Source organism: Cinclus cinclus, chromosome 6 (assembly GCF_963662255.1).
Source record: "Cinclus cinclus chromosome 6, bCinCin1.1, whole genome shotgun sequence".
Classification (NCBI taxonomy): domain Eukaryota; kingdom Metazoa; phylum Chordata; class Aves; order Passeriformes; family Cinclidae; genus Cinclus; species Cinclus cinclus.
The window spans coordinates 3,472,237-3,544,325 of NC_085051.1; the positions used below are offsets into that span (position 1 = coordinate 3,472,237).

General features: G+C 43.4%; 2 protein-coding genes across 2 annotated transcripts; both read right to left on the reverse strand.

Moving 5' to 3' along the window:
• Positions 1-14,108: 14,108 nt before the first annotated feature.
• LOC134044962 (ovochymase-2-like) lies at positions 14,109-28,417 on the reverse strand. The gene is given in 21 exon segments (XM_062494500.1): positions 14,109-14,654; positions 14,869-14,920; positions 15,302-15,345; positions 15,348-15,433; positions 16,180-16,273; positions 16,655-16,735; positions 16,737-16,786; positions 17,108-17,183; positions 17,186-17,250; positions 17,719-17,852; positions 17,950-18,028; positions 18,828-18,851; positions 19,967-19,995; positions 19,997-20,157; positions 20,746-20,890; positions 21,250-21,349; positions 21,566-21,737; positions 22,441-22,590; positions 23,373-23,482; positions 25,280-25,459; positions 28,249-28,417. Coding segments are annotated over 21 exon segments (2,547 nt in total).
• A 21,179-nt stretch (positions 28,418-49,596) lies between these two features.
• FAR1 (fatty acyl-CoA reductase 1) lies at positions 49,597-70,444 on the reverse strand. Its single transcript, XM_062494499.1, has 11 exons — positions 70,173-70,444; positions 66,503-66,678; positions 65,019-65,198; positions 63,121-63,298; positions 62,526-62,570; positions 62,303-62,421; positions 61,772-61,839; positions 60,048-60,219; positions 53,193-53,322; positions 51,808-51,935; positions 49,597-49,876 (listed from the first exon to the last, which is right to left on the reverse strand). Exons 1-11 carry the CDS (start codon positions 70,359-70,361, stop codon positions 49,714-49,716), a joined length of 1,548 nt encoding a protein of 515 aa, XP_062350483.1. The 5' UTR covers positions 70,362-70,444; the 3' UTR covers positions 49,597-49,713.
• Positions 70,445-72,089: the final 1,645 nt, after the last annotated feature.

Sequence of the window (72,089 nt, forward strand, 5' to 3'; positions counted from 1 at the left end):
TTTGTAGCATTAGATAAATGCTTTTCCATGAGGTGTGGAAGGTCAGCTGCTTTACAATTTCAAGGGGAGGAAACCAGACCAAGCTGATGGCGACGCTCCTTTCAGGAAGGCTTAGCCTGTATTTGAGCAGTTCATTCAGAAGGGTTTTTTTTTTTTTGTGTTAATGCTGCTATTTCAGTTGTGTTGGGTTTTCTGTGCATTTGTCTAATTGTCAGTGTTTCTCATACAGCAGGAGTGTTCCACCTAGTGTTTTTCAATAAAAGCAAGCAATTGTGGTATAAAGCAGGAGTATTCTCAACAAGTGGTTTGGGTTTGGTGGGGGTTTTTAGGTGTTTTTGGGGGGGGTTGTTTGTTTTTTGTTTTGTTTGTTTTTGTTTTGTTTTTCCCAACACTATTTATTGTATTTAACTTTAAAACTGTGAGCGTTACAGTTTTCTGCAAAACTTTGGACTGAATTTCCCCATTCTGCCACACTGGTAGGCACTGTTTCTCTTAGAAAAGCTTCGAAGCTTCTACCCTCCCCCTTCACTGCCCCGTTTTGAAGTACTGCTCCAGTTCAGCCTGTAGTGATAGGTCTCACAGCCTTTTCTGTTCAGGTAACTAAAACATTTTGTCTTGGATGTACCTGCCACAGGAGCTCACATTACTCCAGTGTAATTTGTGAGGCAGTTTCTGCTGTAAAGAGTTTTTGAATGCTGCTCAACAGCAATAGACCTCATTCTGGATAGCAGGAGAGAGCCATGGTCTGCCCTTTAGTGGAAGATGGGCTCATGCTTTGGGGGGAGTTTGAATAACCCAATGTTTGTCAAGCTGGAGGTGGTGTCTTAAGTGGGTTCTTGTCTTTGTTGAGCTATGAAATAGATGGTTGAACTCTACATTTGATAGGAAGGACTAGATTTGCTGGCAATAATCATCACCTCTAGATGTAAACATGCACATGGAGGGCACCAGACTGGTTCAGAGCTGGCTCCCTGAAGAGACTCGGCAGCTGAGTTTCTTCTGGCACTTATGTGGGTGCATTTCTAAGATCTCTGTTCTGTGTCCCCAACACAGCTCCTGCATCCAGGGAAAACCAAGTGTACGTGTGTGAGAAATGGTTGCTTTTCTCCAGGCAAGTATGTGAATTTTAGACCTTGAAGAAAAGAAGTCCTGGCCCACCTGGAATGATTCGGGTATCAGGAGGCACCTGGGAGACCCCTTTTGTGTCCTGGGTGGGACTGTGGCTATAAAAGGGGTAAAGGATGGAGCAGGGGGGGCTGCCTCAGCCCACAGGGAAATTAACCCTTGGGGAAGTTCTTACAGCTCTATTTAAAGCTTTATGAATGATGATGATTTTCTGGAAGTAGGCTGTCATGTGTTTAGTCAAGAGGATTTACTATTTCTTAAAAGGACCCGATGGATTTCATGATACCAAAACCAGTATGAATAGAAGACTGATCTCGGGCATCATGATGGCCTCGTTGGGTTTAAAAAACTTTAATGGCTTTTAAAGACATTTATATCAGACCTGGTTTATTTCTATTACCCTTTCATTAAATTAAAAACAAGAAAAAGGCCCGCTCCATCACTGCTGCTGTGATGTGTTACTAAAGCCCATCTGCCCTCCACTTTGAACAGGTGAGAGATGGAACTAAACCCCAAAGGATTTTCTGCTCACCGATGGCACGTGAGTTTTCTTGGGAATTCTCTGCCAAATGTGGTCAGTTGTTCTTGAGTGTAGCCGTGAGGGGAGTTGAAGTTCAGCCCTCCTGGGGGCTGTCCCCCCCCCTTTCCTTGTGCCAGCAGGGTCCCTTTTTGGGGGCATGGACCCGTGGGAAGGGTTCCCATCAAGGGCCGTGCTGCCGTCCAGGGCAGCTGGAGCGGTTCTGTGCCTTCATTTTGGGGGTGAGGAAAGAAGGCTGAGGGGGGGACGGGGTGGAGACTCGGGGGGCTCCGATGTGTTTTGGGGCAGCCCGAGGTCCCCAGCTGGGGGTGCCCACCCCGTGCTGGGTGCCCTCCCCCAGAGGGACCCACGGGTGCCAGGACATTCCCAGGGAGGGGTGGCCGTAGAACACGTGGGAAAGGGGAGCAGGGGAAGGACCCGAGTGTGGTTCAGAGGGAGTGTTGGGTTGGTTTGTATGTGGTTAGAGTTGGGGTTTTACATAGCTAATAGAAATACGAAACATAAAGGATAGAAAAATAAATAGAAAAAAAATAAAATATAAAAATAGTTTAATAATATAATAAAAATGAGAGAATAAAAATATATTTGTATGAATATAAACTACAAACAAAGGAAACAAATTTATATCAAATATATAGTATATAATATAATGGAAATATCATATAATGTATAGATATAAGTTGTAAATATGAGAACAGAAATATAAAAATATTTGAATGTAGTTTGAAATCAATGATTCATTCCTTTTATGTGCTTAGAGATGGGTTTCTTTATAACTAATTGAAACAAAAATATAAGTATGGAAATAGACAATAATATATTTATAAATAAAATTATGCACTTGTTAAATCTACAAATAAATTTATAACAGTAATAAATGGTAATTTTAATATTAATATATGACAAATATATTCTATTGACATATTACATTACAGTATTAATATAGTACAATTAGTATTATATTATCAATAAATTTATTTTAAAATATATTTATATACAAAGAGACATATAAATTTATAAATATGTAAATATAAATATCTGTAATATAGATATAAAAATGAAATAGAAATAAATATAAGCATATATGTATTTAATGTAAATAATATTGTTTTTATTCTAATAGTGTTTTATAATATAGACATAACATGGATATATAGGTTGCACATATAAATATGCAAAATATAAATAGAAAAATTCATTGAAATATAGTATAAAATAAGGGGGGTTTTGTTTCTATATTTTTAGAGGCAGAGATTTTCCATAAATAATATAAAAATATGAAAATATATAATATATAAATGTATACATACATAGAGTAAGTATTAGTAATAGATACTATGATAAAATAAAGTACCTATGTTGTAATTTATTACATAATACATTAAATTGAGCTAAAATATGCATATATTATGAATATGAATTAAATATTAACAAGCAGATGTAATATTTAATATCCATCTAAAGGGATTTGGGTTTTTTTTATTTGTTCCGGACAGGGATTTTTTTTAGTTTTGGTCGGGGTATTCGTTGGGGCATTCGTTTAGTAGGATTTTTTTGAAGGGAGGGGCGTCGATGTTTTTTGGCCCCTTGTCTGTGTGTGTGTCTGTCTGTGTGCGTGTCTGTATGTGTGTCTGTCCGTCTGTATGTGTGTCTGTCTGTCTGTGTGTGTCTGTGTGTTTCTGTCTGTGTGTGTGTGTCTGTGTCTGTGTGTGTATGTGTCTGTCTCTCTCTCTGTGTGGCTGTGTGTCTCTGTCTGTGTGTCTCTGTGTGTGTGTGTCTGTCTCTCTGTGTGTGTCTGTGTGTGTGTGTCTGTGTGTGTCTGTGTCTGTCTCTCTGTGTCTGTCTCTCTGTCTGTGTCTGTCTCTCTGTGTGTGTGTCTGTCTCTCTGTCTGTCTCTCTGTCTCTGTCTGTCTCTCTGTCTGTGTGTGTCTGTCTCTCTGTCTGTGTGTCTGTCTCTCTGTGTGTGTCTGTCTCTCTGTCTGTGTGTCTGTCTCTGTGTGTGTGTGTCTGTCTGTGTCTGTCTCTCTGTCTGTGTGTGTCTCTCTGTCTGTCTGTCTCTGTGTGTGTGTCTGTCTCTCTGTCTGTGTCTGTCTCTGTGTGTGTGTCTGTCTCTCTGTGTGTGTCTGTCTCTCTGTCTGTGTGTGTCTCTCTGTGTGTGTGTCTGTCTCTCTGTCTGTCTCTCTGTCTGTGTGTGTCTCTCTGTGTGTGTGTCTCCCTGTGTGTGTGTCTCCCTGTGTGTGTGTCTCCCTGTCTGTGTGTCTCTCTGTCTGTGTGTCTCTCTGTCTGTGTGTCTGTCTCTGTGTGTGTGTCTGTCTCTGTGTGTGTGTCTGTCTCTGTGTGTGTGTCTGTCTCTCTGTGTGTGTGTCTGTCTCTCTGTGTGTGTCTGTCTCTCTGTGTGTGTCTGTCTCTCTGTGTGTGTGTCTGTCTCTCTGTGTGTGTGTCTGTCTCTCTGTGTGTGTGTCTGTCTCTCTGTGTGTGTCTGTCTCTCTGTCTGTGTGTGTCTCTCTGTCTCTCTGTCTGTGTGTGTCTCTCTGTCTGTGTCCCCCGTGTCCCCAAAGAGCCGCGGCCCCGGGCTGAGCTCGGCCGCAGTGCTGCCGCCTTGTGGGAAGAGATCGGTACCGCAGCCGTGCCCCGAAGCGGCGGCCGGCTCTTCCTCGGCGCTGCTGCGGGAGGGCGGTGGGGGCGGTCAGCGAGTGCCGAGCGGGGGAAGGCAGCGAGGGACGGGAGAGCGCGGGGAGAAAGGCGCTGTCTGTAAATAAAGGGGAGGGGTGAAAGCCAGTTCGGGGTGCAAAGGGACGCGCCGGCTGAGGAGGGTGACAGCGGCCGGGGCCGCGCGGCTGCCGAGGGTGGGAAGGGCGGCAGAGCGCGGTACTGTGCCCGTGACCTCAAGATGGAGGAAGGGACGGCGGGCAGGGACCCTGCCCTGGGGACTGCCGCCACGCTCGGGACGGCGGCCGCAATGGGAGCCCTTCCCGGCCGGAGAGACGTGGCCGCCGGAGAGACGTGGCCGCCGCAGCCCGTAGTCGCTCGCGCGGCGGCCGGGGACGCTTCCGTCGCCGCTGAAACCGCCGCTCGCGCCCTCGCGACGGAAAAGGCAGCGGAAAATCGCGCCGAGAGCGCGAGATCGCCGTGGGGATCCCGGATCCAGGCAGGCGACTTCGAACGACGGCACTGTGCGACTCCTTAACACTCCCAGAACGGAGACAGAGGCACCGGAAATGACTTCTGCCAGTACTAAAGATGGCAGTGAGGGAGGCCGGAAACCGCGACACGCCACTACCGACATGGCCTCTGGGCTTCAGAGTGTCATGTGCAGAGATTCGCTTTTAACACGACTTGAGTTAAAATTCCTGTAAGAACTAATTAGTCCAAGATCCATTCCACTACCACTTTTTCATGTTCTTCTTTCACTTTTTCCTGTTCGTGTTTCGCATCAGTTCTTTTCATCTCTGATTCCTTCACGGCACTGAGACCCTGTCTTAATTTCAGGGAAGATATTTGGATGTAAATGAAGTTTTAATTGGGATGCTTTTCTAACTACTCTCCCTCCAGGAGAGCTGCCTCAGCCTGGATGAGTGTGAGGGTACCCAGCTCTCCTTTAGGGCTGGGAGCACGGCAGGGTGCAGAGCTCACGGTGAATCTTGTTTCAACACTGTCAATACCAAAAGATGTTAGAACACAGTCCTTGAAGGAATAACGTACAAAAGTCTACTGCAAGCCTAGGGACAAGCTGTCCTTCTTAAAGATGTGCACTGATGGATGTTTTGTCAAACCCCTCTGGGGACGGAATGTGTGGCAAAAGCTTGGTTAACCCCTTGTCTTCTGCTGCTAGGGCAGCGTCTTAGCCCAGGTCTCGGGGGCTGTGTGGAGGTTGCTCCCTGGAGCAGGATCCCCCCGTGAGGAGGAGCCAGAGATTGGGTCACTGGAGCAGGTAAGGATCTGTTTCCATTTAGTCCTTGTTTTTGCTGGCTTTAACGTCACGGCTGCAGCGTTCCTTCGGACCTTGTGCCCCGCAGCAGCAGTTCCAGCTGCTGAGCTGGGCGGGGAGCAGTTCTGGGCTGGGGCTTTCAGCCTCCCGGGCGTCCATTGAAATCAGCCCTTTGTTTGTTTGATTTCCGTCAGTCTCTGGGGTTTGCCACCCTCGGTGCATCTTTAGGAAAGACATCCAAAGAAGGGACTCTGCTTTTCCTGCAGTTCTCCTTCCTGTTTTCACCTGGGCTGGAAGGATGGGCATGGCCTGTATTTACCATATGAAAGTGATGTTACTAAATTTGTCCAGAAGTTCTGATGATGATGGTTATTCTTGTTCCTCATTTTCTGACAGAAAACATTCTCATTTTGCCTTTCCCACGTTGTTTCCAGGTGCTGCCCAGGAGGGACATCTGTGGACATCCTTAGACAGTGATTGCCTGGGAGGAAGGGGAGCCTTTGCACAGCTCACCTGCACAGCTCAGGTGGATGGGACAGGATTGGTGTGGCCTGAGAAGGCCTGAACAGCTGTGTCTGTGTTCTGGAGTGCCTTGAAACCTTTCTCTGTCAGGTTTTGGAGGGGCTTCTCTTTGGGATGTCATGTGATGCAGCACCCCGGGTGTCCCTTTGTGCAAAGTCCAGTGGTAAAGGAGGATTGAGTAACTGACAAGTGGGGTCTGGCATGAAAATGGCTCTGTTAAAATGGAGCAAAGGATGCAATAAGAAAAACAAGCCTCCTTTTAATGTCTGAAATGGTTAGGAACAAAATTGCTGGAGAAGGGCACTTTAATATTTGAATTGGTGTCACCTGCCTTGGATCAAGCCCCACAGTGAGCAATCAGAGCAGAAGTGTGAAAGCTGGGATCTTTGACTTCTGCAGGGGACTTAATTTTCTTTTCCTCTTCTCTTCCAGGACCAGAGAAATGGTTCCACTCCTCCCATCTTTGCCAAAAGCTGTGCTGTTTGAGGAGCCAGAGCCAAGAGGCTTCAGCACCAGGGGTCTGCACTGGAGGGCTCCCGGTCCTGCCCCCGCAGGGTTCACCTTTTCATCCCTGCTGGGATGAAGTGTCTATGGAATCTGGGATCTGGGTGAAACTGCAGCTCTGCTGGTATCCAGGGACGTGAGGTTCCGGGGGACTGCGTTTCCCTGTGGCTTTCCAGGTCGGCAGGAGCCGGAGGAAATGGGGTGCCAGAGCCGTGCCCCATCAGGCCGTGTTTGCCTCTGAGGAACAGAGAGTCCGGGCTGAGGTGAGATTGCCAGGAGTGCTTGGATGGATGAGCTGTGCGGGGAACGGGGAGCTCGGAATCGCAGCTGCTGCTGGATCCATTGCCTTAGGTCTGCTCCGTCTGTGTCTGTGCCAAGTGGGATTTGTGCTGGGGAGAGAGGTGCTGTGGGGAGCCAAAGGTGGAGTAAATCCTCTGTGGGGATGGGCAGCGAAGGACTGAGTAGCAGGGAAAGGAGAGGATTTCTAAACAATATGACAGTGTTTCCCAAGAGCGGGGTGGAGCAGTGATGGGGGTGGTTGGGTTTGGCCTGGGTCTGTTATTCTTTGTGCAATTTTTAAATTCAGTAGTATGATTTACTGTGCAGGATCTTTCTAACAAGAGCTGACAGAAATTTAGGTGAAGCATTAGAAGTCGGGTCCATTGACTGCGGAAACTTGCTGAGGCTGGAGGACTGGGGTGATGGCTGCTCCCAGGAAAGGTTACTTATTTATTAATACTGTGTCAGATTTCCTTCCGTGACTGCCAGCCCGGAATGGCTTGAGTTTGTGCTCTTCTCACTGGGGAATTGGAAATAGTTTTAGTGTAATTAGAAATTTTAGAAAAATCCTGCTAAAAATCTCACCTCTGTCCCCTCTAAATCATCCCAGTTTCTCCCAGCTTGGAGCTGCTTGGAAGTCAGGCAGGGGAAATGACATTAGGGAAGAGCTGTCAATTCCAAGGCAGAGAGAGAAGATGTAGCAGCCAAGGGCAGGGGAGGGGGAAAGGTTTCAGAAAGCATTTCTGTGGTGTAATGAATGCCAATTTCTGCTTGCCCAGGGAGAAGAGGACGAACTCCCAGCCATTCAGGCCTGACAGTCCCCTGCAGTGAGAGCTCAGCACGCATCCCCAGAGGCAAGTCCAGCAGGAGAAAGAAGGAAAAAAGGTGATTTATTTTGCTTGCAAGTCATTTCCAGTTCTGAAAGCCCAGCCAACATTTGCTCTTGCTTGTGGTGGGGTGAAGCACGAGCAGCGGGCATGGGTCGTGCCATGGACTTAGCCGCAAAGCCCGGGGTCATTGAGAGGGGACATGAGAGGTGTTTGTGTAGGAAAATGCCGAGGGGATGTCCAGGGGAGCGAGGAGGCATTTCTGAGGGGATTGCTGAGGGAGTTGAAGGGAGCCTGGCAGAGAATTTCTCTGGGAAATTTCTGTGAGGGCCCTGGGGAGCGCAGCCAGGGCTCTCCAGGGCTAGCAGGCAGGGCTGAGCCCTCGGGACTCTGCGTGTCCTCCTTCCCTGGCAGCAGCCGGCGAGGAAGGGAGGAGAGGCTCCGTGTGGGATGAGGCCCACGGGAGAGAGCGAGCAGAGGAGCAGCCTGGGGCTGGAGAGGGGCAGGAGAAAGGCAAAGGGACCTCGCTGGGGTCACAGAATGGACACTTGGATGAGCAGGTTGAGTTCATCTATAGGGAATAAGTAGGGATATTTTGGAGGGAAAAGCGGAGGTGATGAGTTTACTGACCTTGACACAAGTTGTGTTTGCACAAAGTGGGACTAGAGGTGAAGGTCAACCCAAAGCCAACCCTGCTTGACCTCTGAATTGTTTTTAAGTTTTAATCTTTCATTTGGCAGCTTGTAAAAATACAAAAAAGTGAAAACTAGTATTAATGAGGTTCCGGGGAGTCCATTACGTTGTCATAGAATTCTTAACAGTTTTGAGCTTTTGATGACAACAATGCAGTTCTTTATTTGGATTAATCACTGTATGGGATTTGGGGTTTATCTGGATTTTGAAGCCCTCATGGTGGCCCTGACACTGCTCAGGAGCTGGTAGGAAAAGCAGAGTTAGACTTCCTGGCAGGCGCAGAGTATGCTCCCGCAGAGTGGATTGTGACGGGGAGGTCGTGCCCGAGCCGGGCTCTACAGCTCTTTTTCTTTGTGTTTCTTTTCTCTATTACTTCTTTTTCTCTGTATCTCTTCTTTCTCCCCTAGCGTTCCCCTCCCTCCCCCCCGGCCCAGCTCCCCCCATCCCGGTATCCCTCATACCCCTACTCACCCTACCCTACCTTACCCTACCCCTAACTTCTCCCGCTCTTCCTTCCACCCTTGCTTCCCCTCAGTCCTGGCTCCCGCTGCCCCCTCTCCCCCAGTCTACCGCCGCCCCATTCTCTCTCACCTTCCTTCAATCCTCCGCCTCCTTCTTCCACTCTCCCTTTCCCCCCCCACTCCATCTTCCCCTCTCCCTGCTGCCCTGCACACCCCGACACCTCCACCTGCCCTCTCCCCTTGGCTCACCCACCCCGACCAGCCCCTCTGCCCCCCTATTCCTACCCTCCATCCCCCCTTTCCCTCTGTCTTTCCCCCCGCAGCCGTGGCGTTCAGGGTGCCAGATAATAAAGCCCAGAGGGCCGTAGCCCTACATGGTATCTATAAAAAAGAAGAGAAGAAAACATATATGGTGCATCAGTAGAAAATTTCACGCTCCAGAGGAGGAAATATTTTTAATTAAATAATAAATTAAGCTGTTTTGGTGCATTTGTTTTTCCTTTTTTTTTTTTTTTTTTTTTTTTACATGGAGGAAGCCTGAAAACGTGTACTGCTTTTTTTAAAGCTAGAAAGGAAAACAAAGTTAGAAATAAAGATAGAAACATGAAATAGAGAACAAATGAAATAGAGAGGGAGGGACAAATAGAAACAGAGTTAAAGTGAGGAGAGAGAGTCAGACAGCGTGAGGGAGAGTTAGAGAGAAAAAGAAATACAGAAAAAAAATAAATAGAGTTAAAGCTAGAGCAAATATGAAATAGGGAGAAAGAGCAAAATAGAGTTCGGGTTAGGGAAAAATACTAAAAGAGAGAAACAGAGAGAAAAGAAACAGACTTTCTGGGAAAGAGTGGTACAGGGAAATAAGGAAATGGTCATAGAGAAGTTAGAGAACCCGAGACAGACAAAAGCAGTGAGAAACAGAAATACAGAAACAGCATTAGAGAGAGACAGAGAGAAATAAAATTAGAACTAGAAAAGCACAGTCAGAAACAGACTGAAAGTTAAAGTGAGAAGCAAAGCAAGAAAAGCAGTGAAAAAAATGACTAAATCACACCAAAGAAAGACAGGAGCCAAGGGGAAGGAGTGGGGTGTCTTGATTCGGGGTGATTTAACTTTATTGAATTCAGTTTTTTATTTACACTTCAGCAAAACAAGGTGTACAAAGGCAAGTACAGATACAAATTCAGTTACCAAGACAATCCATGGACACACTGTTAAAGGTGAATTTACATACAGAGCAATACATGAAAATGCAGCAGCAAATGCAAATACAGAATGATACAGGGGAACGAAAGCCAGCTCTACCTTAATGCAATATAGCCATTTTTCTGTTTCTCAGGTACTGATGACAGTTTATCTATACAGGAAACCCGAAACAGAAGCAGCACACAGAAAATGTAGCACTTGTCCACCACACACAAACTCTTGCAGCTTACACACAAACTCACCCTCGCTCTCATCTCCACCACTCTGTTACACCACTGCCACCAGTGCTCCTCAGGAAAGTGGCTCCCAGGAGCCTCAAAAATCCTCCTGCCCGACAAAATCCCCAGTACTGGGACTGTCCGTGCCCAAACTTTGGTGATGAACATCGCCTCGCCGGCTGGGACCTAGGAAAAAATACCCAGATGGGGGGGGGGGGGAAGAACCAAGCCCCCGGCTGGGGACTTTTTCTCCTAAATTTAAAAATTAGTTGAATAACCTGGAAGGTAAAAATCATATACACACACACACCCCAGGCTAGAACCAGTCAGCACACACACTCACACAGGCAGACGTGAGCAGATGCAGACGGACACAAACTCTCACAGACAGACAGACAGACAGAGACAGTCACGCTCTCTCACTGTCACACACTCTTCAGCTTACACGCTGACTGCAACCCTCACTTGAAACACTGCACTCAAGAGGATGCTTCAACACATCTTCCACCTGCTGCTCTTCCACATCCAACTGTACATTCCAGGAAAATCAGCAGCATTGGTGACAGAGAGATAGGAATGCGCCTCCGGGACCTGGGAGACAACAGGAGGTGGTCAACAAGTGGTTACCTGACAGCTAGGAGTTATCCCCACACATGTTCTACCCAAAAACCCCACAGAAAAGAGACTACCAATGAAGTTTTATAACTGGTCTACCGAAACCGTGACCGTGTGCCAGGGCAGGGCAGCTCCGAGTGTGAGTGGCACAATACAGGTACAGGCACATGCAGGACAGGCACATGCCATATAAGCCAAGACAGGTACCTACAGTATAGGTACAGACAGTATAAGCCAGGCTGGGCACATAGAATATAGGTGAGGACTGGAGACAACTCTCTGGAGCATTAAGCCCCAAGCCCAATACTGTTTGATAAGACAGAACCTAAAGAGGGTCTAACACCCTCTCCAGAGAAGGCCAAGAGACTGGCACGTGAAAAGAAGGCACTACCAAAGCCGAGAAGGAAGATGGATGAGAACATCTTGTGCACTTCTTTCTGTCTCAAAAACTAAAAAGGTAAAGATGCTGAAGTAAGCACAGCGCAGGAAAGTACACGAGTAGAGTACGACCAATATGGCCTGGAACAATGCTGATAAAGCATCGAGATGTGACAAAGGTAACACAGAACACAATGGACACAAACCACAGAACACAGACACACACTACCTAAGAGACACAAGCTATTAAAGCCAGAGCTGGAAGGAACTGGAGCAGCCATCAACTGGAGCATCTCAGAGCCAGAGCTGGAATGGAGAACATGCCACAGCCAGAGCTGGAGGTTCAGCAAGCTGGACTGGGAAACACCTGCAAGTGAAACAAGCAGAAGGAATAGGAATCACCTGGGCCCTGAAATATCCTGAGCAGTAAATGAGCAGGGGGTCCAGCAGCAGGAGCTGTGAGAGCCAGGAACAGCTCTCGTGCAGAGGGTCCATCAGCTGGAGCTGTTACAGGCACAGGTGTCCCTGAGGGAGAGCTGAGCTTACCTGCAGCTGCACCAGGAACATCTGGCGGCTGGATCCAGAATTAGCGCACCCTGCGCTCCCAGCCAGGCGCAGGCGTGGATGTCCCTAACCAGGAGCTCTGAGCAGCAGGGAGCCCGGCCTCTTCCACTGGGGATTGAAGCCGTGCCAAACACAACTCTCTGCATGGAGGCATCTCCCAGTCCTGTCCCCGAGAGCAGAAGTGAGGCAGGGGCTCTCCTGGGGACAGGGTGCAGCAGCATCTCCTCTGTCTCTGCACAAAGGGGGTCAGTCAGCATCTCCAGGGTGCACAGCACAGCCCCACACAACCCACAGGAGATGCCTGTCCCCCTCCCAGGCAGGGGCAACCCTTCCCTCCCTGCTGCCCTCACTCTGGACACAGACTGCCCAGTGCTCTGCACTGAGGATGGAGAGGGGAGGGAGAACTGACAATGGGGAAGTTCAGGACTCAGCCCAAAAAAATGCACATTTCCACCCAGAAGGGCAGAGGAGGAGGAGGCACAGATTGCTGCAACCCCTCTGCCCAGTGAGGGCCATTTTGGGAGCCAGCCACCAAATAATACTGGGGCAGAGGGGGGGGGCTGTGCCCACCCATGGCCTGGCCCAGCCCAGCACCTTTGCCCTGCCACCCTCCCCCTGCCCCAGAGCAGGACTGGGGAGCCACAGACTGTGCTGCACGTCCTGATAAACAGCACTGAGCCAGGCACGGCACAAACCCCATCCCAGCCTGAACGTGCCACAGGGCACGTTCACCAAACACGGCTGAGCCAAGCCCAACGCTAAATATCAAATGAAAGGGGCCACCGAGGGCCCAGAACCACCAGAAGCCCTCTGGTGGGGGCAACGGGATGGTCCCCAGCCTGGCCGTGACCAGAAGCCAAAGCAGCAGCAGCAGCATGTGCTGGGTGGTTGCTGACGGTGTGCGGAGAAGCCGCCCTCAGACAGCTCTGGGGCAGCACCTTCTCTCAGCTCCCTTCACAGCCGCGGCTCCCACAGCTGCAGGGCACAGCCGAATCCCAGCCCCGGGTCCTGACCTGCAGCCAGGGCCCTGTCCAGGAGCGCTGCCACTGCAGCCCCGGTCCACACCACAACAGGACAGGCCACACAACCAGAAACCACAAGCACGGCCATGCCGTTCCCCAGGAACAGCCAGGCACAGTGCAGGGGCTGGGCACGGCCATGACCCCGGCCCTGTTGCAGCCTGGCAGTGATGCCAGCCCCAAACTGGCCCGCAGCGGGGCCGGCAGCAGGAACCCCCAGCATGTTCTTCTCAGCCACAGCCTGGCACAACTTCCTCAGCTCACGTGCATCTGGGGCATCCCTTCCTTCCTGCCTGATCCTGCCACCTTCCCCAAGCGCACGGCAGAGCTGCCCAGGCCAGAGCACTCACCTGGGCTCACCGTCCCGTGCCAGCCTCTCTCGGTGCTGCGCTCCTCACCTGGGCTCATCCTCCCCAGTCAGTGTGCCCAGGGCTGCTCCTGTCGGGGCAGTGTGCCAGCCTGAGCCCCTTGGCCAGTCCCCTGTGTTGTTTCCCGCATGGAGACAGTTACTGGCAAGGAAGATGTTGCAGCTTTGCCTCTTGGAAGATGAAGCTCTTGCCCCAGCAGGAGCTCCCGACCCGCACCACAGGTCCCTGCAGGCAGCAAAAAAACAGTGGTGAAAGCAGACCATACTTTTAAGGACTGCAGCCGACCCCTGTGGGCCATTACGTGCCCCTTTTCCCTGCAGTGCTTCAGAGGCTGGGTCACCCCCTGAGCTCCCCCCCCCGAAACCAAGGGCTGCAGCTTTCCAGGCAAACCAGAGCCCCCGGTGCCTCTCAGAAGCTTCTCCTGGGCAGGCTGGGCCCAGGGCTGGTGTAGAGGCTTTGCCTCCTGCCCTTCCCCACCTGCCCCTTTCCAGCCTGACCCGCACCTGGGGCTCTGCCTCCCTCCGCTGAGCCTGGCAGCAGGAACGGAGCTGGGCCGGGCCGGGCCGGGCCGGGCCGGGCTGCCCAGACAGGGCCTCTGCACAGCAAGGCACAGCTTGCCTGGAGACAGGGACACTCAGGAAAGCCTTCCCCAGACTCACCGAATTCCACGGCAATGCCAGGGGACTGCAATCGCCCCATCCTCTGCGGGAGCTCCATCGGGGGAGGCTCATTTTGGGGGGCTGGGCCGGGCAGCCTCCTCTGCAGCTTCCCCACAGCTGAATCTCTGCGAATAGGTTTGGAAAGCACCTCCTCAGATCCAAGGCCCGGAGCACGGCTCGGCTCCTTTCTCCCGCTCTCCTGCAGAATCAGCCCCAGGGCGGAGGGGGCGAGTCCCGAGCTGCCGGCACGGCCCCGACCCGGCTGCTGTTGCCACCCCGGCTGGGAGCCGCAGGCTCCGGGACAGCGCCGAGCTGCGAGAGCACGTACTCACCCCGGGCCCGAGCCCCGCAACACCTCTTCCATCCCCGCAGACATCCTAAGGCCTCTCCGTGCGCACAGCGCCGCCTGCAAAGGGCGGGGGGGAACCGGCTCCGGCACAGGAGCCCCGGCCCGGCTCCTTTATCAGCAGCGGCTCCGCCGCCCCAAGCACCAACCCCGACCGCACACCCGGGCAGCGTCCGGCACCCCGAGTTAGAGCCCAGACACCGCCGCGGGCAGCGGACACGCCGCTCCCGGAGCCCGGCCCGGCCCGGCCCGGCCCGGCCGCAGCACCCGGTACCGCAGCCGTGCCCCGAAGCGGCGGCCGGCTCCTCCTCGGCGCTGCTGCTGGGGGCGGTGGGGGCGGTCAGCGAGTGCCGAGCGGGGGAAGGCAGCGAGGGACGGGAGAGAGCGGGGAGAAAGGCGCTGTCTGCCTTTCGGAGCCAACTTGCCTAACTTGTCTGCGGACCGTCCCGGGCTTTTGCCTACAAAAATTCCAGATGGTCGAGGATTTCTCCCAGACCAAAGCTGCCCCCTCCTCCAAACCTGGCTGCCATCGTAGGGCCAAACGTGCCCTACAAAATGACATCTGCCAAGTGGGCTCTTGAGTTTGGCTTCCTGTGCAAAAGTGCCACATCTTTTAGTAACAATCATGTTGTCAAAATGTCCTTCTCTAGTTGAATTCAAAATATTTAAATCCAGGAAATGAGGGTGGTGAGTATGTTAGCAGGATGTCTTGATTAATATTTGTCTTCTAGAATAACTTTTCTTTCCTTATTTATTTTTGCAGAAGAAACATTTCTATTGCAGGGATCTGTGTATTATGGTATTAAAGTGCTATTTAAAATGCACCACAAACAACTCTCAGGTTTTGGCCAGATTCATTTTTCATCTTCACCATTCATTAGGCCTTTGTTTAATGCCTGAAGAGATTCACAATCCATTTCTTTTTTTTCACTGAAACAATTTGTTAGATGAGAATATCCCAGAGCAAAATCATTCTGAACAGGTTCACTCAAGAGCCTTTTGTGCTGCCCCAAGGAGGCATTTTCCCAAGTTTCTGTTCAGTTTTCTATTACCTGTTACATGAACAAAGGAGACTGTAATTCTGAATCCTCCAAAGGTGTCTCTGTTTCATCAGAGTGGAAGACAACAAGCATCACAGCAGAGGAGCTTAGAAAAGGTGCTGGCAGGGCAAATCCACAAGACTTGACTAAAAGTGAGAAAGCAAAGGCTCACCACAAATTAACAGGTACTTTTTAATCCTTCTCTCTTTCAAGTGGGTGCACAATATTCTGTATATTCCAGCTTTCGGACAGGAAGATAAAAAGTAACCATGACCAGGAGATAAGCAGTCTGAGGCTGAAGGACTGATCTGTTCCTGGCAGCCTGTCCCTATTCAGCAGTTTCCTCACCACAACAAGGAGTCTCTGGCATCATTTCAGAAACAGTCTGTTGCAGCACCCACAAACTTCATTGCAAATGAAACACCCCAGCTACCTGATTTTCCCTAATCTAAGCACCAGCTTCAAGCAAGTGCTGAAAATAGTTTTTTGGGATGGGCCTTCCTCTCATTAACTATAAGCCAAGTGGCAAAAACTACATGAGCAATGCTCTGGAGTAAAGAACAACTGGGCTGTGGAAAGATTTCTTATGTGCTTTGTGTGTGATCCTGTAGACCCAAATTACTGTGCTATGCATTTTCTTCACTGGGATTAATTCAGAACAGCATTTCACACAGAATTTAAACGCTCAAAAATGGTTCACTTCAATGTGGTTTTGCCTCTGTAACTTGAGAAGAATTAGCAATACCCGCAAGCATTTTTCAAGGTACTGAAACTAGTACCTATAACATTACCTGAGACTCTACAAGTAAGCTTTATTTACACTGGACAATAGGGCTAGTAAAAGTCATAAAAGAAATAGAACATCCCCAAAATAGAAAACCGAAAGTCAGACCAATTTCCTCCTCTTTTCCCACATCTTCATACACAGTCACAGCATCGTAGGAGCAATCTTCACTCTCTTCTACTTCAAAAGACTAGTATGTAAGCTTTGAATAAAAATAAAAGAGTGGACCTTGTTATGAAAATCACATGGAAAAAATGCAAATATCTACAAGGTCTTTAGGATCGTGAGTGATTCTGCAAGGTTTAGTTTCTGCAACATTCAGACCTCTCACAGGTGATACATAAATATTAAATTTTCTAGAAGAATCTATCATGATAAAATTTAACCCAGGAAATCCTATTTTACCATAACTATCAAATCTAAACCTGCCTTTTGGGATGGATAGTGATTCCTCTTGACTGCATCCAGCAGAATGATTCAGGCTCGTGTTGCTTGATCTTGTTTGTCCTTAGCTACATAATTTCTTGTTAACTCAGTGGTACCCATTTCTACCAGGTAGACACAAAAAAGATTCATGTTATACCTTGATTAGGTGGTCTTCTGGAGCACAGACAACCCACTGACATCCTGCCAGGTTGCTGCAGTGCTCTGGGTCGTGCATACTTTTCCAGCACTCCTTCTTCAAAAAGGACAGCCAGGGACTCACAGCCAGCATCTGGAAATCCAGGCACACAAAAGGGAAAGGAAGGAACCAGCTGGAAATGCTGCTGGAACAGGAATATCAGGAGTTCTTTTAAGACTCAGCAGGTGGCCCTTGGGCCCATCCTTAGGGATGATGAACTTCTGTGCACAGCAAAACCCAAAGCAATTCTCCATGACATGTTTTTAGCCTCAGCTGCCTCCCTCAAGGCCCCCCATGAAAGCATCATCCACACAGAAACACCACAGGAGCTTCCTCTTCTTTATTTTCTCCTGACTTTTTCTCCAGGTCCCCACCCAAGAGTGTAGGTAGGCACATTACTTGGCTTGAACTTACCAGAAAGGATATCTGGTGTAAGAGCTTTATAGGTAATGGAAAAACCAGTTCCGTAATCCTCATCATCAGAAAAAAATAATTCAGCCTCATGTTATTGGAGCCAATCAAAATAGGTAATGGAAGCTCTTCTCCACAGAATTTCCCTGAAAAATAACATTAGAAATAATCACAGTGTAAAGCCTTCAGTTACTTGAGAAAATGTGGACTATCTTTAATACTTAGCTATACAATTTTTAGGATGAAAAGGAAATTTCCTATTCATCCCTCTACTTCCCCTGTTAATCCATTAGCCCAAATAGATTTACACTATTAAAAATTGAAAATCATTGACACTGAAATCATTGACATTGAAATCATTCTCATTTCATCACAGAAATATGATACAGTTCCCTACCAGGAGTTTTCCAATCTCATCACCTCCTACACTCTTATTATTCTTTCATTTCAGATCCTCTGTCTCAACCAAGCAAACACAAGTGTAACAACCAACTACCACCACATCCTCACAGGGCACCTGTGCTGTTAGAATAAAGAGTCTGACAGGTTATAGATTTTAAAGGTCTTTTCCAAACTGAATGATTGTTTCAAAGAACAAGGGGACAAAAACTCACCCACGAGTCTGTCATCTTTTGGATAGACTGATAAGGAATCATAGCCACAGAACATTTCTGGCTCTGCATCCAAGTGGGAGAAATGAAGCCATATGTAATTCCCTTCTGGCACAAACAGAGTCCATAAACACAATCTGGAATAAGAAGTCAGTTCCCATTCACGAAAATGCAACCAAAACCTAGACTTGTATGAGGAGTATTCTCTAGGGGAAGACTGTTTTCTCTGCTTACTGGTGGTTTTGATAGAACTGTCCAGGCCTTCCAGGAAAATATAATTCCCCTTCTTTGCTGCAGAGTTTGCCATCCTTGCCTACAAAACGCTGCGAGTTAAAACATAATGGAAGGAATTAGGTTTGGCACATCTGCAAACAGCTGTTCCACCAAAAAATCTCAAACACCTGGAGGATACTGTGAGATAGGATTGCTCAGCTGCACTTTGTTTCTGCTGGCAGACTGATGCTGTGTCTCCTCCCTTGTATTTGGAATTATGGTAAATCAGCTTGAAATCCCATCATCTGGGAGCAAGAATGAAGCCCTGCCAATGGGGCCTCATTTTTTTTTTTTTTGTAAAACTGGCAGTGCTTGTTTTTTTTTTTTTTTACCTGAAAGAAACTCTTGGCTACATGAAGATTTCAGTACAAATAATATTCCATAAGGAAAAATGGATACCCCAGAGCGTAACAAAAGTGTTCATGGCAGCCCATCTGTAATAATGCCCTTGGTTATGTTACAGCAGGAGGTTTCTGCAACAGTTCAATGTTCTGGTAAAAATTACTTTAACAGAAGAAGCAGAAGCTTTCCTCTTCAGCCAAGTGTCAGCAGAAACACAAGACCACAAAAGTCATCTCCTCTTGACCTTCTGCTTGCAATAAGAGCAACATTTGTCAACAACCTTGTAAACACAAACGAATTTAAGGAGTCAAGTACTTACTAGGTTATTTCCCCTGCAGCATCCTTCCTTGGAAGGCCAGTAAAAACTTGTAAAAATGTTTTCAAAAAGGTTTCTTCCTTTATGAATTATATAAACAGCTTTTGGGGGCAGGGGTGAGGGGGAGGCTTTTTATGCTCTGACACGAACAGAAGACACTGGAGAAAAGTAATGTACTCACCTGTGGAGCTTTTCACTTTCAGATCTAATAAAGGAGGGATAGGGAAGGGGGAGGAAAAAGAATAATAAATTACTGTAGTTTCATATTCACAATTTACTTTTGTCCATGTGAAATGACAATTCTGTACAGCTGGCACTGAGGCAAATCCCAGTGCTTTTTGGGGACACAGTGCCTACAATAAACTGGGGCTTGGAATCAAAACAAAATTGCAAGTTCAGGCAATGCTTATGTTGGAATAAACAGTTCTGGAGTAGCCACTACCAGAATGAACCATGCTTTGACAGGGTACTACTCAGTCTGAGCAGCACTTTTTCAGAAGCTAAACACTTTTCATTTTTCTCTGACACATTATGGGGGCTCCTTCTTTGAATCACCAGTTGAAGATGGTTTCTAATAGGAAATTTTGTTTTTCCCCTCCCAGTTTTTTTTTCCTCTCACTGACTCTTAAATCAGCCCTCCCTCAGTTTTTCAGTTCTCTGTGTAAGTTTTAACACAGTCTCCAAAACCCTTTAACAAAATTTGCCCAAACTAGAAAAAAAATATCAATTTGGTTTCTTATTACTCTCAGTAAAGTTCACCCCTGCTGTTTTTGTCTCCAGCTCCATGACTTTAGCAGTGGTGCCTGATGGTCACACACTGTTCCCCAGCACAGAGGGAATTCATGGCCTTGTGGGAAGAGTGAGCAAAAGCACTTCAGAGCATGACTTGTCCCCGTGTTGTCGGATGTCTGATCCAACATGTTTTAGTTGAGAAACATGACAAGTGACTTCAAAGAAGTGCACATGGAACCTCTGATACTTTCAACTGGTGGATTTCCACTAAAAAAAAAAAAAAGAATAAAGATCCATTAAACATGCTAACTGGCTAGCTGCATAAAAGGAAAAACAAACAAAAAAAAATTATAAAGAGTCCAGGTAGGAGGAAAAGTGGAAGAGAAGCAAACATTTACAATGCTGTCAATTTGGTTTTGACAGCTGCCAGTCAGTACTACACACTTCAAGGGATTATGAAATGCTGCAGTGCTTTGACAAGAAATCATAGAAGTGCTGTATCCTGAAACCAGCTAAAACTAAACCAAATGTTCCAAGACAGAAGATTTGTCACAGGGGAGGAGTGCGTTACTGTGGAGACTCCATTGCCAGCACTCGTGTTCTCCTGAACCCAGGACCACCCTGAGGTCTGTGAATATTCCTGGGGATCCTCTTTTGGAATCTCTCTTCTCCTTGTTCCTCATCCAGCCATGGGCACATCCCATCCCCCAGGAGAAGACTCCAGCAAGGGTCCAGGCCCCGTGCTTGCCTCGACACAACAGGGGACCTCTGGAATCTCCCTGGAAAAAAGCCCGGCAAAATCCCAGAGCTTGTACAGCTGAGCAAGCCCTAAAGAGTTTATTGAGGTCTCTTTTGTGCCTTACTAAATCCTGCAACACAGGGAACAGCTGTTTTTAAAAAGAGCTGTGAAGACACACAGGTTTTGGGGTGTTCAGTCAGGATCAGCAGGAAGGGGAGAGACAGATTAATTCCCTCATGGATTCATCTCTGATGTGCTTGAGCATGTAAAAAAAGAGTGAGGAACAATCACTTAACCTTTATCCCACTTCCTTTCCTTCCTGTAATCCAGTTATTTCTAATTTCATCCTCAGGATCGTTCCAACAGTAATTAATTTATCAAGTGTTCTGAAGTTAGAAAGCCCTAAGCATTATTGCATTGGGGTACATTGCAAAATTGCTCTCAGGAACCTGTCCTACAACCCATACAGTAATTAATATGGAATCATGTCATTAAGTGCATTGCCCCATTGGGAACTTTTGAAAGAATTCCTACACCCAAACCTCCCAATTTAGAGTGAATTTGTTTACTTTGGCTCAGAGCTGCTGAGAAGCACTCCTGGGCATACGGGGCCCTTTGTTCAGCTGACCCGGCAGGCATCTCTTCCTCCATCTGGAAATCCAGCACACGTGATGGTGTCACCTTGGGTGGGTTTCTTCAAAGCTGACAGTGCTCTTGAACACTCTGTGCTGTTTAGGATTGGGAGATTGACAAGAGCTGAGGGAGCCATTCAACTGAAACACAAATCAGTGTCAATAAGAAAAGCTGGAAGGTAAACATTGTCACTGTAAACACACCACAAAAACCAGTTGGAAACTTGCTCCAAGCCGTGTTATGGTTACAAGCATGGTTTGGCAAACATCCAGGTTTTTGTACGTAAACTTGAAAAAATTCCCAAATGTTTCCAATTTCGAATGCTGGTCTAGATTTTGTGATTACCCATTTTGAAGTAATTCACAGGTAGACATAGAAGCAAAATCCTATTTTGACACTACAGTTCTTAAGGCCAGTTGAAAGTTACTTTTGGTCTGGCTCTGACCTGTGCAATAAAGCACTTAGTTTCAGAAAAAAAGAAAATAATAATGTGAGTGGCTTACTTTCATTTAAACAGCCCCAGCCACAAGCAGTGCAGATATATCCTGCTTCAAACTTTTCACCTGGCTGAGGAAGACATGCTGGCAAAACTGATGCACCTGCCACACAGGGACATTAATTTTATTGGTAAGTATTTGAAGGAACAATTTCAAAAAGCTTCCCTTAGAAATGTTGTAGGCTTTTTAATAAAAAGAAAAATGTTATTTTTGTGGAATCTGCAAAATTAATCTCATATTGACAATTAATCTTCCGCATGCAAAGAACAATAACTTTTTCTTCATGGACAAGAAGATCACAGCTAACTCTGGCCTTACTGAAGTTGAAGGTGCCATCCAGCTTCAGAAGGGCAATATCATAGTTCATTGGAGTCCTGGGGTCAAACTTGGGGTGCTGGATGGAAGATTTGACAGGCAGTGTCTGCTCACTGTTCTCCCTGAGCCCCAAATCGTGCTTTTCTGCAGTGGCATGCAAGTGTTGCAGTAGGTTCTCGTGGAACAGAAAAATTAAATTAATTAATTAAAAAAATTAAATTAATCAGCTGCTCAATCTTCAATGTGAAAGGGAAAAAAAATGAGTTGTTTTTAAACAGAGAAGCTATTATTTCTGATACGCAATATCTTTTAGCTTCAGATTTTAGAGCACTCAAGATGTACTTAAGTCAGCATGAGCTGAGTAAGCCCTGTAAGTAGGAATTGGGAGATGAAAAGGACTGAGAAGAAAAATCCTTTTGCTGCAGACCTGACCATGGTTTGGTGGTCCACTAAGGAACCAGGTCCTCTTGCTGTGTTTAAAAGTGCTCAGCCACATTTCTTTTTAAAGGAGGAGGGAAGATTTGGTACAGAAGTACCAAATAAATAAAATCATCTCTCTAGGATCCTGAGTTTATTTTAAAAACCATAAAACCACAGTGAATCCTGTGGTTTAAGGTTCCTAGTACCAGACCAGGAGTGCAGCAAGGGAACACAAAAGCAATGAGTATAAACGTTTTTATTCTGCTTCAAATTATTTTTTTTACATAGACTTCCAAAATCAGTCTTTGTCAGTCCCTGTAAGTTTATTTATTAAACTTTTTTTGAGGTGTTCAAAGTGGTTTTTCTCCCTTTCTATTAAAGTATGGAAAATAATGAATAGAAGTTAAAGGGTAGCACCTGTAAGTAAGCACCACAAGGAGATGCTACAGCACACACACATTTCCAATCCATGTTTTCCTGCACCTGCAGCCTGCTCCTGAAATATCCCATCCATACCTGTCCTGGGTGCAGTGAGCTGCTGTGACCACCCACTGAGCAGAAACGGTGGTGCCTCCACAGAAATGCTTTTGCCTTCTCTGCAGGGACACCTGCAGCATTTAAAGAAGACACATTAAGAAAAATCTTTGTGTCTTCTCTGACTGCCTTTGGGGAAGAACAGGGAGAGCACACCCGGGTACTCTCTGAGGAGTGACACAGCCTAAGCACTGCTGCATTCCCAACTTGCTGCATCCCAGAAACCTGGGATTTTTGAGCTTTCTGTGCTTTCTGGCACTGACCCCCTGGTGAACATTGCTTTTGACTTGAGGCCTTGGAGAAGGCTTCCAAATTTGAGTGATGGAATTAAAGTCATGGGTGTGTAGTTAAATAGAAGTGTGTGATTTCACGTGTTGATAAATAAAACAAAAATCATAAACAAAGGCTTATCAGGAAGCAGGAGGGGTTCTGAGTCCTCTCCCCCTGTTTCATTGCTTTCCTTAAAAGCAGGCTGGAGTTCAACAATACATTATTATAGAACAGCTTGGGTTGGAGGGCACCTTAAAGACCCAATCCTCCCTGCCCTTCCAGTGGACCAGTTTCCTCAGAGTCCCATCCAGCCTGGCCTTGGACACTTCCAGGGATGGAGCAGCCACAGCTTCCCTTTGTCTCATCACAGTAAAGAATTTTTTCCTCATATCCAATCTAAACCTACTCTCTTTCAGCTTGAAGCCATTCCCTCTGTTCTATCCCCCACTGCTCTGGTAAAAAAGTTCCTCTCCAACTCTTTTGTGGGCTCCCTTCAGGTACTGGAAGGCTGCAACAAGGTCTCCCCAAACCCTTTGCTCGTCCAGGGCTTTGTTTTGCAGATAAAATCACATTTTCTTGTACAAACCTGCCATGGATGTGAGCCTTGCTTCACCTGGTTTCCCCCAACAATCCGAGAGAAAAGGGCAAAATAATTCCACGGGCTGGTCTCTTGGACTTTCTGCCCACTCTTAGGATCTGAGGGGGAAAAGAAGGAAGCATTCATTCTGGATTCAAGTTTTATTTCTGTTTTGGTAACATGGGATTGGAAGGCATGGCCTGGTGCAAAATTTAGCCTCTCTGCCATGTCAGGAAACAGATCTTGTAATTCCTGATACAAGCTGCCCAGGCTAAAGCTAAACTGGTCTAAGAAAAACATGTGCAGATATTCTCTTTCAAGCAAGTTTTGGAATTATTTTGCAACTAAATCACTGTTTCATTATCAATTTCAGAAATCTCTTTACACTCAGCATTTGTACTGGAAATGCTTTTGGCAAACAGAGTCAAAATGCACAGCACACAATAGACCTTGATGACCAACAGCAGTGGCTGGATTTCTCCAGAACATCTATAACCATGCCAAATTTACTTCTTAACTCACTGTTAACATCATCTGCCTTGCCTGAGTGAAGCTGATAATCTTTATGTGTTTCTCAAGGAGAATATTTATAGAAACAATTATCTGCAGTGATAATTATTCATTTTGGTTGTATTTTAAGGAAGACAGAAGCAAAGCAACCAGTTCTGCCAGGCAGCAAATTGTAAAAGAGGAGTTCTTTGTAGTGCACTTCCCAAACCCAACAGTGGTCACCATTTTATCTTTTTTTCCTTAAAGATGAAGACTTCAATGAAAACTCTTTGAAAGCACACCTCTAGTAGATTTTACTGCAGATGTTAAACTCCGTTTTGAAAAATGTAGCATCCATAATCATGGACCATTTTGTTGTTGTTCTGGCAGATAGGAGGGTGCATTCAAAGGATGGAGGACCAGCACTTGCACAAATTGTCTGGGAAATGTGGAATTCTCCAACCTACCAAATGAATCCAACATCTACAAAAAAGGGGTTTGCTGTCACCTCAGGATTAGCATGGCTGATTACAGTGACACAATTATGCTGACACAATGCTACTTACACAGTTTTTTAATAAAAAACACTCTATATAGAAATGAGCCTGTTCATTCATCTGATTTTTTCCATTCTTCCTTCCCTAATTATCACTCCACACACCTTTTTCCCCTTGTGCAAAGAAACAAGAGCAGGAGAAAGAGGAAACAGAAAAAAAAATAAAAAGAAAAAACTGATTTGTGTTTTACCAGAAAAAATTTGGTACTTGGCAAATGGGAATAAATAAATAAATAAATAAAATCAGATTCACAAAATAAGATTTTTTTTTTCTTTCAGCATTGAATAGTTCTATCCTCCTATGCAAGATTAATTTAAGCACGATAACTTAATTTTCTTATTAATATTATACCAAACTACTGTTATTATCTGTGTTTTGACAAACTCTGAAAGTCCCTATGCTTTGCAATTTTTAATCCAAAGAGATTCCTGACTGCTTTACAGGCTGCTGGTTTCCATTCTTGTTTTCTACACATTAATACATCTTCATGAAGGAAGCAGGAACAATTGCTATCATTACTTGTTCCAAAAATTTTTAAGATATATGATTTTAAGATACAAGACAGCAGAAGGGAGAACCTGCTGTATTCTGTTTGCACCCCGTGGGTATCATGACAAATCATGACCTTGATGCAAATTTGAAAGTATTTAATTTTCTTTATTTAATCATAAATTATGCTTAACATTATTTGCTCTGAATCATCAAGGAATCAGGCAAAATTAGTAAGAATTACTCATGGAAAGACAACTTTCCTATAGAGAACTTAGAGGGTGAAACCCTGATTTCAGCACTGCCTCCCAAGCTTGTCACTGCCTTAGACCAGAACCAGGAGGACTTAAAACTGTTGGAAAAGAAGTGGAATTTCCCTGCTGTCTTTCTGCAGAGCAGCTGGCTCAGCACAGAGCTCTGTGGCACAGACCAGCCCCAGCAGCAGCAGCTGCAGCTCGCTGGTGAAAGGCACATCCTGGGGCTGGCTGAAAAATCCCAGAGTTTGTGACACAGAGAGGGAAACCCAGCCCCAAGCCCTGTCCTGCAGGGCAGCAATAGCTCCTGGAAGGAGAAGTTACTCATTAGTCCAGCCACAAGCACTTACCTCCACTAAAGAGTTTTCCAAATTTAATAGAACATGGTTCTTTTACACACAGCATCACTGAAGGCTTTGCTGTAAAATACTGAAATCCTCCCTGAAACTACTTTTTTTTTTTTTTTGAGGCAAAATGAATTTATCATGGCATGCTTTGCTAGCAACACTTACCCAGGCAGACGTACACATGAAAATAGAACTCACATGAAGAGAATATCAGTTGCTTTTCACAGAAATTCAACAATTTCTACAGCTTTTGAGGAGGCAACACTTTGTATTTCCTGCACAGTTTATATTTAGCCAGTATTACAAACCTGAGAACCGCACCACAAGTTTATAATGTTGTTGGCAGCATGCTCAGTGTTTTATTGTTTGGCCAGGGATTTCCAATAACAATCCCCCCACAATCCACCACCGGTGATGACCCCAACAATCATTTATGTGTTTATTCAGTTCTAGTTTTTCATTCTTTCCCCTGCCAGTCAAAGGATAACAAACCCCAGCTTTTCTTCTGAATATGCAATTTTTAAAGAACTGAATATAAACCCTGTCCTAGAAACTTTGAGTCGCAGTTGGTTTGTTTTGTATTTTTTCTGTTATAAATACAGAATTTATTAGGAGTGCAGTTTCCCTACTAGTCCTGAGGAAATCTCAATTTCTGCAGTTTCTGAAACCTGTATCACCAACATCATTCCAGGTCTACTGAAAAACTTCTGAAAGCTTCTTTCCTTCAGGGATTCATTTGTATTTTGTAGGGAAAAAACAAACTCTCCAGATCCCCAAACCAATCCCATGCACAGCAGAGCTAAGTGCTCATCCACCACAACAGAATGTCATAAAAACAAGAATAAACAATCCCTGCAGTTGTGAGCAATGCTACTTGAGCCACGGATGTGGAACAGAAACATCCTGCCCATGGACAGACAGAGAAACAATCATCACATTCCAGTTTCTCACAGAGAGGCATCACTTTCTGTGCAGAATCAAAAAATACAGCCAGAAAAAGCACAGAGGGGCACATCCTGACCAGCCCCACTCCTGACCAGTCCCATCCCTGACCAGCCCCACTCCTGACCAGTCCCACTCCTGACCAGTCCCACTCCTGACCAGTCCCACTCCTGACCGGTCCCATTCCTGACCAGCCCCACTCCTGACCAGTCCCATCCCTGACCAGTCCCACTCCTGACCAGCCCCATCCCTGACCAGCCCCATTCCTGACCAGTCCCATCCCTGACCAGCCCCACTCCTGACCAGTCCCACTCCTGACCAGTCCCATCCCTGACCAGTCCCACTCCTGACCAGCCCCATCCCTGACCAGTCCCATTCCTGACCAGCCCCATCCCTGACCAGTCCCACTCCTGACCAGTCCCATCCCTGACCAGTCCCATTCCTGACCAGCCCCACTCCTGACCAGTCCCATCCCTGACCAGTCCCATTCCTGACCAGCCCCATCCCTGACCAGCCCCACTCCTGACCAGCCCCATCCCTGACCAGCCCCATCCCTGACCAGCCCCACTCCTGACCAGTCCCATTCCTGACCAGCCCCACTCCTGACCAGTCCCATTCCTGACCAGCCCCACTCCTGACCAGTCCCATCCCTGACCAGTCCCATTCCTGACCAGCCCCATCCCTGACCAGCCCCATTCCTGACCAGCCCCACTCCTGACCAGTCCCATCCCTGACCAGTCCCATCCCTGACCAGTCCCATTCCTGACCAGTCCCACTCCTGACCAGTCCCATTCCTGACCAGTCCCACACCTGACCAGTCCCACACCTGACCAGCCCCATCCCTGACCAGCCCCACTCCTGACCAGCCCCATCCCTGACCAGCCCCATCCCTGACCAGTCCCATTCCTGACCAGCCCCATCCCTGACCAGCCCCATCCCTGACCAGCCCCACTCCTGACCAGTCCCATTCCTGACCAGCCCCATCCCTGACCAGCCCCACTCCTGACCAGCCCCATCCCTGACCAGCCCCATCCCTGACCAGTCCCATTCCTGACCAGCCCCATCCCTGACCAGCCCCACTCCTGACCAGCCCCATCCCTGACCAGCCCCATCCCTGACCAGTCCCATTCCTGACCAGCCCCATCCCTGACCAGCCCCACTCCTGACCAGTCCCATCCCTGACCAGCCCCACTCCTGACCAGTCCCATCCCTGACCAGCCCCATCCCTGACCAGCCCCACTCCTGACCAGTCCCATCCCTGACCAGTCCCATCCCTGACCAGTCCCATTCCTGACCAGTCCCACTCCTGACCAGTCCCATTCCTGACCAGTCCCACACCTGACCAGCCCCATCCCTGACCAGCCCCACTCCTGACCAGCCCCATCCCTGACCAGCCCCATCCCTGACCAGTCCCATTCCTGACCAGCCCCATCCCTGACCAGCCCCATCCCTGACCAGCCCCACTCCTGACCAGTCCCATTCCTGACCAGCCCCATCCCTGACCAGCCCCACTCCTGACCAGCCCCATCCCTGACCAGTCCCACTCCTGACCAGTCCCATCCCTGACCAGTCCCACTCCTGACCAGCCCCACTCCTGACCAGTCCCACTCCTGACCAGCCCCACTCCTGACCAGTCCCATTCCTGACCAGCCCCATTCCTGACCAGCCCCACTCCTGACCAGCCCCATTCCTGACCAGCCCCACTCCTGACCAGTCCCATTCCTGACCAGCCCCATTCCTGACCAGCCCCACTCCTGACCAGTCCCATCCCTGACCAGTCCCATCCCTGACCAGCCCCATCCCTGACCAGTCCCATTCCTGACCAGCCCCACTCCTGACCAGTCCCATTCCTGACCAGTCCCATTCCTGACCAGCCCCACTCCTGACCAGTCCCATTCCTGACCAGCCCCATTCCTGACCAGCCCCACTCCTGACCAGTCCCATCCCTGACCAGTCCCATCCCTGACCAGCCCCATCCCTGACCAGTCCCATTCCTGACCAGCCCCACTCCTGACCAGTCCCATTCCTGACCAGTCCCATTCCTGACCAGCCCCACTCCTGACCAGTCCCACTCCTGACCATTCCCACTCCTGACCAGTCCCATCCCTGACCAGCCCCATCCCTGACCAGCCCCATCCCTGACCAGTCCCATCCCTGACCAGTCCCATTCCTGACCAGCCCCACTCCTGACCAGCCCCACTCCTGACCAGTCCCATTCCTGACCAGCCCCACTCCTGACCAGTCCCATTCCTGACCAGTCCCACTCCTGACCTGCCCCACTCCTGGCCACAGGCAAATGTCAAATCTCAGGACTTGGTCTCCATCCACACTTTTGTTCTGAATCTCAGTGCAGAGCTGGCTCTGTGTCCCAAACCTTTGCAGTAAGAACACCAAATCCATTAAATCCCTGACTGTCCCAGCCATGTTTTAGCAGGGTGAGCCTGTTCCTGCTGGTCCCAGAAAATGGCACTAAACGAGGCTACTCAGCCTGTGCTGTCCCTTCTTCTGCTGTGCACTGGGCCATGAAATGCTGGTGAACCAAAGCGTGCTCCGTGCTGTAGAAGTGTGCACAGCTCCTCCTTGCCATGAGGTCGTTTAAAAATAATCATGCACACATCCAAATAGGTTTCAGCCCAAGAGAAAGCAAAGAATCCTGATAATACTCATAATCAGATCCCTCCAGTTGCTTTTTCTGCTGGCTTTGAGGGGTTTTTACAGGAGCCAAGGGCAGCTGGGAGGGGACACAGGCTGCACTGGGTCAGTGCACCACTGAGATGGCCCAGCTGCAGGACAGAGAAAGTTGAGTTCTTGCTAGAAAAGCCTCTTTGTGTTGCTGCTGCTGTCCAAGGAGGATGAAAGGTGGAAAATGTATTTACCCAGTGAGAATGTGAAGTTTAAGAGAAGAGGGAACAAGGAATGAAGGGTACAATGAGCAGCAAATGCTAGTTAGTAATTAACCAGTAGAAGATCAGTAGAAAAAACAAGATTTAAATGGGACTGGTTTTTGTTGGGTTTGGTTGTGGTTTGTTTTTTTTTTAAATACAATGAATTGTGGTTTTGAGGGTCACTGGTCACATCCTAACAGTTTGCAAGGTCCCTGCTGGAAAATTGGAAAATCTCTTAAGTTCAATAAAATTCATATACTAAACAAGATATAATGTCTTGAAATACTAAACTTCATTAATCTTATAATTCATGTACTCTAGTTCTGAATCCAATGGTTCTTAACTGAAAGCAGATTTGTTTTAATATGGACTTAATGTATTTATGTTTGGATAGTTGGTCAGGAATTTTGATTTTTCCAACAAACTTACTGTTCACCAGTTTTAACCTATTGTAATTCCAATGACTTCAAGTTTGCTGTGGCAAAAACAATCAAGCCTAATTCTCAAGGTAAGCCCATTATTGCCTATCATTTCCCCAAAAGTTTATGAAAGATCCTGAATGGCACCAGCAAAAAGCTCACCTCAGTTTTATTATGCTTTAAAAGCCATCCTCACCTTGAGAGAGGGGAGCTTGGCATTCACTTTTTTCAGTCAGAGCCTTCATGTTACTTCAAAGATCAATAAATTGAAAAGCTGAGAGAATTAGGGATTCTCAGTTCTTAAAATCACAACATTAAGTACCTCTGCAATTCCCAACCATGCTTCTCCCTCTCCTTTATTTGTGACAAAGTCACATCTCAAAGCAGTACTATGCTACATCTTCACTTGGGATTTTTGTACTTTTTTTGGGATTCATGTACTTTTTTTGGGATTCATGTACTTTCTTAGACCAGCAGAGATCACTGATAAATATACCTGACTTGCAAAAGACAAACTACAAGATTTCAGCTCAATATTCCCTCATGAATCCTAGCTAATCTAGTCTCCTAGTTGATGATTCTAGCTAGGTATGGGTAAAAAAAATGGTGAAAAAAGACCTGCAGACTAAAACTTTGTAGTAACAATGCTCACTGTGCTATCAATTCATATCCACGATTTTTCAGTCACCCAAGCCTTTTTTTGGGGAGCAAATTGTTTGCCTGAAAATGAAGGAGTATTCATAACAAGGTCAGAGACAGAAGTTTTAAGCCATTATAATTTAGAACCTATTTAATTCCATCTATTAATAAAAACAGTGCTGACAAGTGCCTGTTTCTGTACCAAAGCCAAAAACCAAGAGGCAAATCCTTGACAAGTGACCCAAAATGACTGATGTGGGTTCTCACAGTGCTTGCAGATTCTTGATTTAAATCAACCCAAAATTAGGCTGCTCCCCAGAGGGCAGCTGTGCCCCATCTCCCATGGAAAGGTTGCTGCCTTTCCTCTTGTGCCAGTCCCAGCCCTGGCCAGGCTCCGTGGAGACCTGAGCTTGTTTTATGTAGCTGGATTGGTTTCTTCACCAAAGCTTTTAACCAAAAACTGAATGCCAGTGCCAATGCAAAGGAATGAATACATGCCCTGGACATGACAGCCCATTCCTTTCACACGTTGCCCCCACTTACAATTTAAAGCATCGAAATCCATCATGAAGCTTTGGCCAGGCTTGGACACAGCACTGTCCTAAGAGCAGATCCAGAATTTTCAGCTCTGTTCCTAGCTTTGTGACCAGCTTGTGTTCCAAGCTCCTGCCTAGTTCTGGTGAATAAACATGTCTCAGTCGAGTATTCTGCAATGTTAAGGGGTCCCCTATCACACTCCAGGGATGAGGAAATCCCTTTTCTTCAGGGGGTGAAGATCCCTGAAAGGGCACAGTATCTTTACAGGCTTTTAGCAGAAGTTAAAAGTGACCCAGTGACTCTGGAGTTTAAAGAGGAAAAGTTGCTCCCACCCCTGCAGAGCCTAGGTCTGCTCCACATCCTCCCAGGTATTAGTCAGCCTCATGGATCAGGTTGTCCTGGATGCAGAGGACTTGGTGAGACTTTGAACACTTCCTCTGATGCCCTAGGTTTCAGCTTTCATATTTTCCAGATTCTGTACTGCATTGGGGTGTGACTCTGAACTTCACATCAAGGGTCAGCAAGTTCTCCTCACAGCTCAGTCACACAAAACAATCCTTTTCCAGCCCCAGAACCAAGGACACCACTGCAGCTTCAGCCCCAAAAAGTGCAAAGGGCAGAGAATTGAGGAGAGAATCTGGGAGGCTGGGACTGCAGAGCCTGGAGCTGGAATTGGACAATGAACCCCAATATGGGAATGGACCAAAACTTATAAAAGTTTTTGAAAAGTTTGTGAAAACTCATGACGCACCATCTATCCTGGCTGTAGCTGTGGCCAAGCTCTTGCACTGCCCAAGGTGAATCTTTTGAAGGCCTTTTAATAAATCCCAACTTTATTCCTTTAACTCTGTCCAGCCTCTGTTCCAGGCAGCCTCTCCAGGCATCACCTCCCTCACTGTGTTCCCATCATAGCCCACCCCAAAACTGAAAGGGCTGAGGGTTCTTGCCTCAGAGAGACACTGAGTTGTGTTTTATTGCCTCCAATTAACTCAGGCAAGGACTCAGAGGGAGCAGTAAAACTGAAAGGTTGGCTTTTGGTAATGTTTTCACTCCAGCTCTGTACACACTCCTAAATTCTCCAGCTGGCCCATCAGGGTACAGAACAAAGTGCACAATGGCAAGACTGTCCAAAAGAGCACTTGAGGCAATAAGAACCTGCAGGAAACCCCCCCAAGAAACTGCTTCCCAGAACATTTGTTCTTTAATTCAGGATTTTGGATATGCATCAAGAAAGTAAATAAATAAATAAATACATACATAAAGAAATAAAAAGAGGAGCTGAATTTTAAGACAAAATACACTTTTTCATCCTGCAACAATCAATGGTTGATGTACAAGCCAAAAGTAACAGGTAATCAAGAATTAAAAGAAGTGTCAGCTGCTGGCCTGTTCCCACTTTTCACTGCAGCTGCATTTTTCCATTTTCCAGTATATGACAATTATAGATACAGGCTCAGTTGCTTACATCTGTGATGAGCAATTTTCCTTTTGTAGCTAAGCCTTCTCCCAGACAGAGATTTTACCTTTCAAAGCAAACAAGACCAAAACCAAACAAGGTGAACAATGTCAACAAATGCAGAAATACTGCAGGCAATGGAAAACACAATTCAATGAGATACCAGCCAAAGCTTCCCTTGGATGGAGTCCAGCCTTAAACTGATTAATTGGGAAAGGACAAACGGAGGAAGAGAGAGGGAACAAAATTGTGCTCAGCTTAAGCATTTGACCTGAATATCTCAAAATATTTTGTAAGGACAGATCAATGCTAATGATTTTCAGCTGAGATTTGGCAAATGGATTAAACAAATCAGTAACAGTCAGAAGCAAGTTGGTCACTTAACTCTCAGCTTATTCCCACTGGGAAAATTTTGTGAAATGCAAAGTCTTAAATAGCACAGTGGCAGCTCCTCAAGGTAAATATAAATAAAAAATAATAAATCCAGTACATCACCTGATTTTTGGAGAGCAGAGTGAATACATTTCACTTTTAACATGGGGTAAAGATTTTCAGTATTACAGTGCTTCCAGAATATGCTCAAAATACATAAATACACCATCTCAGGCAGGCAGCAGTGAGGTGAATTCTTGCAGACTTAAAAAAAACATACTTTAAAATATATTACATCAGGCTGGCTCTGCTGTCAGTCATGTCTGCACTTCACACCAAGAACAGGAGGTGAAAGGGGAGAGCTCCAGGTGACTCCAGGTATCCCTGCACAGCCTGTTTCACTCTGCCCTGGTCTCACTGTGGGTCCCTCTGCCTTGCTGGGAGATGGAGCTGAGTCCAAAGAGCAGGAAGAGATGAATGACCTGTCAAACCAGCTTAAAAGTCCAGGAGGAGGAATTCCAGGAGTAGTCCATGTATTTGCTCTTGATGAGCCAAGTGAGACCAGCTCCCCCATCCCAGGAACCTGGCCCAGGGTCTGTCTGCTCTTTTCCAGGCTCGGTCTCCATGGATAAATCACTTATTTTCAGGACCTGCAATCAAACACAATCAAGGGCAGACTCACAGCCCTCAGCTACTGGGAGACCAAGCCAGAAAGGAAGAGAGAGCACTGAAGAAGTAGCCTGTCATAAAGCTATTTATGTTTTGCCAAAACTGTAGAAAGGTGGATTTAAAACTCTTTAAATTCAGGGTATTTCCAGGCTGAAATCTAAGGAGTGGGTTTGGGTTTGTAAAAGACTTCAAGATGCACATTTCCCACTTTTAAACATGGAAATGGAGACACTGAGAACAAGGGAGACAGAGGGGGGGACTGAAAAAAAAGTTCAAATCAGAACTTTGTCCTTCTGCTCCTGATGCTCCAGGAGCAATGTGAGAGTGTGGGAAGCACCAGCAAAGCACAAAGGGCTGTTCCAGAGAGACAGGGAAAGCCAGGCCAAACAGGATAAATGAGCAAGGATGGGGCATTCCATTATTCCCTTAATTTTCAATGAAAATACAGCCAGTAGCAGGATCCCCTGCACTGACATTTATCCTGCCAGAGGGATACTGAGGGATACTGCCCTGGAAAAGACAGGAGCACTGTTCTGTCCTTTCTGTTCTGTTCCAGCTCTGCCATCAGATGGCAGAACATCCCCAGTTCTGCCACGGACAGAGCTGTGCTAACATCCCATTATTTGGTTTATTAACACCCGTGCCAGCAGCTGTAATATCAACACGAATCGTTTTCCCTCTGTACTGCATGACAAAACTCATTCAAATGCAGTGAGATGTTTAAAGGTTTGGTTCACAATCTTTTCAAGGCTCTGTAGAAATTAATTTCAGCCTGTTTTCATGGTTGCAGGGAAAGCTTAAGGAAAACTGAGGCATCTGCAAGGTTCTCTGCCCATAATGAGGAAACACATGGTGCACATCAGTGACACTCAGCCAGCACAGGTCTTCTTGCTGCAGGGTTTTTGCCTGATTTTGCCCATTTTGTGGTCATTCTCAGTGTTGAGAGTACAAGGGGCAGGAATTGGCAAACCTTTTCTGCCCCACAGCAAACCTGAGCAGGACTCACCCTTGTACCAGTGGATGCAGTAACACAAAGTCACCTGGGTTCAGGCTGTGCATAGCTTAGAATTCTCCAGCTGGACTCATATTCCTATTTTTCTCACCTTCATGACCACAAAGCAACTTCTACCCCTGCAACCACCTGCAGCCACAGGAGATTCAGGTATCACCAGCAATGAAACTCTGATGCTTTCCTTCAGGGAGCAGACAGTAAAATTTTAGTAAAACTAAAGGAAAACAGTAGTTTTAGTAAAATTAAAAGCTTCAGTTGTGCTACAGTAAAAAACACCACCAGGCAGGATGAGCGAGGGGAAGTAGAAAACTTTTTGTCTTGAAACCAAGGGGATTCCCTGTCTCTGCAGCAGTTGGTGTAGCTATAAATAATGAGGAGGAAATGAGAACTCTGCCTTAAAAATATTCGGTGCTTTGAATGTGTGAACACGACTGAAGCCTTTGAAAAAATAATTGGGAAGAGGCAAAAAGAGCGAAAGTAAAACAGTGGAGCTACAAAAAAAAAAAACCCTAAAGCCCCTTTTGTTTGTGATGTGATCATGCAAGGTGTGAAGCAGAGTCGTGGCTGTACAGCCACCCCACCACACACCTGCTTTGGAAGGGATAAACTTCAGCTGTCTCAGCAATATTTGGCAAAGCTGGCAGGGCTTAAGGGTGCAGGTTACTCCTGTCAGGGCAGAGCCAGCTCCCAGCAGCACATTGCAACAAAACAATCGCAGAGGAGCCTTAAAAGCTTAAGAAAATGGATTTAAAGGATACAGGGCCACTTTAAAGGAGTTCCAGGGTGATGTGAAACTGCAGTGGGTGGAAAAGTGAACTGGTGGAGTTTCTTGGGCAATTCAGCCAAGAGCTGGAGGCTCTGAGGAACATCACAGAGCACCACAGGAACCTCACAGCCAGGAAGGGTTTCAGCTCTCAGCAGCACATGGGAGGCACTCACACCACCAGCAGCAGCTGAAACCACGGAGCTCTTCAGAAAACGCTGCAGTGGAGTCCTCCTAAGGCAGGCAGGCAGCTTCTAAAGGCTGCCCTCTTTGCTGAGGACTACAAGTGGCACCACATATTGGTGGCTGATCTTTTTTCCTCTGCCTTCACTCAGAGTCAGGATTGAAGCACGAGAGATGGATTTTCGTGTTCAGACTCAGTTGTTTATTAATTCTTATCTAAAGTACAGTGAGTTCTGCAGCACCTCTAGCTAACAAGCTAAGAGTGAGAAAATGGAGCTGTATCTTGCTTATTACAAAGTCTTTTAAAGCCTAACTGTCCAATTAAAAGCTAACATCTATAATATTTACACTTTTGACCCAATGACCAAACACCTGTGACCCGCACTGTGGGATTTTCTGTCCAACCAAAAATTACCATCTGAAACGAAGAAGAAGGAGCAAGAAGGAAGAAAGAGCCAACTCCCAATAACCTCCATCTTGTCCCATCCTTATTGCTATATTCTAAAACCCCAAATTCCAAACCCTTCACCACGTGATATCACACACTTCTACACAAACTACACACCAGTGATCCCAACTCTGTCACTTTATTTTGGAAGCCCTCTCCAAGGTCTGAGGTCAAAAGCAGTGTTCTCCTGGGGGTCAGTGCCAGGAAGCACAGAAAGTTCTGAACTCCCAGGCTGAATTTGGGTTCCCACAGAGGACATTCATGTCTGACACAGTGGCACAAGGAGGTTGGTCACCACATTTATCCCTGGCTCAAAGGCACGTGAATTCAACCAAGGCAGGCACAGTGTTGGTTTAAACTGGACAAGCTTTGCTCTGAATCTGATGTAAACAGGAGACAGAACTAAACCATCTACAAATCCTGTGCCTGCTCAAGACCTCCCAGCTGTGGGGGTTGTAACCAGCACTGTGCTGATGGAGCAAGAGTTTCAGCCAGTTCTGAAAAAAAAAAAAAAAAAAAGAAAAGATAAAAAGAGCCGAAAAACCAGCCACACAACAAAGTAGACAGCAAATACTAACTCCCTGCAGAAAGAACCAGCTGAAACACACTGAATAGCAGCGTTTCTTTCACAACTTTGTGCACAATGCAACCCTTTTTATGTAGGAAAGTGCCGTGTCAAGCCCTCAGAGCTGCAGATCACAAATACTGCAGAATGCTGTGGTTTTGTGCCACTCTGTGCTGGTCTATATTGAATTAGCACACACCACTTTCTGCACTGCTCCTTGCTCTAATGTAATATGTATGGGTTTCCATCACTAATTCATGATTTAGGAACTCTCTGCTTTCTCTAGAGGAAGGGTCAGGGGTAAACTGTAGTTTTTGGTATCTTTTCATGCAAACAAACAAATAAAAATGCCTCAGCACAGAAAGCTTGAGTTGGTACAATTGTGTGTAAGCAGGTGGATGAGTGGAAATGGGGTAGAAAAACAGCACAGCAAACTTCACTGAGGCACAGCCTTACCTACAGAGTAACCTACCAGAAGGGAAGGAAAAAAAAAAAAAAAAAAAAAAAAAAAAGCACACAAAATCCCCAAACAAACAAACCCAAACCACACCCCAGTATTTCTACCTGCAGTCTGAGAGGTCCTCTGTGGGCTTGGCAAAGTCTTTGGCAACCTGAACTGCTCCCAGGCAGCAGGAAAAGCAAAACAAAACATTCCTGCAGCTTCAGAGCCTCTGTCAGCCTGCAGGAAGGATGCTGGATTTAGGACTGTGAGGAGTTAATAATCCAAGAGTCCCCAGTCTTGTCATTGTCAGAGGCAGGAAAGGAATGGTTCCTCCCCAGGTGTGCTCAGCGTGAGTCACTTTTCAAAAAGCAGAGTCCAGTCCCAGGCTGCAGTGCCCCAGAGCCTCTCCCAGGGCCAGGATTCCCCACTGAGCACAAGAAGATTCCAGCTACAGCCTGATTTTCTGGGCTTTCACAGCTTTTGTCACTTGTCAGCTGTGTCCAGCCAAGGTTCTCCTGCCCAGATTGAGTTAAGTATAAAAACAACTGTCTGGGGTTAATAAAAGTGCAAAAACCTCGACTAAAGAATTTGGGTGCACTGTGGCTTAAAACTTCTTAAACTTGAATTTTATTTTATTTTTTTTTTGTTATACTCATTCATTCCTCACTCTGAAACCCCTGATTCTATTATTAAGTGAAACAACTGAATAAACAAAACCAGAATTTCAACAGCAGAATAGCAGGAAGGCTGAAATAATTAAGAGCAGGGAAAACAAACAGAAAAGTCAATTCATACCCTCTGAGATGCCACTCTTCTGTTGCACATTTTGCACATGTTTTTGACCATCTGGACACTCAAAAACTTCAGTATGGGCAACTCCAGCTGAGGAGCTATATAGGAGCTCTGAGAAGTCCATCTGAGGCTTAATGATCTTGACTTTGTGGCCAAGCAAATGAGGCCAGAGGAAGCTCAATTTTGCCATAATCTGATTGCTGTTGGCACGCCAACATCCCAGCAAGCACTGCAGACCTCACTCATGCAAAGCTCTCTCCTATAGAGAGCTTGTGATTCCTGAAGCAACAAGGGCTGCTTTTAGAAATAAAGCTTAAATTAAATCATCTGCTGCTGCGTAGCTTTAATTGGCTGACCTCAAATGGCATCTGAGCCGGGTGCTTTGCCTGCTTGGACACTTGTTTTTTCCTTTCAGGTAACTTCTCTTTGATCAGAATACTTCTCTCAACTAACCAAAGGTGGAATGTGATAGCGCACAAGAACAATGGAATGGTTTGGATTGGGAAGGACCTTAGGGATGATCCCTCCATGGGCAGGGCCCATCCAGCCTGGCCATGAACCAGTGACAGGAGTTGCTTTTGCCATTCCACTGCTCCTTGGCACAACATCTGTTTCCACAGGAGATTCCCTTTGCTCCTTCCCTTCGTGCTCCTGGGTTTGGAATAACCAAACAGCTTATTCCTGGTTATTCTCCAGGCAGCAGATCACACCTGGCCTGTTTGCCAAATTCCACCCAGGCAGGCTTCAGAGCTTACAGTGGAAACCCTGAGAGACCCCAGAACAGCCAAGGGCTCTGGGAGATGCTGCAGGAACCTGAGCTGCCTCCAGGAATTCCCACATTGCCTCTCATCCACAGCAGTGATGGCACAAAGCCACAGGAGAGACAAGCAGGTGTGGGACAGGGGATCAGAGCTCTGCCAGGACCCCCAGCCTCCATGAGAGACATCAGAGAGCCACACAAGGGGGGGAAGAGCAGCCCCTGTTTATCACATTTAAAATATTTTTCTTCTGCCAGGGTCAGGATTGAATGCACGAGAGATGGGATTTCATGTTTGGACTCAGATGTTTATTAATTCTTATCCATATTACAGTGACTGCTACAGCACCTCTAGCTGACAAGCTAAAAATGGAGATGTATCTCTCTCTCTACAAGGCCTTTAAAGGGCCAATCTGTCCAATTAAAAACTAACACCTAAATATTTTTACTTTTAACCCAGTGACCAAACACCCGTGACCCACAATGCAGAATTTTCTGTCCAATTTCAGAAGCACCACCCAGACCCATGAAGAAGGAAGACAAAACCTCCACCCCAAAACCTCCATCTTGCTTTCTATATATTGCTATATCCTAAGACCTTAAATTCTAAATTTTTCACCCTGTGATATTACACACTTCTATTCAAACTACACACCAGTGATCCCAGTTCTATCACACTTAGTTTTGGAAGCCTTCTCCAAGGCCTCAGGTTAAAAGCAGTGTTTTCTTGGGGGTCAGCACAGAAAGCTCAAAACTCCCAGTTTCCAGGGTTCCAACACCTGCTTGTGTCTGAGGGCACAGTTCAGCTTTCAGGAGCACTCTCTGCTCACCCTAAGGTCTGCCTGCAACAACAGCCCCGCGGGGAAACAAAAACAAAGCAAAAATTGCAGAGCCCCGTGGGGAAACCTCCTCTTTTGGCTCATCCTCCCTGCTCAAACGAGTTGTCACTCCAAACACCACAGCAGAACAACAGCATCTGCAGTATTGCTGTTAACAGGGCACCAGCACATTCCCTCCACCCCTGCATTCCAGCTGGCTTTAAAAATTAGCTCTAGAACACAGCTCCTGCAGAGCTCTAGGAAAAGGAAATCTAAAAGGCGCTTTTTTTATCCCCTCAAATGTGTGCAGCTGCAAGGTCCCACGTTGTTTTCATTAACTGGCAGGAGCAAAGTGCCTTCCATGCAGTGCAACTCCTCTACTTCAACTCTCTACATCCTGCTACCTGCTCAAGCTTGTGAAAAGAGCACTTTTAAGCTCTGACACTGTCTCAGCAAGTCCACTTTCCAAGTGTCAAGCTTTCAACCCCAACAGCAAACAAGCTTCAACCCACACCTCTAAATGCAGCCATAAAAATAGCTCTTGTGGCATAGTTTTTAATTTTTCACCCTCCTTACTAATCCTTTCTATTCACAACTCCAATAGTCCTGGAGCAGAACTTATTGACAAGACATACTCTGTGTTAGTAACTAAACAAGACCAGGACTGTAAGGCTCCAAAGTGTATTCAATACACCTGCAAGGGTGAAATGGAGATGATAAAGTTTCCAGCTCCTTGGAGCAGTGGAAGTCCTCTTGTCCACCTTGCACTGCAAGCATTTAAGCTTTGGCTACAAAGATTGGAAAGCCACTCATACATTTTTTGTGTGTGTATTTATATACATATATATATGTGTGTGTGTGTGTGTATGTACTTATATATGCTTGTAGAACTAACACCCAAAAAAAAGAGAAAATCATGTCATTTAGAGGGGATGGTTTTTATTTGGAAGTTGGCACTAGCATTTAATCTGCTATTTGATAATGAGTTAGAAAATGTTTAATTTTAATATAGTTCAACCTGGCTAAATATCACAATCCAGCATGTAGTCTGCAAAGTGTTAAGCTTCAATGCACTTGAAAAGTACTGCCTGTGTAGATTATTTGCTCAAGTACTTTCAAATCACACCACTGGTACCAGGCACCACTTACAAACAGGCCCCCGAGGCAAGACTCTGATTAAGAAGTTAATTACCAGGTAAGAGTGACCTGGCCTCTGGTTCTCAGATCCCAACTAATCTTCAGTCATTCCTCTCCAAAGAAAAAGAAGTGAAAGGACAGCAGTGTCAGAAAAACTGTTCTGATAATGTTACAAACTGACTGCATACCAAGGGTAATTGCATGTCACTTCTTCAGAATATTGAATATTGCTTTTCTAGTAAGCTCAATAACACACACAGATCAAAAGGTTAGTGCAGTTAAATCCAAGCAGGGCCTACCAATCCACATCACATGTATTCAAATTATTTTACCCCAAAGACTTCCCAGACAGTGGCCAGGAGCCTGCTGTTCAAAACCTGCACTACAAATTTCACTTACAGCCTTTGTACCTTTTATTTTCCCTCAGATAGTTCATTTAGGCAGAACAGAATTCAGCAGCCCGAGACATCACTCTGCAGCAATATTACAGTTAACTAAAACCAATTCTCACAGGAGCAAAAAATCAGTGTTTGCAATAATTTAGTAAAGTGTTTACTTCCCAAACACAATCTCTAAGGCAGTTACAATTTCCACCCTAAAGGAAAGGACAGCAGCAGAGAGATTTTAAGAGCAGTGATTCATCACCTACCTTCTTTTTCAACTTTTCTTTCAGCCAGGTGCAAATATTACCAACAAGTTCTGCAAGTTTTATTTAATCCAGTTGTCTAAAATCAGACACTTTTTTAAACCTCATCCCCATTCCTTTTAAGCACAAGTATTTCTTGCTATCATAGGGCAGCAGGGCAGAAGACTTTAGACAAGTCCCAAGCAGTAATTCCTGCGATAAGGCTGAACTGTTTCCTCCCATCTTCCACCTGCATTCTGTGACCATCTCCCTCTGTGTCTGACTTTTAAGGGATCCTGTGAAACCTCTACTGCTGAAAGGGACCAGCAACACTTTCTAGAAGGGTGACTGAGGAGATGCAGCAGCCTTCAGCTCTCAAAATCCCAGGAACAGAGGAGGAGACACTCTGGACAGGAAGCTGGCAGCAGGCACCCTCAGTTTCAAGATTCTTTTTTTTCAGCATCATTTGAGGCACAGCTCAACTCCTTCTTGTCCTGCTCTAAAGCATCAGGCAGTTCTGTGCAAGACCACACACTGATAATTACCTGCTCTAAACTCTCCCACCTATGTCTCTAAAAATAACAAGGTGTTCTTAACATAGGAGCCAATGTGGTATAGGTGGGAAGAGGAATAAAAAGAAAGGTGACCTGTACAAAGACTTCATACTTTAAAGATGATAACCATCCCTCAAGGATGCAAGTCATCATCTTCACTTGTCATGTTTTAATAGCTTTATGACAGCCAATGCAAAAAACATTTCAGTGTAGTGACAACAACCTCTCAGGATTATGAAGGAGTGTGCAGGTGTCTTGGTTTGAAAGACAGGTGTCTGCTAAGAAAGGCAGGAGCCTCTTTTTCTTCGAAATGGAGAATGTAAACCCCCTCCCTCCATATTATTACAATTTTGAAATTAAGGGGCTCTCAGGCAAAGACATGGGGAATAGGAATAACAGTTCTTTACTAGGAAAATTAAAACGGAAATACAGAATTATGGAGAACAAACCTACAAAATCCCTGCCAGAGTCAGAATCCAAGCTGTCATCCCATCAGTCAGGGTGTTGGAGCAGTCCCATTAAATGGTGGCTCCATCCTCCTGCAGTGACAGATGTAGCTCTATTGGAGCAGTGATCCTGTAGAAGGTGCAGTTTTCCTCTGAAGGTCCAGTGGTGATGTACAAACGTCTGGTCTTCCTCTGGAATCCAGTGGGAAAAGGCTGCTCTGATGTTCCAAATCTCACATTTTTATCTGTGAAGGAATGGCTTGGCTCCTCCCCCTGGGTGGAGCATCTCCTGATGGGATGATGGAATTTTATCAGTCATGCAGTGGGACTCAATGGCCCATTAACAGGAGATATCTCCTGGAGAAAGGATGGGTTGTGGAAGAGGTAACACTGCTCTACCTGGTTTAACAGGTGGTTTATTAACAAAGGATATCTCCCACGGAGATAAGGATCACTGGCCCACCTGGTTTCAACAGATGGTGATAGAATACAAACTTCTGGTCACATCCTGTATTGCAACTTAAGACAGCAGGTGCCACTACCTTTCCACTTGGGGTGTTTTTCCTGGCTCTGAAGTGCCTGAGGCTCTTTCAGGCAAGTTATCTTACCATGCCACCACACCCCAGCTTAACCCCAAAAGATGCCTGACATAAAAGGGTTCACTCCTAAACCTGCATGCCAAACACCTGGACAGTTCCCACAAGTGAAAGGAGCATCTTTTTCCAAAGTGTTCACTCAGCTTCCATGAGAGCAACACTGATCACTGCTGGCTCCCAGGACAGTAATATTTCAACAAGTCAGGAAGCAAAAACCCCAAGTTTCCACCCGAATGACTGAAGTGACAAGACTGCACAAGTGTAAAACAAAGAAAAAAAGAAGTGCCAAGAACTGGCAGATGTTTTTGCACTTGGTTAAAAAAGTTCATTTCTAATTAGAAGCAAATTAAGTTGATAGGTGTTAGGGCAATGTTTTAAGAGAAAAGCATCAACTGCTTCCCTATTCTGTGTCTCTGAGTTTTCAGAGCCTTTTTCTTTGTACCAAACCATATTAAAAATATTGTAGTTCATTAATTCAGACATAACTAGGATTTTCTACCAACAGATAAACTCGCATCAGTATTTTCTCTGCTGTCATGGCAGAGGCTGATAAAACAGGGAGATCACTTAACATTTGAAAACATAGAGCTGTTCTCTATCTCTCTGACCAGAGGACTGCTATAAAAATATATTTTTCTATAAAAATATGTATTTTTCATATAAAAATATACTATTGGAGAAGTCCCTACAGCATCTTCAGCCACCTAAGGTCCCACAGAATTTCGAGTCACATTTCCTGCTCTTTGAGCTCCTATACAGGTGCTGAGCAGCCACTGGCTCTGAAATGCAGAAACCACATGGAATTCAGGGAGCAGCAAAGCAGCAGCTGATCTCTCCAGAAGGTGACTTACTGGGCTAAGTGCAGCACATTCCTATTAAAAATGGATAGGCTTGGTTTTCAATTAGAGTCAAAAGGAGTGGAGCTGCCTTGCATGCTTTTCTTTCCAAATCAAATATTTATCAGAGGAAAACCACAGGTGTCACTGACAAGGAGAGATTAGCTGTGACTTAACACCACACACCTGGATTGAAAAGTGGTGAGACATGCTCTGCTTACTAAGCAATCTTAAAAGTGCATGCAAATTTTCCCAGGCAAATTAGAAACCTTTCATTTGTTTCCAAGAAGTAGAATTTAACAGTATTAAAACTCCAAAGTGCCATTTTTCCTACAGTGCCTGGCATTAATGAAGTGTCTACAGCCAAGAACATCAAATCTTTTTGTCTCAAGTCAGCTGAGTGGGTGGCAAGGGCAGAGGCACCAATGGCAGCATCTGGTTTTTTAACAGTCTCATCAAAACTAGGCAAAAGTCCTAACATGGTGGTTCTAAACCTAAAGCTGTTTTTAGTTCACCAAACCCAAAAGAAGTGTTGCAGAAATCTGAGTCTCTGCGGTAAACTGGCATTTTCCTGCTTGGTGCTTTTCAGTGAAGTCCTTAAATCCTCACAGGGGCATTTTCAGTTTTGTTCACGTCAGTTTTCTGGCAATTATGAGTTTATCAGGTGGGAATACTGACATGGGGAAGGAAAACAAAGGAGCCAAGAATTTTGAAGAGTTGTTTTGCTCAGTGCAATCCAACTCCATAAAATACTCCAGTACCAGAACTTACTGAGGCATATTTAAGTCCAGAGCTCAGGTCTTCCTTTTGAAAAGCTTCTTCTGCATGAGGACATGGAACCCAAGATCTGAACATGGAAGCTGCCTACTGGATTGTCACTGTTGCAAAGTGACACAGAGGAAAAAGGTGATTATTGTGAGTCCTATACTAGATCTGGCCTGAAGCTCACCTGAATCCTTCACCTGGTTACTAGGCACAAGATTCTGAACCTACGTGCTGTGTGCATCATGCAACAAATAGCAGGTTTCTGACCTAAACTGGGAGAGCCTTTATGAAACAGGAAAGGTGAGATGGGTTTGAAAGACAGAGGCAAACAAAAACCAAGCAGTCTCTCTCAAAGTAAAGGTGATTTCACACAATGGAGGATATAGAGAACAAATATTAGCCATATTTAGCCTTCTCCTTCCTTAACCATTTCCTTTTGCTTCCACAGGTCTCTCTCTCCCACCCCACGATGTGGCTGCTTTTGCAAAGTCTCTGCTTATTTTAAGCATTTGCCTTATGATTCTGAATCATAGTGAGAAAGCTGTATACTAGAGGAAGTCAAGTCTCCTTGCTTTCGATTCTTGAATTCCACTCAAATAGGTGCCTAAAACAGCAAGCATAACTATTTGTGTCCTGGACATCCAGTTCTGGGATAATTTCACCAGGAATGAAGAAAAGGATGAGCAAGTGAGTTTCATAAAGCTAAAAATAATTCAATTATATTATGCCATCTTGGATGTGGATTAAGGCTGACATAGGAAAGTTAATAGCATCTAAGTACTGAATCATTTTCACTGAGGTGGCAAATCAGATGTTTGCTAATGAAAACAAGAATAGCACAGCTCCTTTCTGCTGCTGCTGTTTCTACACAAAGGACACACAAGGGGCAAGGGCAAATTTAGTTTTAATGCTCATCCTACACCACGGAACATTGTAACCAAGTGGTGGTCTAAGGATCTGTGGCAAGTTTCCTTTTCTCCACATGCTCATTAAGAAGCAAGAGACCTTGGGTCTTCAGGTCAGGCCACGAATTTTCCAAAAGCGAGAGCAGCTACAGCATCACAATCCTCAAAGGTGTAACAGTGCAATTAGAATGACATTAAAGGCTTATGGTAACAATCCCAGCCCTCGAGGCTAATGCCTGTAACTGAATCAAGAAATCAAAAAGTCCCATTCACCCTACCTAGGGCCCATGGCTCCGAGCATTCCAGTGTATTCATGTGTTGGAACTTGTGCTTTCACCAATTAGCCACGGCTCCTCCCGCTTCCCATGGCAAGAATAAAAGCTGCTCAGAGCTGTCATTGTTCCATATTCCAGAAGAGACAGTTGCACAGTTATTAATTACCTATCAGTGAGTCACAAGAGCTCTGGAGCAGGGCAAGCTGCAGCTCCTGCACTGAAGAAAAGCTCTGAGGTAACACGAGGGAGAAGAGCATTTATAAATATCTTGGGAGTGGAAGCAGGGTTAAATTTAGTTGGAGATGGCAGAGCAGCAGCTCAGTTACACAACCTTTAACTCTGCAGGCAGAAAGGAGGCCAGAGCTGCCTGAGGAGCTGAGCAGCACTCCACAAGAGAGGAAGGAAATCTGGAGCTAGAAGTGGTGAGAGCTGTCAACCTGCGCTTCTAAATTTATGATGGCATGGCACATCTTGAAAATAAGAGCTGGCAATTCCCATCAGCTCCACAGTAAATCCAGAGATTTACTCAAACACACAGCCAATGTCTCCAGGCCAGACAAAAACTGCCCCTGCTTCAGCACAAAGAGACTGACAAACAAAAATACACTTAAATACATTTCTCAGAGCAGGGATTCTTTGGTGACTTTTCTTCATTTCTGTTTTCAAGTCTGCTCAACAGGCTGGGAAATACATACAATTATGGGAAGTTTTACTTCCTGGCTGGGTGCTGGGTTCTCAATCCAAGTTACCTTTACAAACCTGTTCTCTGCCTCTGAACAACACAGGATTTAATACTGCACTAGGAAGAAATGGCAAATGTTCAACAGCACAAGGCACAGGGGACAGCATCTTAAAACCTTTTTCCTCTTTGCTTACAAGTTTGAATTTGAGACCAACAAAAACCATCACAGTTTGGTTTTTTAGTCTCAAAGGAAAGGTCAAGCTCAAAGCTGGCAGACCCCAAACCACAGCTTGCAGATTGTTAGGATTGTATTCTTGAGAAAAAAGGGAGGAATCGGTGAAAACTGAATATTCCAAGTAATAAAAGTTAAAAAACAAAAACCCACAGCATTTTGGCGATACACTAACTTAATGCTACCTTTCCCTCCCTCACCACGAAATGCAGATACCATAAATATCTGTAGTTGCTTGAAATGTTAACCCTAAAGCTTCTGCAAAACCACAGTACCTTTTTAAACCATATGAAAATGCAGATTCATAATATTTAAATAAATTTGAAACTAATAGTAGAAATGAACAAGCAATGATAGCAAAGGGAAAAGAGGCTGACACACAAAAATCACCATGACCAGGGATACCTCACCATGCCTTCTGATATCAGCTCATGAATGTTTATAGATTCTGGGGGTTCGGTGGGTTTTCTGGGGTTTACATTTTGGTTTGTGATTGTGAGGTTTTTCTGCTTTGCTTTTTCTTAAATGCACATTAGTCAATAACTGGATTTTCATGGCTTCTCACAAAGGAAAGGTGCATATTAAGATGGCATTTAAATTAACTGGGTATTTCCCACAAATTAGACTAATGAACATAAAAAGATACAATAAACACTGTAACAACGTTTTCAAGGGATTTGTTTATTTTTGGTTTACAAACAAAGGCACCCAATATTTCTGTTTATGTATTATAAAAGCTCACAGATTTAGCATGTTTCCAAACATCTGTTCCTACAGCAGAGAAAAACATTACAGGAAAATGTAATTTTTTTTCCTGGTCCCCAATTTAAATACCAATAACAGTTCAGTGATAATGTTGTTTCAGTCTGTTCCCTCTTCCTATTTACCAGCTGATACCCCCCTGTAACTTGCCAGTCAAAACACTGAATCTGCCTTCATGGACCAAAATATAATTCCAGTATAATTCTGACCAACATCCTTTATGTGCAACCACTGGTGTGAAGAACTGCAGGAGGACAGGGCTCCCATATGTAAAAAACCAATATTTCCAGGTAGAATTTCACAGACTGACCACAGGAAGTGACAAAACCAGCAGAATTAATGTGACACTGAATTTACTGTCAGTTCAATAAGGTGACTGATGAATCGGTGTAAGATACCAATAAGGGCACAGAACAACAGTCTCCAAAGAGGGGAAAAAAGGGTTTCTAAATTGGCAAATGTTAGTGCAGAGGTTAAATAAGCTTAGGCTTAAAGCAATCCCTCTCTTTGTTATTTATCCAAAAGACTAAATTTCTAAGCAGTGTCTTGGACCAAAAGGGTTCATTGGCTTCATAGTTTCTCTCACTATTAACAAATCAACATTAGAAGTATCACGTTATCATGGTCATACATTATGTTTATAGTTAGAAACAAACAAACAACCAAAATTCCTACGTGGATTGTTTCACAGAATAACTTTCAGAGTATGATGCACTTGTCTTCAGCAAACTTCAGCCATGTGCCAGCATGGGAGCAGGGCTGTCACTGGACATTTATGCTCCTCTGAATAAAGTCTGTAATTCAGGAATACTTCAGCATACTTTCAGGTCTAGTGAGACACTTAGGGAGGCAGCTAAAAATGTCATATACCTACTGCATCTGTTAAAAGTGTTAACATCTCCAAGCACAGAAGCCTTAATTGATTTCAGCCACAGTCAGAGGTCTCTCACACCAGGTGTGGTCCTGGACCATTTAGGCTTTTCATCACTAGCTTTATATATACACCAGTAATTTTAAAAAGGAATTACAGTTTAACTACTTACTACAGAATATTTAGCTTCAACAAGGAAGCCATTATCTTTTCAAAATGAGATATACACCTGCAGGAAAGGTGTTCTCTTTAAAGTAAGAGTTTTTAGAAGAATAACAAAATAAGTTCTTTGCAAATTTAATTCAATAGCACAAAAGACTACCAAGGGCAAGTATAATGTAGTTCTTGTGTAATTATTTGCTTTTCCAGGTAGATTCAAGAACAAATCCATCAGTACAAACTGATTTGAATGAACAAACACTGGGCAAGGGTGCTGGTCAGTGCATGAATTAGAGGAACACTACAGTGTTCTCAAATCTGTGCAACCAAAATTTCAAGGGATCTTCATGTATTGCCTTGGATTGAAGAAACAAGGATTCAATCTTTCCTCACAACTTGCCATTTTTACAAACGTCTTCCCTACTGAAACAAAGTAACATGCAGGAAAACCACCCCGTATTTCTTCAGGTTTAAACCTAATAATTTAAGTTAAGAGATAGATGGAAGAACTGTTAACATCTATTCATTTTGGAGCAAGGTGCATCTTACTCTGCTTGCCCAGTGAAATGAGGTTTTACTAGGGCAGGGCTGAGAAAGTGTGCTGGTGCATTGGTGTTGACCATGCATAAAATTTAACAGCTCAGAGATTTTGAACAAAATTATTAATTCTTGAAGTATTTGCTTACAGCCAGAAAACAGGTGTATCTCTTAATGAAAGTCTACAGCTTGTCCAGCTACTATTACCAGCAATATAAATAGCAACCAAGCACAATAAATTCCTTTTCATTACATTTACACTTTGAAGTCAGAAGAAGTGCTGGCTCTGTGCTCCCAATAAAAAAATAAATAATTAAAAATAAGACAGTCAATTATTTTATTTGCCCCTCTCTGGATAACACTTCCTTTTATCTGCTCAATGCTTCATCAATTCTGCTTTCAGAGTAGCAAATTGTTCATGCTGACACAAATGCAAAAGTGGACACAGCCAGGTTCAAGCACAGAACCGAATCACAAAGTGCATTCTGAAGCCCAGATTTACAAAAGGCCTTTCAGTAAATAAGGAAGGTTGATTCATTTTTTAGTTTCTTTTTTTCTTTTAAAGCAAAGGAGGCACCATTGTTGCATCCCTACTTTGAGGGGAAGGGAGGAAGTGGCAAAACCTAAAGAGAAATTACAAAAGTTCTCAATTGTTTTATTTCAGGAGATCCAGAGTCATTTGTATACTTTTGCAACTTGCAAAACCCTTTGTAATTTAGGAGAATTTCAAATAAATAGGTCTACAGCACCTAGTATCTACTATGCCAATGTGCAGTAACTAGTATCTTGCTCAGTGTGGAGTAAAACTTAGAATAAAATAAAACACGTTAAGGCAGATTCTGATCAAACACGTTCCAAATTGCACGGTTATGTTGGTCAGTGGTCTAATATCAGGTCAAAGAGTTAAAGGTATCTAAATGCTCTTCTAAGCCAATTCAGTGTGGCACTTGCCCTTTTCATTTGCTCTGTTTCCAGGAAGATGCACAGCTAACGTTACAAATACCATACCGCTTATTTCGCACTTCAATTAAAAATGAAATTATGCTTCACGAAATGTGAGATGACTACAAGGTACAGGGTTTGTGCAGTTAGACCACCATATGCATAGATGTCCTAATGCTAAATCCTCTTCCTCAGTATCTCATTGTACTGGAGGCTCTGAAGTAGGAGAGGAACTTGTAACACAGACTGACCACAAAGTACCAGATGTTCCTTGCCATCTGTGACCTGGCAATGAAGATGCGCCAGATCAGAATCACCAGAATCGTGTTGAAGCCGTAGCGAATGTTCCTTAACCTGGGGACAAACAAAAGCAATCACTGAGGGCCAATGTACAAAGATTCCGAAGGAAAAAAAGAACGCTCTAAAAATTAACTTCTGGTGTAGAACACAATTTGCATGTCTATTCATCTCGTGATACCGTATTAGTAATGACAAAAGTGAGTAACAGAGAAGGCTTTTCACAAGTGAAAAGCAAGCAGTCAGCCCTGTCACTCACCACACGTACTTCTGCTTCAGAGCTGCTTGATGGAAACCTCCTGAAGCCAACCTCACAGTGCTAACTTACCTATAGAAGGCTGCAAACCAAAAAAATGTTTTACACTCTGAACATCCCCTTCTCCCCACCATGTATTTAAAACTTCTGAAATACGTAGAAGTAACTCCAATTGCCACTGATGACAGAAAAATGGAAAAAAAACCCAAACCACCTCACCCCATCAGATGAGAACTCATCCGATTTCCCAGACATTTCCAGCCAAGGAACCCAGCCTCTTCCCTGCAATTTTAAACTCCTTTCTTCTCAAGGAACTATATTTAAAGTATAGGATAAACTGAGTGACCTTTTAGAACAACTGTGCTTTTTAGCAATCTTCTCGCATGTAGAGATGGGAGCTTCAAGAAAAACAGCAACCAGAATTTACTCAGATTTCTTAGAGCAATCTCTTTGGCTCAGCAGATTATGACAATTTCTATTTTAAAGGCAGCTCTTTTTAAGGCCTTTATCTTGTTTACAGGTAAGGCTGGGCTCCTTTACAAATCTTATTTGCAGAGAAAAACAGTTTAAATGTGTGTGTTACAAAAGCAACACCTTTCTACTTGAGGAACAAATCTACCCAGTGGTTCCCTAGAGAAAAATGTCTCCTGGGCTGCCAAATCTGTATTACACTAAGGCAGTGGATTCCAAGTTCAGATTAGAGTTAAGAACTAGATGGCAACAAAAGAGACCAAATTAATACCTCGGAGTAAATGTAAGTCAGAATCTAAACCTCTTGCTAAACAATCCACTTACAAACTTAAAAGCTAGGGACAACCAGAGGCCGTTTCAATACGAGATTATTTCTTGTGTCATTTTCATGATGATCCTTTGCATAAAGAACAGCAACTATGTGATCATTTCTATGCACTTTTTAATGGCATCTAAACAGAAATGTAGAAATCCACTCAAACAGAACAACCCAGAAGAGACACTTATTTAGCTATTTCCACAACTATCACAGATACTATCTTCCAAAAATGTGTTTGTTGTTTTAATATACACCAAACCCCTCCACAGCTGCCTATCCTTGTCTTTAGAATGACAACACAAGTCACGACCTGGATTGTTTCTCTGTGTGTTGTCAGGATTGTAGATGTGATGTAGCATTGCAGAACAAGATTACTTTTACTTCATTCTTAAAAGACAAATCAGAAAGTCTACAGCTGCCTTGATGAATCAGCCAAGAACAGAACTGTGCTAAGAAAATCCTGGACTGTCCCAAACCACTCAAATGGCAGGAATTAAGCCACAGAAAAAAGGCTAAAGGAGGTCATCCTAGAGCACCAACACCAAAGTGTCCTGCTCTGAAGTGCACAGTGTCTGCCTGTTTGTTCACTTCCCTCAAAAGACCACATTCCCAGGACAGCTATTGCTCTATCAAACCTGCCCAAGAAACCATTCTGAGCTGTGTAACCATATACCTTGGACCTTCCAAAAGATACCTGGGTAAAATCAAAAACCCAGATTACAGTATCCACACCGGTGATCCCAGACTGACAATGTAACTATTAATTCTGGGAGCAACCCTGGAGCAACAAACGCGTTTCAGAAAATGCTTCAGACCACTGGACTGGAACAAAAAGAATTGTGGAGAACCTAAACAGTTGCTATTAAGAACAATTAAGTCATTAAATGGTAAAGCAAACCTGGACAAATGCAGGGCACAGGAAAAATATAAAATTTTACTTACTTATTTAAGTGTTTCCTAGCTGCAGGAAGGCCTGACATTTCTTCATTCAGCACATATTTCTTTGTTCCCAGGCAGTAATTTTCCATATATTCTGCCCAGTGTAGTTGTCGAACATCAAAATTAAACGTCTGTGCAACAGAAAAGCTTCCACTGTTAGTTGCCCAAAAATTCACCTCTACATAATTTAAATGAAAATAAATGTCTTTATTCCAGATAAATCCAATATGGCTTTGACACAAGAAAGTTATCCTATCCTTAATCCTAGAAACAGCCCAGATTTAGGCTCCATTTCTGATTTAACCACCAGCTTCTGATATAATCTTTTCCAAACTTCCATCACTTCATGCCTTATATTCCCTTCTCAGTAGCAGTACTCTTCTCTCCACTTCTCAGTTTTCCCACTTCAACTGTCTGGAAGAAATTCCATTCTGAAAGTAACTATTTTCTAGTATGTTATTTATTTTTTTAAGCAACCAGATAATTCTAATATGCTCTAAAATAAACACTGCTCTGTGCCAAGTTCACTGTTTGTTAAGTGCAGGGTTCTGATAGCTATGCTTAGAGTTATAGTTATATTTTAAATACAACCATCTGAGTGCCTTCTGCAGGAGAGAAGATCACTATGATGAATTTGATAAACAAGTTTTTTACTGATGTACTGATTTCCTCATCTCAAGATTCTACAGCACCAGTGTTTAAATCCCAACAAAATGCAGCAATTTGAAAATACTAACAATTCAAGGCTCTGGTGTTGGGCATTTTGCTTTAACTTTTTCTGAATTCAAGTTGCTAGGAGGAGGCAAGAGGACAGGAAGGGGTGGAAATACCATCCACCAAAAGCTATTTTATTTCCTACTTTTAGACAGCTTATTTAGAAATTTGGCAGCTTTTCTGGAATGTAACTACTGAACTGATTCTGAAAAACACTTCAGTGGCAAAGACATCTTAAGAATGACAAAACCGTTCCAAAGGCATAAGGGAATCTTAGCTTTTAAAACTGTAACTGGTGATTTTTATTCTGCTGAATATTTACCAACAAAGCCATAGCAGAAGGGAAGCTTAAATTCAGTAAGGGCACCTGAGCCATTGTTGGTGGAGGAGGTAGGGAAAACCAGGAGTAAAGTTCAACCTGGGAAGAAAGAACTTTTCCTTTCCCCTCAACAAACTGGCAGCCTTGTCTCACTTTCCCCTGCCCTTCCTCATCTCCTCAGGTCAGTGATGGAGCTTCTCACACAGCCTTGGCACATCTGACAGGACCTCCCAGGACCCTGCAGTGCTGAGCTCCTCCTAGGTTAAGCTGCACATCAGGTCAGGTCCTTATTCAATCTTGGGCTGCTGAGCTGCTCCCTCTCTCAGTGTCCATGGCCACAGACACAGCCACTTGCCTTTTTGTCCTCAGGGGTCAGCTGGTTCATCAGCATAGTCATGTTCTCAGTGCTCCAGGTCCAAGAATTGCTTGTAAAGTACTCTAAGAACATCATGGACTTATGAAGACGTGTTATTGTCTTCATCATCCTGCAATCCAAGGCATGGAATGGACAGGTTACAGGGGTGAAGACTGGCTCAAACAACTGAAATAGACAATAAGGTTTTTTACCCTCCAGCCCCCCACCCCATCTCAAAAAAATCCCATCTTGCTCCATACCTAAAGCATATTATATTAGATCAATAGGATATTTCTGCATAGTAGTGAAGTGAACTTTGGCTGTCCAATCTCTGCATAGAACCAGAAATTATCACAGTCCTAATTCTACTTCCCAGTAAAATTGTAAATTACCATTTTTACTTTTTTATTAGGGGGAATAGTATGTGGTCTTCTGTTGGTTACTCTTAGCTTGGGACAGGGAGATGGAACCCTCTTCCCTTCAGCACACTGGAAGGGAACACTCTTGAGCTGTACTCAAGGTTCTGACTTGACAGAAGTCTCAAACTGCACAGAGCAGAATGTCTGTGCAGTAACTCCCCTTAAACAAGGGAAGAAGTAGTTGCCCTGATCTCCCTGCACATTGTGCAAGACCAGATCTCTGTAAGAGAACAGAGGTTTTCATCATGGTTACTGAGAGATCAGGGCTTAAAACCACCAGCAGCAAAGGGCAGCAAAAGTTTTAAGGGCGCAGACAGATCATAGCAGATCATGTTCTACACTTCAAAATATGCAGAAATACCTTCCATCATCCTTTATTATGCAGAGGAAGAAACTCTATAAAATCATCACTTGGAATACAGAAAAATTATGTTTTAAGGATCAATTTGGGCAAGTTTGTATTTGATCATACCATATGAAGTGGCCCACAAAAACAGTGAGAGTCATCCAGCCTTTCAGATGCAAAGCTTCCACATTTATGACAAGAAAATTGGTTCAAATGTCTCAGTGTTGGAGATGGCCACTCAATTTTAGTAAGTGCTAACTAGTACCACATAGCCTAATGCTATTAAATTCCTGCTTGGGGTGCTCAAAGTGTTTCCATCTCACAGAAATGGAAAACTGCTTCCCATTTGATCCTTATAGCAAGACTGATCATTTCAAGCACAATGGTAAGGGGGAAGGGAGGCAAAGAAAGCAGAACCCAGTACCAACAGGAAATGGTTTTCTGAAGGTAAATTTTGCCAACAAAGATCACAGAAGCAATAAAAGCAAACATATTTTTCTCTGAAAGCTGCCTTGATGCATTCATACTTGTAGAAGGGATATAGCACATTGTCCCACAAACTCTTCTAAAGAAAGTATTTTGCATTGCAATAGTGTCCCTTACTGTCACTACCAGATGGCATCTCAATATCTAAAACATTAAAATTTCCTTTTTCTTCTTGTGGAATGGAGCAACACAAACCAGAGAGATCACTGAAAAATGTAATATCTAAAGCACAAAAAGCACAAATAACTTTTTTAAACTTCACAGGAATACATCTACTAATTAAGAACTGACTTCAAATGTTAGACCACCAGCTGATTTTATTACTAAGCACCTCTAGGAGCTTTCAAACACCTGTTTAGAGTTTCACCAGCTGGGCAAGGTGGCACCAGTGGGGGATGAACTGAAATGGAGCTCCTCTGATGCAGAAAACATTGGGAATACAGACTCTGCATCCAAAACATATCCTGTGCAACTAAGACTAAACTGAATGGGAAAAAAAAGGGATGTTAAGTTATGTCAAAAAATTAGGAAAATAACTCAAAACTTGGAAAGCAAAGAGCTCACTGGCCAGATAAGCCAAAAAGACCTCAGAGCTAAAGCTCCTGGACAAAATCAGTGCCAAACAGCATTTAAGCCTTTTTGCAGAGCTCTGTCCACTGACAGTCTGAAGATTATTTAACCTGACTTGCCCTTATGAACCTTCCCAGTCTGTGTCCTATTGCTAAGCTGGACCAGCAGCTGAATTTTAACTGCTACAGTTTAAAAACCTCGTGCCTCTGCTAAATACTAACTGATCAAATTAATACCTGATTAGATACGTATATATTTTGAACTTGCTTCTGGACACTGACATTGCTTTTCCTTCTTTTCTATAAAATAATCAAAAACAACCACAGCTAAATTTAAACTAATGCAAAGACTCTGCTGGGATTCTTTTTGTCTCTGCTCATAGATATGATTTTAGAGCTTAGCTAAGCCGATTACAGAAAAAAAATAAGGTTAAAAGAGGGTTTTATTTCCCCTTCCCTCCCTCCCTCCAACTCAAATTGGATTTAGTGAATGGCCACAGACCCAGCTGATTCAACTCATCAAGGATAAACTGTTTTTCTTTGTAGGGTTAGCTTCTTTCTCTACTAGCCCAAGGAAACCAGTTCTCCACATTATCTCAGCTGCCCAATCAATGACAGAGTTGGCAAAAGTGGACCAAGTTTCTCTGCGACACTTCGCTGGTTTGCACTAAATCAACAGGAAACTACATTACTCTTTGAGGGGAGCAAAAAGCAGCCTGGTGACATTGAGAGATGTCAGCAATGAGTGTCCTTTAGTGGACACTTGTACAGCTCTGGCAGACAAAGCTTTAACTTCAATGGCACCACATTTTCCCTGTGAATGGCAACATGCACAACTCAAAAGCCAGCACAAAGTCACACAATGGCACTTCATCCCTCCACGTCAAGTTCTGAAGGCTAGTTATTCCAAAGACAGCCAATAGATGCAAGTCATGAATGACAACACCAAATATAAGCAGTCAGCACAAGACCAAGCATTGCATCACACTTTCTTCCTCAGCTGGAGGCAGAAAAAAGCCAGCCCTGATGGTCAACTCACAGAAATGAGCATTAGCAGCAGGCAGCCAGTCTGGGTGACTTTCACCCAAATTCAAGGTATAATTTTGCCTTCTTTTGCAGTCCTTACTGCCATCAAGACCAAGCACATTACAACAGTTTGAGAAGCACATCTCAGGAATTAAAGTTTAAGCAAATTAATTCAACTATCCCCAAGTTAGGTGGGCTTGTTTCTGTACCAGACAACTGCAAGTGACCTGGCTTAAACCATACCTACAATTTGAAAAGTCTTACACACAACCTATTGTCTCCAGGTTAAAAACATCTCCTGATGTCAAATACACACTGATCCCTCAGTGGATTTACAGGCTGACAGTCTGCAAGTCTCTGCAGAAGCATTACAGGTAATTGCTTTTTTATAAAGACTCCTCTAAAAACATAGAACAAGCTTTTACATTTGTCTTTGTTCACATTTTCACTTGTGAATTGTGAACTGTAAGACACACTACTGAATCCTTATCTTTGCAGCAGCTTTGTGGTTGTTGAAGCACACAATTTAAGCACGGAGGAGAGATGAAAATTTATTGATCTATTTAACATGATTATGCTCCTTACTCATTTGTAAGAGAGTAAATACACAAAAGGTGCTTCCAGTTTGAAGAAGCTTTAGATTGAAATGACAGATGTAAAAGACCTAATTTCACACCTCCCTCCGTACATCATCCTTGAGCTTTTTAAGAAGCAGGAACAGAAGAATTGCTGCAGAAACCTCTGAACTACAACTTTAAATATTTCATGCCACATGCTATTTTCTCAGAGCAACTGGGAAGATCTGCTTGGTGTGCATTTTTAAAGGCTTTAACATTTCAAATATACCAAACTGCTTTTAAATAACACACGGTTCTGTTGTGCTAAGCACTATGCAAAGTTACAAGAGCAAACTAGGCCTTGTATTAAAGACAATTAGACAACTAATAAGCTTTGCTATGCAACTAAGTATACAGCAAGCTATCAACAACACTACCTTTAAACTTCAATGCTGAGGTTTATCACCACTATTTATGTAATTACACAATGCTAGAGCATTTTTTAATATAAAATATTAAATCGTCATTATTCCAATCCTTTATGTACACGTTCTTTCTATACAAATTTGGAAGAAATATTATATAGGTTATTTCTTCCTTCCCTTACCTTTTAATATTATCAGAGAATCGTTAAATTCAAGAACCTTCAACTAGATGCAAAAACAGCAAAAAGATTTCCATTTCATCAAAAACATTGCTTCCATAAGTGAGGTGCAAAAGAATGACTTCACATTGCAGAAAGATTACAACACATAAGTGCTTTGAAAATAAGATTTTTTTGTTTTAATATTTATTGACATAAACATTTAGTTCTGAAGGATAACAGACCAGATCTGTTTCTAGTTTCTTCCTTTTCTTCTACTTAATAAAAAAGTTTTCATTCAATTGCACTTTATCCTAATGCATTGTACAATATCCTAACGGTATGACAAGAGTGAAGTTAAACCTGCACAGTGATTTCATTACTTATTTTTCTTGCACTTAATAAAATAGAGACTCCAGTGTACTCAGCACAGGGAGGGCAAGCACCCACTCATGTAAAGGCAGGTTAGCAGAGTATTTGTATTTTCTTGTGCTGATTTTACTACATTTTTACTACGCTGTTGCCCTGCTAAATCACCTTGAAAAAGGTCATATTTTTAATGAAGCCAGTCCTTCTTCACTCAGAACAGCATTACATTGAATTTAAGAATATCCAATAGTGCTTCCAAGTCTTTAGAAGTTTCTGAGTACATGCTACCTGGTAATTAATGTAATTCTATCAACAGAGAGAATGGCCACAGCAACAGCAGTACATCCTTCCAGCCCACCGCTTAAAGTAACTTCAAAGTACTAGAAAAAAAGTTCAAGAATAAAGATCTGTCTCAAAATTCCATATTATTAAACAACACTAGCTTGTTCCATTAGGATTTAACACTGCACATGTTCCTCCCATCTAGGTATTCATCTGCCTTTACTGCTTCTGTTGCAGGCTCCCACTTTTAAATGCTTTTAAAAAAGAAAGGAGTGCTGTTTAGGAAAGCTGCATTCCTGTAAGTGGGCTGTGTAACCAACTTAAAAGCTGTGACTGAACAATAGCTCAGTTCAGCTCAATCTGCCATCTCTTCTCCAACTGGCATCTTGTGCATCATAGGAAACTCATCCAACCACTGTTATAGTAAGCTAAGTAGGAATATTCGTATCACTGAAAATTTATTTTTTATTCTATAAAGTATTAATGTCACCAATTGTACCAGAAGTGATGAAAGTCCTAAATGCCATCTTTTGACATCAAGTAAGAACTCCGGGAAAAGCAAAAACAAGATTCAGCACTCCCAGTGTTAGAATATAAAACTAAGCTAAATATTCTAAACAGCATGATTATTCACAGCCTCATTTTACTCCCACTGGTCAAATACTCAGCAGACCAGCTGCCTTTCAAAGCCTGACAAGATTCTGGCAGCACTCCTTCCCAACCATGCACAAGACAGGATTTAGCATTTATAGCGTAACCATTTTAGTGAGGGATGAAGTTTTCCTATCTATCAGGAAATTTCTATCAATTTTTATTAAAAATAAACTTGAAGAATGCAAGAGAGCCTAGAAGGTAGGATGTTTTATGTGTTTTTTTAAATTTTTTTAAGAAGGTACAATACCTTCTTTAGAGTTGAAAACCTGAAAACTTTTTCATGTGGGAAGATTATCATACAGGCACAGCCAACTGCCACTGCTCTGACACTGTTGCAGCCCAGAGGTTTTCCCCTACCAACCATTCACACAGCTCCTTTCTACTCATCCACTGCTGTGTTACAGAGCTTTCACCCTCCTTGTAAGACAGGCCTAGGCTACAGGACAACAGATGGATACTCACTTGTGGTAATACACTGTCACCACAGTGCAGGTTTTACAGTCTGAAGGCAAATGCTTGTGAAAATGTAACATAAGCAATGAGTTAAGGTCATATGGCTTGGCAAATCTGAAACAAATTGAAGCAGTACCTTATATTCCTTCTACATGGTTTAGTTCAGCCTGTTATTTTCACCACTTTAGTTAGCCAAATGCTAGCCTAAATATTATAAACTGAATGGAACGTTGAGATGATACAAACCAACATACCAGGTTGAATTGTATCATCTACAGGAATAATCTGCAATTAAAAGCTCATTCCCCCATTCCATTTCCAGTTTGTAAAAGCAACACCCACCTTAACACAAGCCACTTCCTAGAGTTTAATGACAGATTAGGATTCTGATCCAAGACATGCCTTGGAAAGCATTGCTAGGCCATTAATGGCCACTAATGCCATTGCTAGTCATTAAACTCTCCAAAATGCAGCCACTGGATTCTTATTGCTTAGTTAGTACACACACACAGTGCCCAGGCCATGTCTTCTTTACAAGGTTCCACCACCTTTTGGGCAAGATATTTTTAGCCCTGTCCCTCTTACCGTGGTTTCCGACCTGTCAATATGAGCAAAACATCATGGAAAAAAGTCACTATAAAGGCCTCTGCACACCGCCAGCGGTACAGGAGGGGGCTGGTGGAGAGCTTAAACTCAGGGATTCTTGCTACATTGTCTAATGGATATAGCTTGTAATTGTTACTCATGCAGTATTCTGTAGGAAAAAATAAGGATCAACATATTTTTAGTATTTATTATCCAGGAACAAACATCGCTTGTTTTGTATTTTTTAATTCTCTTCACCTTGACTACTCAAACTCCTAAACTATCCAACAAAAAAGCAAACACTCTCATTTTTGCTAGAAAGTTCAAAGTTACTTTGAATTCCAGGAGCTGTTCTCAGGGGAAAAAAAAGAAAAAAAAGGTTGAGTTTTAGTCACAAAACATTCAGGGAAAGAAAAAAAAAATACAAAAAAAAAAGAATAATAATAAAAAAAATAAAACCAGCATACATCACACAGCTTTGCTTAAAAGTCAGAGGAACAAACAAGGCAGAGCCAGTCACCATTACCTTGGGCTTCTTCCAGTAATCCTGAGGTAGGTATCATACAGGAATGCTGGGGCCTTATGGCTTACAGCAATCCAGTAATGATATAAAAGGTGATTGGAAGTTAGATTTACATTGGGCCGTCTGAAGGCCTGCTCGAGAGGGTTCCTCTTGAAAGTGGAAATTACATGGTATTCTGAGAAAGAGAAGTTGCACAACAGCTTCGAGAATCACCCATGTAAAAGAGAATGCTTTTCAAAGTACATTACAGGGCACAACATCAACAGCAGTGTCTTATTTAAATGACCACCCTCACTCTTCTACAATGCACAGAAACTAAAACAACTGTTTTAACTCGAGCTTTTAACTCAAAATAAGCTTTTAATTCAAAATACTGTTGAACTGCTTCTTACCATAAGCAAGAGGTGGTTTATGCCTTCAGTGCCATATTTTATTGTAGCTTCTCTCTTTCTTCCCTACCCGAGAAGTTGGTGGTTTCAAACACTGACAGCAATTTCAGTTTATAGAGCATGTAAAACTATTTAAACAGTCATCTATATTTCATGAAGAGGGTTATTCTGATCGCTTGTGTGAAGAATTTAAAACAGATTGAAGACTCTACAGTCATCTGAAGAGATTTTAAATGACATTTGCAACCAATTTATCCAAATTTAGACATTAAGAAAAAAGCAATTAGGGTGGGACTCCACGAGAAATTCTTGAAAACACTTATAAATTCAGTACATGGCAGATATTGCAGGATCAGGGTCTTTAAAAATTATGTGGAAATTCACCTCTCCTTCTAATCTCCTCTTAAAACTTCATGCTGTTGTCTATTGACAGCACTTAAATACCCTGATTCAAATTGGGATATAGGTGAAGTCAGCAATTTTACATATTTAATTGAAGCAATAATGTTTGCAACTACAGATCCATGTAAAACGGGAAAAAGCAAGTAAAATAGATTTAAGTATTGAGGTTAACTGAAAGAAAAAAATAATCTGAGTTTCAGAACTCAATTTCTAAAACCACTGAAAACTAATAAATAGTTTTACTATACCAAACAGCTTGCATTGTTCTTTATTACACAAACTATTATAAAGCTGTTGGCCTGTGGGTTACATCCTAGTCAGGATATCTTTAGAGTTGAAAATAGGTAGTCATAGTTCCTTTCAGGCTACTCCTCCCTGCAGATGAATTGTTGAAGTGACATGCAACAATCTGAATATTAAAAAAGCCACCTCAACCAACAATCAACTTAAGCCAAACACAAACAGCTACACAAGGACGAAACTATTACCAGACCTCTCAATTATGCAGATGTAAAAAACATTTTTTAATTGTGGGCTGCTTATTCATATTTTTTTTCATAGGTATCTATTGACACTGGCATTGCACCCAGCATCACTACTGCTCCTCTGAGCAACACTTCTCTCCACACACTGCCACACTCTGTGGATTAGTCCATGGCTGCAGCAAACAGAAAAATCAGTTTTTCCACAGTTTAAGTTATAATGGAGTAAGAAAAAAAAAATAAGAACCAAACAAAATGGAGGTAATGCTGCAGGGGGAGGTGGGGGGAGAGAATTAACAGTGGAAGCTAATGAGAAAGCACAATCCACTGCAAAATTGAGAGGTATGGCTAAAATACCAGTTTTAAAAATAGAAATGCATTATGGTTTACTGATGATAACCTGTTTGATTTTTCTTTGTATTAAGGCTAATGAGAAACAAGAAACAAGGCATACCAACTTCACTCCAGTGGAAAGGATTGGTGCCACCTGTTGTACAGTTGTATACCATGACCTTTCTTGGTCTGGGGGGAAAAAAAAGATTAAAGAGCAAGTTAGAAGAAAAGCAACCTTTTAAAAACACAGACTACAGAAGAGATGCCCAAAGTGATCCTTTCCCTCAACAGCATCATTAATATCAAGCAGAAAGCATCAGTCTCGTGGTCGATTTTTTTTTGCTATAGCATCTTTCAGTATTTTTCTCCTTCTTTAATTCTATTTCTTCTATTTCAGAGAACGCATCACCTACACTACTGCAGGTTGTATTGATTACAATCAAGACCCAGGAAGGAATTTTCAGACATAGCTTCATAATATCAGTGGGAGATGTCTTCCTCTAGCATAAGTAAGTTACAGTTTGGGAGATTAATGCTGTCAGAACCTTACTTTGTCCTGAGGGAACAGCAGGAGACTGATGAGGATTTCAATACAAGACTGGTTTACTAAGTACACAATACCATTTCCACTCTCTTCTGTCACCATTTCTACCTGTTAATTGCAGAATACCAGGCTGCAGCGAGTGTCGTATTGACAACAACATCTATTGGGACAAGATCTGCTAAAGCGTCGTTGGAAGCTCTCATCGTTCGAAGAATTCCTTTTCCTGCCTTGAAGAACAAAACAACAGAGCCAGAAGAGCCAGAAGTAAAACATAGGAAGCTTTTCTGCTTTCCAAAAGGAGGGGGGAAAATTAAGTACATTCATTACTTACAGCAATGAAGATACCACTAGGTCCATTGAAGTTATCAATCCAGCCCTATTAGGAAAGGGGAGAGGGAAAGGATTTTGTTACAGTATACTGAGATCAGCAGCTTCAAGTGAAAATTTGAGCATTTTCTGCATGTGTAAGGGGTGGAGGAAAATCAGACCAAAGAGGAGGAAGATTTTTAATTCCACATTGCTAAATAAAGTTCTTCCATAGCAAATTCTGGTGATGCAACAAGCTTCTATGACTCAGACAAGAGATCTACATGTTGGACCCCATGGGGTCCTTCAGAGAAAGATGCTTATTTATTTCTTAGTGAATGAACTGCAGTTGTCCACAAAAATATGTTTATGTTCAAAGTATTCAAGTTCACAAGTACTTCTAGACTAGCAACTCAGGTGCTTTACATTTGCCAACCAAAATATATTCTTGCTCTGATGACAATATTTAGACACTATATGCTGTTCTCAGTCATCCAGAGGCAACCAAGACAACTTCATGGTCCAAGAGATTTTCCTCCATGAAGGTCGCTGGATAAAGAGGCTCCCAGTGTGAACTACAGTCTACAGCAAGACGGCCAGGTGACAACTCAGGGACTTACAGGAAAAGGCTCCTTCCAGCTGGCACCAATGATGGACGGCCTTACAATGGCAATGTTTAACTTTGCACCTTCCTCCTGCACCACGGACTCAGCTAAGGCTTTTGTGTATGTGTAAGTATTAGGTCTTTTGCCTAACAGTTTAGGAGTAATATCATTCACTAGGTCATCATCCATCCACCTAAAGGAACAAAACAAGAAGCAAGTGTCAATTACTGCATGCTGCTTCACTGGGGAAGTGGGCTGTGAAATGGTGAAGTTACCATGACTAATTTTTTCTCATTTAAAGAAAAACAGACACACACTTAAACAAAAACAAGTTTCTCAGAAAAACAGAGGATTCAATGTCCATCAAATGAAGCATAGCGACATTTACTTTTTCCCCTGGTAATTCATTTATAACACACCAACTGCAGAGCAACCAGCACTCTCATTTACAATAACCCAGATTCTGCCAACCAAGTTCTCGAAGATGGAGTGCAAACACAGCAAATTAGTCTTTGGAACATAGGCTCACTGCATTGTGATCTACAAAGTGATACCACAGTGGAGTCCCAGCTGCATTACCAGTATTCCTTCCACCTTTGTGGTGGTGAGCAATCACACACCACCCCCAATGCAAGATGATCAGTGTTTCTCCCTTTAAATTAGTCAAAATCTCACCATTTCATCTTGCTTCCCAGTTCATATTAAAAACATAATAACCTTCAGTCATAGCTCACAAGTAAGAAAGATCTACCTCTGCAAATATTGCTACTTTGGTGTTCTTCACTGCAAAACAGGACTTGAATTTTATTTGCCTTGGTCTCTTAGTCACAGAAATGGAATTTATTGTTTTTCACTAATGTCACATGACAAAGTGGACACACGTCAGACTCCTTTCAGAATATGAACAGGGTGGGAAGAGGGGTAGCGAAGGCTAGAGATCACTCTTTTATAATTTTACAAAAGCCTCCCCTCAGGAGTTCTAAAGTACACACAGCTGTCCCTGCCCATGGCATTTGTCTCTTCACAAGTCAGATATTCCAAAATAGAACTGTTCTACAAGTTCTCATTTTTAAGTGTATTTAAAGTCAACATTATAAAAAAAGGCTGGCTCAATATGCATTCTAGGTGGTAGCTCATTTGGTTTTAATGTTAGCACTCTCCCACCTAAAATAACAAGTTAAAGTAGGTATTTTACTTTTTAATTAGTTCTTTTCAGTTTTGTACTTCTCTTCCAAGAGGTGATATTTTGTACAAGGTAAGAGGAAGAGACTGATGCAGAGTTACATGCACTTATCCCACATGATCACCTGTTTCAGAGTTTGACAGCTACTAAGTAAGACCTCAGGACAGTTAATATACACAGCAAATAAAATACCACGAGTAATTTTTCATACCTGTAGTGCTCAATTCAAGACTTAAAGCTACAGAAAACAGATTCTTAACGTTTGGGCTCTCAGGATACCTAACAGAACCACTTCTACAGTAAGTAGTATTATTTGAGCATCTCAGTCTCATCTTGCAATGGCATTTAGGTGGATGTAATAGAGGCATCTGTTCAAGGCACCTTAGTTTTATCCTTTCCTTCACAGTGCTGGTACTAGCACAAGTATCTCCTGGTTCAACTAATCCTACAGCTGACAGACTGACACTCTCAGCACAGAGGGGGCATCATGAGTAGACAGGAGCATCCCTCTCCTTCAGTACCCCTCTACACCCAGCTCAGCTTAAAGGAACCATAAACCTTAGCCCATCTCTCTCACAGAAAAGGGGAGTGCCAACCAGGCTGTCAGACCTTTGGGACAGTGGAAGATAACCCTTCATCTTTACAGCTCCAAACTGTTTCTTGGTACTCCAACAGCAGGAAGAAAAGGGATACAGATCCCCCAAGTAAATTCATAAAACATAACACGTACTCAAGGGAATCTATCAGCTTCTTGGGATCCACAGGAGGTGGGTACACGACTTCCTCAATCTGTTTCCGATTGCAGTATGCGTAGGCGGTGGAAACGTGCATGAACACCTCCAGATTCTTCATTTGCTGTGCCAAGGACAGGAGCTGCTGTGTGGCAACCACATTTAACTGCACAGCATCTCTATTGATTCAACAGAAATGTCATTAGTAGAAAGCCAGACACAAACAAGCAAAAAAAAAATTCATTACTAAATGTCTCAGCGCTGGGTATATAAAGTATCCCTGAATTCTCCATTCTACCCCAAAAAAAGCAGCATGGAGATTGCCCTAATCTTCTGCTTAGAATAATACACCACAGTCCTAATCTAAAACACCTCTCAATGTTCCCGACAATTCTCCTTGCACCCGTTTCTTACCAGCATCCTTTGATTTCCTCAATCTAAATCCCAATCGCACGTTTTCCATAAAACATGAAGGAAACAACGCAACACAACACCAAGCTTCCATAAGATGCACCTCTCAACTTCCAAGTTCAAGTTGAGTTAGTTGGAGACTGGCATCTACTTGTAGGGTAGCAAAAGGCTCCATACAGGATGGAAGGAAGGAGAGGAAAAGGCAAACCACCAAGAACCACACTTCCACTCCAGCTTCACAGCTGCCCATTACTGTGTTTAAGGACACTGTAGCAGAGTAGGTGTACCTCTACAGCTCCCAGCAGATAACAGCTTGCTGACCTGCTCCTGTGATTATTTTATAGTTCAGATCTTCTCTCCAGCCTACAGACTTGCTGTGGGCACCAGTTTCCTTGTACACACTGTACTATCAAGTTTCAAGAGTACAGCTAAGCAACACTTCATCAAAAATGTCACATTAACAACAACAACAAAAAATCAGTATCCCCCAAACAATCACTAAGCTTCAGACTGCTTTATCTCACTTTATTACTGAAGTGGGGCACAGGAAAGGGGACCATTTTCCCAAAGCAATTAACATCAATGGTAACTAATTAGTTTGCTACCTCTTTCAACAAGTCAAAGGAGCTCATAATCCCAGCTGTGTGCACCATTTTTTCCACTTTGTTTCCATCTCTCTCCCTGTGCATCTACTTCTGCCAGTGCAAACCCCCCATTATTAACAAGGGACTTTTAAAAGACAGGCAGATGAGCTGAGCTGTATTCCATCTCCTGTTTTTCTCATCAGGTAAGAGAGCAAGCACTAGAACTGCCCACACACAACTTTTCTCACAAAACTGTCCTCTGGAAATGTGCATTTCCTTTCTAACAAGGCAGGCCAAAGGAATAGTTTGCACTGCTATTTACACACCAGGAGAAAAACTAACATTACTAGGGAGCACAGTACCTGTAGCTACAGCTTATTTGTAGCCTTTCTACCCACATTTGCAGCATTGGGCAGACACTTGATTCAGCCCCTCCCTTTGAGCACCACTGGTTTACCAGACTAGGGTAAGCAGAATTTTAGACTCACCTTAGTGTTTCATTGAATCTGACTGTAGCAGCACAATGAAATATAATATTAATGCATTCTATAAGTTCTTCCTTGATTGGGTTGCTAAGATCCAGTTCAGGCTGTGTAAGTTCACTCTCAACTACTATTATTTTTTGTTTGAAGTCTGGTTGCTCTTCTCTCAACCTGTCAAAGAGCTGTCAAAAATAACATGACTATCAACTCAGTGAAGGCATGAGAAACATTTCACTTAAGTGAAGAAAAATCCCACATTCTTTGTCTATACCTCCTAACCTCAAGATCATCAGGCATTTAGAACAGTGCATTAGCAATACCATAAGAGCATGTCACAGACTTCTCATTAAGTAAACTACACTTTTATCCAATGTAAGGCAAGGGAACAGTCTACCCATTTCCCAAGCTTGATAATAGCTATTCAAATTCTTATAAAAGTCATGATGGATTTTAGGTTTAGAAATCTCGCATTAAGATTTACAAATTTCCAGTGATTTAAGAAATGCTATCCTCAAATTATGCCAGTCTTGGAGAACTTCCAGATTATTAAAAAAAAAAGGAAAAAAAAGAAAAAAAACCAATAAGAAATCATTTCTCTGGCTAGTTAAAAGAAAAATGGCATACCACATTAGAACATCTGATTCAATTTTATCAAATTGGAACTCAACAATTCCCCCTGAAAAAAATCCCACTAAAATTATATTCCACCAAGAATTCTCCTCATAAATAGCTGGATTCTAACCAGGTGGCTTAACATACAGATTAAAATTCTTCTCATCTTATTTACACTTATTAATATGCAAGTTCTCCTGAGCCACACAGTACTGAGGGAATAAAACATCCTTGAAAGTTGCAGAAAAGCAGACCCTTCTTTACTGTCCAGGGGCAAATATCTTGCAACTGCTTCAACAGCAGTCAATTATATTGTATTAAAATCACAGCAGTACCTTCTTACCCCCCCCCCCCCAGCAGGCAGTTATACCAATGACAAATAGTCAAAAGGCATTTCCTTACAGAATGACCTTAATTAATTTTAAACTAAATTAAGTCACCTAGAGGTGCAGTTTCACAACACTTCAGGCAACATAAGATTATATTTCTACCACAGAGACCGGTCCTTCTCCTAATTTATTTCTGCTCCTTCTCTGCCACTGGCAAAAGCAAGAAACCCCAGAGCTGTGTGAGCAGCTGCAGGTCCAGCTTGTTTTTCAGAGATGTTTTTTCAGCCCAGACATGAGCTCATGCAGCTCACTGTGCGGCCACCTGAGGTAGCAGTTCTAATTCTGCAGTGAGAACATGGGACATCTCCACTTTTTGAGGTCTTGACTGGACTTTGCAAGCATGAAGCTTCACTTTATAGGAGAAAGCTGCCAAAACAGCATTTAAAGCCTCTGCAACTCTTATGGGTACAGCAAACAGCTCTTACCTAAGGGCAGAAACTTTGAGTGATTTTGAAAAATAAGCCTGCTATATTTCTGGTGGAATGACAGCACTTTCCTCCAGGGAGCTGAAGCAACTGCTTGTTAACCATATTAATGTGTGATATTACATTATAACAGAAAAGCAGTACCATGGATGAGCTCTTAGAGAGCCAGTTTTTAATTTTTCATACATCCATCATATCTGTTATTCCTCATCCCACATGCACAGCCATGCACTGTTCCTGCACACCTCTCACTAGCACTGACACCACTACTAAGGAAAAGAAATAACCAGACTGCATGCAATACATATGGCAGATCAGCCAAACTATATGTCTCAAGTGCCAAGAAAGTAGAAACCTCAACACTGTTTTGCTATTTGTAAGTCAGTTTTTTTCACATTTATTTTAGTTACTACTGCATTCACCCATTTAGGTTTCAAACTCTTCAGGAAACAGAGCATTCAAGCATCTGTAGAACACTGAATGAGTCCATCTAAATTGTGAAAAATTATTGGCAGTGCCCTTGCAACAGGACAGCTTAAGACAATAGAGCCTATTAAAATCTTCACAGACATTTGGAAGAATCTTGATGACAATTAAAGCCATTTAAACAATGGACTTTCAATCTTGTCTAATCATTTGATGAAACCAAAACAAACATCTGGCCCTATTCTACATCCCTGCGTGTTCCTGCCTCAAGCAATAACTTTGCTTACCAGGACTTCTGCTGTGAACCTGCTGCAGCAGTAAGTGCTCACCAAGACCCAAATCACATCACATTTTTATCTCAACAGGAGCTGGTACAGACTACAAGCAGACTTGGACTCAAATTTAAAATCCTTTTACAACAGGTTTCCTAAAAGCCACACTGAGCCTTACAGCAAAGTTTAAGTCAGTACACACTAGTGCTACTTCCCTCTCTGCTCAAATACTCCCCACTTTTCTTTGGGGAATGGTGTATACAAAAAGTGGATTGAGAAATATTTCCTTTTTCATCTCAGAGCTCAGTTTGGAGATTTTTTTCCTCGTTCCAGGGCAGTGACAAACAGAGAGTTTTATGTAGAGAGAACATTCAACTAAATTTTAAGATACAACCCCACTGTAACTCATTCTGTTGTTTTATGACATTGGACAAGACTGCAGGAGGACGCTTTTGAAAATAAGCTGCAGTTTTGACTGTTTACAGAAAACAATTAACTGGGGAACAGCCATCTTCATGTCTGCTATAATCCCAGCTAGTTGGAGTTGTAGAAATCCACTGCCTTACTTCAAACAACACACCCCTAAGTGCATTCACAGTTCCTTACTGATTCCCCCTTAGCACCTTCTAAGAACACATTTTGTACAAACTACATTGCATCTCAGTGAAAAAATTTAACTGCTGACACCCGCGTTTCATCAGAGAAAGGCCTAGATACAAATAACAAACTCTCTTTTAGCAAAGTTCCTGCCAGAAATCTTTTCTCATCCCGTTCACCCTTCCCATCATGAACAGGATACTCTCTAAGGAGAAAGACGGGCAACAGAGATGGATGATTTTACACTTAGTAAGAATGCCCAGCCTAGCTCACCAGAATTTCAAGGCAATGATTCTTTTCAGGAGCAAAGTATTTGACCCAGCACGCACAGAAAATCATTTAGAGAGCCACTTTGATAATACACAGGCCTTCAGTGCCTTTCTAGCTGTCACAGGCTGACCAACAGAAATCCGTAACAATCTTCTAAGCCAAACGTTTCTGTCCCACTTACAAATCTAAGTTCCTGCTGAGATGACACATTCTTATTTACTGCTATCCAGTAGCACATTCCACAAAAAAACAGAAGGCACAAGGTGAAAAGGTGACTTGCTCAAGATCTGAAAAAGATCTCAATCCATCTTACAACTCTCAGTCCACTACCTCTTGCACTTGATTTGATATCCTCTTAAAAAGCTCTAACACAGGTTTTTACTTCTCATTTCTGCATTACAGCTGAACATCCTCCTCCTGAATTAAATACAGGATAATTTATCTACTACTGGCTTTGCTAGAGACAAACAGCTTGAAGCAGTTATAGAAGCACTGCCAGGTCTTAGATTTTGTATTTCTGTTAGAACAAAAAAAAAAACCACAACCAAACAAACAAACAAAACAAACAAAAACCCCCAAAAAATTTAACAACATTTTGCTTCAGACAAATTGAAACTCTTCTCAAAATGAAATGGGAACATCTAATGATGGACAAAAATGAACATTGTGAGCATATGACACATACCTTACAGCTGGTAATTTCTTCTATTCGTGCTTCAGGTGTCTGCCTTGCTTTTTTTCTCACCAGTACATGCACTGCTTTCACTTTAGGACAGGATCTGAGCAGCTTTTCCAAAAGCACTTTTCCCACAAAGCCTGTAGCTCCTGTCAGGAGGATGCTTTTTCCTTCATAGTATTCAGGAATGGAAACCATTGTGACCTTTACAGAAGACAGAAACAAAAAGTAAGTTAAAGAACCTACAGAGTTCAGATTTGCAGAAGACTGAATAATTACATCTGTGCTGTTAATACCTGAAAGAAATGCTTAGCAGGCTTTTTTACCTATAACCAGTACTTGAAGCTGTCTTTTTTCATAACATTCTGAAAGACTCCCACAGGGTCACTACACTCATTCCAGATCTTGTAAATGCCCATGTTAACAGTGTTTTAAGGACTGGGACACCCACTCAGCCAGGAAAACAGCCCAACTTCAGGCTGGTTTTACCTCTACGTAATCCTTTACCACTCCAAGGGGCTGCTCCATGGAAACTAGAGGTCAGATCATTAAAATGTAATCACAAGTGGATTCTTCAAACCCACTGACAGAAGAAAGGGAGACAAGCACCCCAATTGCTGGCCCTGGAATTTTGACTGTGCCAGCAGAGCAACCTGCCACTGTTAGGATGAGCCTCCCTACCAATTAAATGAAACCAGAGAAAAGGTGGAGTTAGTTGTTTGGAATGGGATCTGATGGTTTTATATTGATTACAAAAAACCCATACAGATCCACAGACAAGAGTTTTCCAACTTCTTCATACATGAAGTCATTTGGGAGGGAAAAAAAACCAACCAAACAACAAAGTTGTTAAAATTCTCAACAAACCAAGATTGAGTTAGCCACAAATACACCTCCTTCAGGATATCTAGGACTCAATCACAGTGCATCATCCAGAGCTGCCATCCTTTAAAGCCAGATATAGGAACATCTTTACTGTGACCATGTTGAAACCCTAACACCTGGAAGTTTTAAACTTTTTTGTGCTGTCAGGCAGTAATCCTCAGAGGAACACTACTTTTGACTTGAAGCCTTAGAGAAGGCTTCCAGATTTGAGTAATAGAGTCAGAATCACTAATGTGTAGTTTAAATAAAAGTGTGTCATATCACATAGTAAAGGGTTTGGAATTCAAGGTTTTAAAATGCAGTAATAGATATAAGACAAGATAGAAGTTTTGGGGCAGAAATTTTAGTTTCTTCCTCCTTCTTGTTCCTTCTTCATAGTTTTAAGTAGTATTTTTTAGTTGGATAAAAAGTACCACATTGCAAGTCAAGAGTGTTTAGTCATTAAGCCAAAAGTATAAATAATATAAATGTTAACTTCTAATTAGACTATTTAACTTTAAAAAACCTTTTAGTGAATGAAATACAGCTCAATTATTTCCCTTTAAACCTGTTAACTAACAGTGCTGTAGCACTCACTGTACTACACATAACAGCTAATAAACATGACCTACAACTAGATAAGAATGTGGCATTATGGATACACTTCCAGCACATTTTACCAGTCTTCCTGATCAGACTCACAAAAATCTTGAGCTGATGTAGTGAATGTCTAATTATAACCCTCTATGGCAGTTCCATGCAAGCTGTTACAACCAAAGCACTCCAAGAAGGGACCACAGAGTCACAGAATGGCCTGAGTTGGAAAGGACCCACAAGCATCACCCAGCTCTCAAGTGAATGGCCCACAAGAGGACTGGCCCCACAACCTTGGTGTTATCAGTATCATGCTCTGACCAACTGAGCTCATCTCAGGGGTAGATGCCATAAAACTGTAGTACTAAGAAAAAAACAAAAAAATAAAAAAACACCAAAACAAAACAAAAAACAAACAAACAAAAAAACCCCACCAAACAAAAAAACCACCAAACAAAAAAACCCACC

Coding starts and splice junctions, on each gene's coding strand:
- FAR1 (XM_062494499.1), bottom strand. CDS start 70,361: ATGGTTTCCATTCCTGAATACTATGAAGGAAAAAGCATCCTCCTGACA. Junction 62,571..63,120: donor GCTGGAAGGAGCCTTTTCCT/GTAAGTCCCTGA, acceptor CTTTCCTAATAG/GGCTGGATTGATAACTTCAA. Junction 49,877..51,807: donor GCTAGGAAACACTTAAATAA/GTAAGTAAAATT, acceptor GTTTGTCCCCAG/GTTAAGGAACATTCGCTACG.